Source organism: Mustela nivalis, assembly GCF_964662115.1.
Source record: "Mustela nivalis genome assembly, chromosome: 13".
NCBI classification, from domain to species: Eukaryota; Metazoa; Chordata; class Mammalia; order Carnivora; family Mustelidae; genus Mustela; species Mustela nivalis.
In genome coordinates this window covers 46,500,548-46,572,636 of record NC_139032.1, presented here as the reverse complement: position 1 = coordinate 46,572,636, position 72,089 = coordinate 46,500,548, and the positions used below count along the sequence as shown (strand labels likewise).

The window sequence follows — 72,089 nt, the reverse complement described above, 5'->3', positions numbered from 1 at the left end:
CTCTGAACATCTTCTCTTGTGTGTGAGGCTTAAGTAGGGGATATCGAAGTTTTCAATTTCTGAACGTTTCCCTTACTTTCTACTTCTCTTTTTGCTTTCCTTTCTACATTTTCTACTTGGGTTTGGAGCATGCATTTTTCAACTATGTATTATTTTCTTTAATTATTATCCCTGCCTCCAGAATATTTTTGGATGTTTTTTAATGGAAATTTCCAGGGAAACTTAATAGTAGGGAGACACAGTATATATTATTATTTAATGTATTTTTGTCTGTTTTTCAAGATTAAAAAAAAAAGTATAACGTTTATTGAAATTGGGGTCCAGAATTACTAAAAATTTTAAGCTAATAGTTACATTTTAAAGCTGTTGATGCTTATGTATATAAGTAAACTTGATGTGTGACTTATAATTTCTTTACATGTATACAGTGAAGTATATGGAGTACATATGCAAATTAACAATTTCTAAAAGGACATAGTTAAGTCAGTACCTGAACATTTACAATCATTTGATTGTATCATTTGACATAATGAAGTCAGTACCTGAACATTTACAATCACCTGAACATTTACAAACTGTATGTCAGTTCATACCTGAACATTTACAATCAATCCAGATTGCTAAATGCAAGTGAAAACTGGAATTATTTACTTAACATGTGTTTTTTAGTGCACTGAATTTGAATGTTGCCTCGTATGACAAAGTCATTTATTTAAGATGTTTATTTATTTGACAGACAGAAAGATACAGAGAGAGTACAAGTAGACAGAGCAACGGGCAGACAGTGAGGGAGAAGCAGGCTCCCAACGAGCAGGGAGCCTGATGCGAGGCTCCAACCCAGCACCCTGGGATCATGACCTGAGTTGAAAGCGGCCGCCCAACTGACTGAACCCCCCAGGCACCACGACAACCTCATCTTTAACTTCACCTGCTACTATGTACTCTGGAAGGTATTGTCAAAATGTTCTTTCTGTTTAACAGTAGATAACTGCTGAGGTGTTGAATGAGTTTTGTAGAGCTAAATCATAAAATTTAATGTATTTGTGTTTTCATTTCCAAAGCCTGAATCACAACTTGGCTCTGAGGAGAGATGAGAGGAGTCACACCAAACAGCTCACAAGAGATTGGTGACCAGGACTCAGCTGATCACCCTCTCTGGAAGGAGACAGGATCCTCGCCCTGCCTGGGAGCTCTACCTACCTGTTAAATCCATTCAGGCCTGGAAAAGGTTGCCTGAGAAATCCAATATGAAGACGAGGGGAACTGAAAGATCCTACATGATTCTGCTCTGCACCTGGATTAGAATAATGATGAGGATCTTTCAAATGACACCACTAAAACTAACTGCAGTCTAACCCTACTGAGATCCTTGAAACCATTACCTCTGTCTTCTCATTAACCCCATTTGGATCCCGCTTATTTCTGCAGCTGTTTGGAGAGAAAAAGAAACCTGGATTTAGAATGTTTCAGATAAAACCAATATCCAAGGTGGAACACAAAGGAGTTGTGAGATAATGGCTGGTCTGGAAGCAGCTGTTAAAACATGTGAGGAATAGAAATGGACAGAGGACTCAAGAACCAGGAGAGTCCGTGGCATGAAGTCAGTCAGGTGGAGAGGGTGAGGGATCAAGGACTCTAGATTGCACTGTAGATGCCAAAGGCTTGTTGACTGTGGTTTTGTGTGGCACCAGGGGATGTGGGAAGATGCAGTACTGACTTGAAGTTCCTAAGACAAGTTGTCAGGATCCCTTTTAAACACTCATGATAGTGGGGGGGAGTCAAGATGACAGAGAAGTAACAGGCTGAGATGACATCAGGTAGCAGGAGATCAGCTAGATAGTTTATCCAACCATTCCAAACAGCTACACTCTAACAGAAGATCGAAGAAGAACAGCAATTCTAGAAACAGAGAACCAACCACTTTCTGAAAGGTGGGACCTGTGGAGAAGTGAATTTAAAGTGATGGAAAAATAGACCTCAGGGGGATGATCTGGCTCCCTGCAAGCAGTGGATCAATGGAGCACAAAATCAGAACTTCTAAAAGTCTGTTCCACTGAGGGACATCACTCCAGATCGTAAGCTGGGGTGAAGCCCAGTTGAGGATAGCATGGTCTCACAACCTGCGGGGTTCAAGAAGGGTCGGGGTTGTTTGAGTGTCACAGAGCTCCCAGGTATTAGAGCCAGGAAGCCGGTTACAGAGACTGAGCTGAGAAATGAGTTCTGAACTCGGAGATACCTTAAGCTGTGATCCGTGGCATAGGCAGACCCCTTCTCTGTGAGCACGGACCCCACAAGGTCCTGGGAGATCCTCAGAAGAGCGCAGGGATCTCCTGAGTTTGGAGACTTCAGGCGGGGCTATGTGCCAGAGTGGCTTGGTCACAGGCTGGGGGAGCTCAAAGTGGGACTATAGGCCAGGCAGATGCATATGATTAAGCACTTTTCTCCAAGGGTGCACTGAGGAGTAGTGCTCCGAACTCTCAGCTCCTCTGGGCCAGAGATTCAGAGGCCACCATTTTCATGCCATCATCCAGAACTCTATGGAAAGTGTTCAGGGATCAAAAGCTCCACAGGGAACCCCAACGGATTACTTAGCCCGGCCCCTGGTAAGGGCAGTGCAATTCCACCTTGGGCAAACACACTTGAGAATCACTACAACGGGCCCCTCCCCTAGAAGATCAGCAAGAAATTCAGCCAAGACTGAGTTCACTACCAAGAAGAACAGCATAATTCCAGAGAAGGAGCAAGCAAAGCATGGAATTCATGGCTTTCTCCCCATGATTCTTAGTCTTGTAAAGTTAATTAATTCTTTTGAACTTTATTTTTTTCTTAAGCTAAATCTTTTTTAACCTTTACTCTTTTCTCTTTTAACTTTTAAACCAGTTTATCTCAACAATACCTTACATTAAAAAAAAAAACTTTTTTGAACTTTTATTATTATAGTCATATTTTATCCTTCATTGTATCTACCTTTATTGTTTGTATACACATACGAATTTTTCTTTTAAAAAATTTTAGGTTACAACTTCTTCTAATAGCTCAAAATATACCCTAAATCTAGCACAGGTCTTAGTTCTACTCTCCAGCCTGAGCAAAGTCTCTTCACTTATCTTATCAAGTCCTTTTTTACAAATTCTTTTTTAAAAGTTTTATCTTTATATTCATATTCCATACCTACATCATGTTTACTCTTAGTGTGTGTGTGTGTGTGTGTGTGTGTGTGTGTGTGTGTGTGTGTATTTTATTCATTCTTTAAAATTTGGGGAGATAGTGTCTTTTAAGAGACTAAAATACTTCCAACATTAAGTGGATGACTCTGTTCTAGTCACCAATCTAATATATATACATATATTTTTCTTTATTTAATTTTTTTTATCTGAACTCTTTGTACCCCATTTCTTCCCCCCATGATTTGGGTCTATTCTGATTTAGTTAGAGCACATTTTCCTGGGGTCCTTGTCTCCTTTTAGTGTTTTATTCACTCCTTCATATATTCTTATCCGGATAAAAGGATAAAGTGGGAAAATGCACTGCAAAACAAAAGAAAACAAAACAAACAAACAAGAGGCAGTACTGAAGGCCAGGGACCTAATCAATATGGACTTTCGTAATATGTCAGATCTAGAGTTCAGAATGATGATTGTCACGGTGTCAGCTGGCCTGAAAAAAGACATGGAAGATATTAGATAAACCCTATATGCAGAAATAAAGGCCCTTTCTGAGAAATAAAAGAACTTAAATCTAACCAATTTGAAATTTTAAAAAATCTATTAATGAGGTACAATAAAAACTAGAGGCTTTTACTGCTAGGATAAATGAGGCAAAGGAGAGAATTAGTTATATAGAAGACCAGATGACAGAGAAGAAAGAAGCTGAGCAAAAGAGAGACAAACAATGACTAGACCACGAAGGGAGAATTCGGGAGATAAGTGAAACCGTAAGATGAAACAACATTAGTATAATTGGGATTCCAGAAGAAGAAGAAAGAGAGAGGGGAGCAGAAGGTATATTGGAGAGAAATATTGTAGAGAATTTCCCTAATATGGCAAAGGGAACAAGCATCAAAATCCCAGAGGCACAGAGAACTTCCCTCAAAATCAATAAGAACAGGTCCACACCCAATCAGCTAATAGTAAAATTTACAAGTCTTAGTGACAAAGAGAAAATCCTGAAAGCAGCAAGGGACAGGAAGTCTGTAACATACAATGGTAAAAATATTAGATTGGCAACAGACTTTCCACAGAGACCTGGCAGGCCAGAAAGAACTGGTGTGATATATTCTGAGCACTCAAGGAGAAGAACATGCAGCCAAGAATACTATATCCAGCTAGGCTATCATTGAAAATAGAAGGAGAGATAAAAGAAAACTTCCAGGACAAACAAAAACGAAAACAATTTGTAAACACCAAAACAGTTCTACAGGAAATATTGAAGGGGGTCCTCCAGGCAAAGAGAGAGCCCAAAAGTAGTAGACCAGAAAGGAACAGAGACAATATACAGTAAGAGTCACCCTACATGCAATACAGTGGCACTAAATTCATATCTCTCAATAGTTACCCTGAATGTAAATGAGCTAAATGCCCCAAGCAAAAGACACAGGGTATCAGAATGGATAAAAAAAAAAAAAAAAAAAAAACCATCAATATGTTGCCTACAAGAAACTCATTTGAGACCCAAAGACACCTCCATATTTAAAGTGAGGGGGTGGAAAATAATTTACTATGTTAATAGACATCAAAAGAAAACTGGGATGGCAATCCTTATATCAGATCGATTAGATTTCAAGACAAAGACTCTAATAAGAGATGAGGAAGGACACTATATCATACTCAAAGATCTAACAATTGGATGTATCTATGCCCCTAACATGGGAGCAACCAATTTTATATATCAATTAATAATAAAATCAAAGAAACACAGCGACAAGAATACAATAATAGTAGCGATCTTAACACTCCCCCTCACTGAAATGGATAGATCATCCAAGCAAAAGATCAACAAGGAAATAAAGGCCTTAAGTGACACACTAAACCAGAGGGGCATAACAGATATATTCAGAACATTCCATCTCAAAGCAAAAGAAAACACATTCTCCTCCAGTGCACATGGAACATTCTCCAGAATACATCACATCCTGGGTCCTAAATCAGGTCTCAACTGGTATCAAAAGATTGGGACCATTCCCTGATTACTTTCACACCACAATGCTCTGAAACTAGAACTCCATCACAAGAAGAAATTCTGAAAGAACCCAAATACATATAGACTAAAGTGCATCCATCTTAAGAATGAACGTGTCAACTGGGAAATTAAAAAAGAATTGAAAAAATTAATGGAAACAAATGATGATGAAAACACAATGGTACGAAATCTGGGCGACACAGCAAAGGCAGTTCTGAGAGGAAAATATATAGCGATACAAACCTTTCTCAAGAAACAAGAAAGGTCTCACATACACGACCTAACCCTACCCATAAAGGACCTGGAGAAAGAACAACAAGGGAAGCCTAAACCCAGCAGGAGAAGAGAAGTAATAAGATCAGAGCAGAAATCAATGAAATAGACACCAAAAAAAAAAAAAAATCGAACAGATTGATGAAACCAGGAGCTGGTTCTTTCAAAGAATGAATATGATTGATAAACCCCTGGGCCAGACTGATCAAAAAGAAAACAAAAAGGAACCAAATAAATTAAATCATGAATGAAAGAGGAGAGACCACAACCAACACGAAAGAAATACAAACAATTATAAGAACATATTATGAGCAACTATACGCCAGCAGATTTGACAATTTGACAATCTTCCAGTTTTGACAATCTGGAAGAAATGGATACATTCCCAGTGACATATAAACTACCACAACTGCACCAGAAAGAAGGAGAAAACCTGAACAGACCCATAACCAGTAAGTAGATTGAAGCAGTCATCAAAAATCTCCAAAGAAACAAAAACGCAGGGCCAGACGGCAACCCAGGGGAATTCTACCAAACATTTAAAGAAGAACTCATTCCTATTCTCCTGAAACTGCTCCAAAAAATAGAAATGGAAGGAAAACTTCCAAACTCATTTTATGAGGACAGCATTACCTTGATCCCAAAACCAGACAAGGACCCCATCAAAAAGAATTATAGACCAATATCCTTGACGAACACAGATGCGAAAATTCTCACCAAAACACTAGCTAATAGGATCCAACAGTACATTAAAAGAATGATTTACCATGACCAAGTGGGATTTAATCCTGAGCTGCAAGGTTGGTTCAACATCCGCAAATCAATCAATGTGATACAATACATTATGTGATACAATACATTACTAAAAGAAAGAACAAGAACCATATGATACTCTCAATTGATGCTGAAAAAGCATTGGACGAAGTACAGCACCCTTTCCTGTTCAAAATTCTTCAAAGTGTAGGGATAGAGGGTACATACCTCAATATCATCAAAGCCATCTATGAAAAACCCACTCCAAATATCATTCGCAGTGGAGAAAAACTGAGAGTATTTCCCCTAAGGTGAGGGAACACGGCAGGGATGTCCATAAACACTACTGCTATTGAACACAGTAGTAGAAGTCCTAGCCTCAGAATCAAGCAACAAAAAGAAATTAAAGGCATCCAAACTGGCAAAGAAGAACTCAAACTATCACTCTTTGCAGATGATATGATACTATATGTGGAAAACCCAAAAGACACCAGTCCAAATCTGCTAGAATTTGTATAGGAATTCAGTAATGTGTCAGGATATAAAATCAATGCACAGAAATCACTTGCATTTCTTTACACCAAAACAAGACAGAAGAAAGAGATATTAAGGAATCAATCCCGTTTACAATTTCGCCCAAAACCATAAGATACCTAGGAATATACTTAAGCAAAGAGGCAATGAATTCATATTGAATACTATAAAGTACTCATGAAAGAAACTGAGGAAGACACAAGGAAATGGAGAAATGTTCCACGCTCATGGATTGGAAGAAAAATATTGTGAAAATTTCTACACTACCTAAAGCAATCGACACATTTGATGCAATCCCTATCAAAAGCCCATCCATTTTTTTCAAAGAAATGGAACAAAGAATCTTACAATTATATGGAACCAGAAAAGACCTTGAATAGCCAGAGGAACACTGAAAAAGAAAGCCAAAGTGGGTGGCATCACAATTACAGACTTCAAAAGACATTAGATTTTTCTGCCAGTGAGATCTATGTTTGCGGCTGGCACTAGACTGACCCTCCTTCTTCGAACACATTGAAGGCTGCTGTCCTGTCAGGGTCACCCATGGTGGGGACACTACCATGGGCCACATCTGCCTAGAACAACTCTGTGCTCCCAGCGTCCACTTGAAGCGTCTCAGTCTGGGGAAGGACCCAGAGAGACAGTTGACTCGATGCTGCCCTACTGTCCTATTGTTTCACCTCCTGAGGATAAGTCACTAAACCAGTGACACTTCCCCATTTCCACTCTCCTTCCAGGTTCCCACACTGCTGCTGACTTCCAACACTTTCATGTTTCCAGAGTCAGCTGTGGTTTTCTAAGCAAAGGAGTGTCCTACTCCTGGTGTAACGAGAACTTAGGCAGCGCTCCAACACAGGCACAGTTGAGCTTCGGGATTCTTTGCTGAGGGGCCCTGGAATTAGCATGTTCCTGTGTGGGACCAGACATCTGGGGGCCTTGAGCTCCACAGCACAGGAATCAGCTGACAGGGAGGGTGAGGGAGGGCAAGTGGGCACTCTGGTTCCTGAAGCTGCCAAACCTTGGCTGTGTGTGGCCAATAGTGCAGGGTGATGTCTCCCAGCCTGAACTTGGACAACCAACGCTGAGCCCTGCCTCCTCTACCTCCCCTGGCAGGCTGAATAGCAATTCCTGGGGATGGAAAGTTGGTTGGGGTTGGGGCGCCTGGCTGGATCAATCCTTTAAGCATCAGCCGTGAGCTCAGGTCATCATCTCATGGTCCTATGATCGAGTCCTACATTAGGCTATTTGCTTAGTGGGGAGTGTGCTGCTCCATCAGACCAACCCCCTTACAGGCTCTGCCTCTCTGTCTCTCTCAAATAAAGAAATAATATCTTTAAAAAATGTTGGCAGGGATGTTTATTCCCCTCGCCCCTGCATTTGGTCTTTGCTGCTTCGTTCCACACATTCCAGTATTTAATAATCAATAACACTGGGATTGAAACCAACTATGGCGATAGGGGTTTTCAGGACAAGACTTATTCTTTGTCATAGACAGAGTAAGGAAACGGGTTTATGACAGCATTAGAATCTCTGGGTGTCCACAAGTAGGCTTTTTGTAGCTGGAAGGGACATCCTCAGGAAGGGGTCCCATTTTGGTCACCACCCTTGTCACATTTGGCCACCAGGGGGGGCCTCCCAAAGAGGGAGCTGCACTAGGCTACCCTTCAACCTGTTCTGCTTTCTGTTTCCTTTCAGCCACAGCTGCTATTCCATCACATTGGATGGAAATGGGAGCAAAGCCTCTCCAGCAGGTGGCTCTGCAAATCCTAGAGATTTCAATGCATTTTTGCTTTCTACTTGCTTTCTTGTGCTGCTCCTAGGAAAACCTTTAAGCTGAGATGACAGCAAAACAGAAAGCTGTTGTGTGAACAGGCTGAGACGTCAAGAGAGTGAATGCCAAGGGAGCTGTGGGGACTTCTGCCTTGGCAAGGAAGGTAACTGTTAGGACAGGGGAGTGTGTTCTGGAATGAGAATGGGGTGGTGGGTAGAGGGCAGGGTGGGTGCCAGAAGTTAAGGAAATAGCATGTTCTTCTGCACTTCCACTACATATTTATTCTCAACTCTCAGATGTTTGCAGAAGGCACTGGTGAAAAATAAAAACCCTTCTTGGCAATGGGGGATGAAATGGTCAGCCTTTTCTAGAATTCACAACAGAATTCCAGTTTGGGAGGCTGCCTCCTTTGCAAGTCAGGTGCTGCAGTGTAGGCCACACTGTTCCCAAGAATTTTGTAGGAGGAGACAAACAATATTCTCATACATAGCTGTCAGAATTAAGATAAGACCCTCGCTACCATATTTATGCCATTCCGTACGGAAGATGCACTGCTAGGTGCCTTTCAGTGCATGAGTTCAGGAATATTCATGCTATTTTGTCATCATTGTTAAACCTGCTTTTACTCCTGAATTATGCACAACTCACTATTGCTCCACGGATTTCCATGATTCATGTATTTTCAGCTGATTGGACCAATGATTTCTCATTGTTCTAAACATTAGGAGAGAAAATGCTTAACCAGGCTTCCCACCTTTATTTTTGAAGAAAGTCTGTCACTGTTTATGTGCAAGAGAATCTCGTGATGTGGATATCCACCAACCATTGTGGTATTCCAAAAATGAGGAAATACTAGCAGCGAGCAACAGAGAAGAATTCTTACCACATCAAACTCTCTAAAAAACAGCAATGGGGTATTATGCTGCTGTAGGAAACAGTGTCACAAGGAGGACTTAGGGAACCTAATAATTAAGCTGATAATTCTGGAAAACATGATTTTATCTGTAGTAATAGATAATTTGATGAAGGATTGAATGAGTTATCTATTCTTGCCAAGTGAATTCTTAAAGCCAAGAGGCTCACTGATGTGCAAGGAAGTAAGAACCAAGACAGGATAAACCACCGTCAGTAGTTCAGTCATGATGAAAAAGAAATACAACATTAAACATATTAACATGATTTGCAGAACATCGAATCCATGAAACCACTCAGGGAAAAAGAAATGACATAAAAGGGCAAACCATGCCCAGAATAACGAACCCCATTATTCCCAGATCCCCCGCAATATTCTTCTCCAAGTCAGATGCACTGACTTCTCTTATTCATGCTCCCACCTACTCCTGGGTGGTCTCTGCTTATGGATTCCACCAAACCGACTCTCAGGAAGGTCAGCAAAGACTTCTGTGTTTCTGAATCGCAGGTAGTTTCAATCCACATCTTCCAGGAATCCCCTGATGGTCTTTGAAGCACATTTACTTCCTTACAGACACTCACCAGCATCCTCCTTTATCCCTGTGCTGTATGGCCAAGAGTGCACCGTCTCCTTTGTGGCTCTTCTCTCTCGTCTTTCACTGGTTGAAGAGCCTCAGAATCAAGTTTTGTCTGTTTCTCACATGACACAGTCTCCCTGCATGACCACCTCTGTTTCTGGCTTTGCCTGCTAGATGTGGACCTCAGCCGTGGCGTTTCTTGTCAACTGCCAGCTCACCTGCCCCCGACACCGGACATACGTGTCTCCATGTCTGCCAGTGACCTGTCGAGGGGTCCGCAGATTTTCTGTGTGCACTTCCTGTGTGCTTCTACCTCTCTGCTCAGGCAGCAGGTGAGAGAAGTCACTTCCTTTCCTTCTTCATTAAAACACTAAATAGGAGGATGTTTTTAGATCCCGTCCCTACAGCAACCATATATATATATTCCTACAACCAAAGATGTAGACATCAGGATCTGTATTTATTATGTCCTGTAGCCTAAGGTCAACATGCAAGTTGTCTTAGAGAAAGTCAGTTGTCATTTCCAACGTTAATGCAGTATGACGGTAAATGCATTCTCCCGTCCAATTTCCAACAGAGTTACACAACCAGACTGGTGTGACTCTATGAAAACACTTTTGTCCTTAAAGTTCCATAAAGAAAAAATGATAAACTGATTACATATTATAAATATATTTTATTATATTCTGCTATATAAAGGTGCATATCATGTTATATGAAAACTGAATCTTATCAATATTTAAATAAATAAATATTTAAATAGATAAATAGACACGAGCAAGGTCATCGGTAAGCAACTACTACTTGTAAAGTTGACATGTTCTGAAAACACGTGACAAATTACTGTGTTCATGTCTTCACAACAGCAGAAATGAGAATCTCTGACACGGCAGAACTCCAGAATGTGTGATGTTATCAGTCAGAAGGAATCATTTCCATGTTGAAAGGGATGTCACTTCCCGCTCCTGAGTCTCTTACGTAAGGCTGTTGATGCATACAAGGGTTTCATGATCTCTGCTCGGACCATCTCCCAGGCACAAGGGCTGTATTGCTTCTCTTGCAGATAGAGGGAGATTCTCTGGAAGTAGTTCCTCAGGATGGAGTCCCCATTCACCAGGGGCAGCTCTCCCACCCCCACCTCCAGCAGAGGACAGGCTTCCAGGCGATCCAGCTGCTCAGAAAGTCCCGAGCACAATTCCTCCAGAAGGGTCATGTTCCAAGGAGCAGGTGTGGCCTCTGTGCAGAAGAGGTGGAAGGTCTTCTGGTTCGTCACATGGACGACAGAGAGGGCGTGAGCCTCCTGTAGCGCCTTGCGGTAAAACACCTCCTGGGGGAAGCCAAAGCTGTTTGTGTACCTGTCACAGGAGCTAGCAGACAGTCTCTTCATTTGTCGCAGGAGCATCAGGGCCCTCCAGTGCAGCAGGCCATGGTCCTGAGGCAGGTCACATCCCAGAGAGCCTAGGCAGTGGCAGCTGAGCACCACCAGGACCACCAAGAAGGAGCAGAACAGGGCCATCGGGGATCCTACCGATGCTGTTGGCCTGGCTGGGGTGGGCACGTCTGGGACCCGTGGCTCTAGTCCTCTGAACATCTTCTCCTGTGCGTGTGACTTAAGTAGGGGACACAGGAGTTTTCGATTTCTGAACGTTTCCCTTTCTTTCTACTTCTCTTTTTGCTTTCCTTTCTACACTTTCTCCTGGGTTGTAGAGCGTGGGTTTCTCAACCATTTCTTTTTCCTATTGCTGCCTCCTGTCACAGTCTTTTGAATATTTATGTATTTGAACCTTCCAACAAATCTTGGTAACATGGACCTACAGTCTATATAGTTATGTATGTATAGCTCTGCTTAATAGATTAGAAAAGAAAGTGTTCATTTTACTCCGTTTATTTGATTCAGTGTTTAGATGGACAAAAATTTCAACTGAGAGCTATATATTTTTAAAATTTATTTATTTATTTTCAGAAAAACAGTATTCATTATTCTTTCACCACACCCAGTGCTCCATGCAATCCGTGCCCTCAGTAATACCCACCACCTGGTACCCCAACCTCCCACCTCTCCACCACTTCAAACCCCTCAGATTGTTTTTCAGAGTCCATAGTCTGAGAGCTATATTTTAAGTTACTTATTCTTTACTGGATATCTAATATGATGAATGACTTCTCAATTTTTTCTTACTTAAATGGAAATATAAAAGTATAATGCTAATTAAGAATTTGTAGAAAGACATAATAATATCGGTGTCCTTAGATAATGAGAATCATTCCAAATTGCTAACAGCCAATGAATTATTCAATTATTTATTGGATGTTTGTTTTTCATGTACCATATTTTAGTATGGCCTCAATAAGAAAATGATTTTTAACTTTACTTGCTGCTAGATACTCATCAATTTATTCTCAAAATAGTTTTTCTATTTATACCAGATAGAATTCTTGATGCAATGAATAAGTTTTTAATAATTAAATGATTATGTAGAATCTATTTGTATTTATTTCCAAAACCCACATCAAAATAAGGCTCAAAGACAAGCAACGTCCACAAGACAGCCCATGGCATGTTGAAGCCTTATTCCCAACCCTCAAACTACTTGTTACATTGTTGGAAGCAACTAGACAAGTATTCCCTCTGGTGGGGGGATGCTGAAATGTGGGAGAGACCTTGAAGCTCCAGGAAGGATGGGAAAAATCTCTGGACCTTCTGCTGCTCACTTTTACTAGGAATCTATCTGCTGTTTTTGTAAAAAAAAAAAAAAAAAAAGGTATTTTTGTTGAAGGTCATGGCTTATAACAAGAGCAGAGAGCAGAGTCTGTTCATTCCAGGAAAGTTTTTGTTTGTGTTGCTTTGCTTCCTCTGGAAGAAAATCTCCCACGGGGGGACAGACTTCTACATACAACATGAGCCCGTGTGCACACCTGGTCACTGTCTAGCCCACCCTGCCCCCTCGCTGGCAGCCTCCCCTGTATAGACTGTGACGGGCCACAGAACAGCAGCCTCCTGCTCCTATCTCCTCTCTGCTCCTGCCACTGTGACATCACTGCAGTGGGGACATTCCCTCAGGTCAACAATAGACACCAGAATAAAAAAAAAAAAAAAACAAGGCTTCTTCTAAGCGAGTTTCGAAAAACCTGGAAGTTTCAAACAACTTGTGTTCTTCTTTGTGGGTAAGAAGTAAAAGGGCCAGGCAGAAACCACAAAGGAAAAGGAAGGAGCTGTGTGAATGGGCAGGAGAGGCTCCTGAGAAGGGAGGGGGGAGGGGAGCTCACAGGAGGTTTCTCCACTGGGGAGAGGGAAACTCTGTGATTGGAGAGTGAAAGGATGGGATCTCAGAGGGCGTGGAGGAAGGGGACATGTGCTGTACCAGAACATATGGAGTATGCGGACATAGGCACAGTGTATATGTATACATAATACATTATTGTGTATCTAACTACAGTCAATGGATAGTCACCTGTTTCTAAGGGGTTTTTAATTTTTTTTCACAATGATATTTTGGAGGATGATCATTATTACAACAGCTCTAGGAATATTTCCACCTCACTTTTTACATCTGGGGAAACTGAGCTGCAGAGAGCTCCAGTGAGGTTCTCATGATCAGACAAGGAGATGGAAGCAGAATTCCAGATGCAGGGCACAGTCCTATAGCCCATGGGATAAATTCCTGCCTGAGATTCCTCTTGGGAAATTCTGAATCTTCCCTTCTGCCACACTTCCTGGAGATCATCCTTCCCTGGTGGTGTCCCACCTGCACTGGCTGCCCCATCGCTGTGCCCTTGACAGGCTCCCCTTCTCCTTCTCAGCCTTAAATGTCAAACATTCTCTGAAGATTTAGGGCATCTTTTCATTCCACTCTTATGTCAGATGGAAGGAGTTTCAGCACCGTGCCTCGATTTCCAAATATGGAAGACACATTGCGATTTAATGTCTCCAGGACGTGCATTGTTGGAGAGTCCAGACCTACCCCTGCATCTCCAGTGGGAAGTCGGCTGTCCCCTCTTCCTGACATTCCTCCTGCAGTCTCCTGGTCACAGATCCCTTTGGCCTCTAGCACTGTGAAGAGGTAGCCTCAGACTATTCTAGAGTGATTGCTTTCCTCCTCCCTCTACTGACAAAGCCAGCAGATGTCCCTCTGCTCTTCAAAGACTAGTGGTGATTCTGAAGGAACAACTCAAAAAACTGTGGGCTCCACCAACTAGGGAGGCCTGGACATTGTAGCTGTCCAGTGGAAGCACACAGAGCCTCGAGCCAGGCTTCTGTAATAGTTCAAGTTCCTACCAGTACCTTCTCCTGGCCAGTGTGATTGAGAGGTCCTTTCTCTCCTGGTACCAGCGCTGAGATTGGCCCTGGGACCTCAGCTGTTAGTGGATCTAAGAAGAGTTGTTGTTTTGTGTCTTCTTGCATTTGGGAGTTGTTGGTCTGTCTTGTTGCTGCAGCTGTGACGGCAGGAACAACGTTCCAACAGGTTCAGTGTTGATCCAGAAACCAGAGGATCCTGCAATATGTGAACACGTGAACGAATTCAGCTAACTCTGTCCTGAGGACGGAGGCCCTTAGGGACAGTCCTGCCAAAGAGACATTTTACCCAAAATGTTGAGTAACTTAACTCAACATATTGTATGGCTAAAGCAGAGAGAGGAGGATTTAGAAAGATGGAACTCATGGCGATGTGGCTTAGTGTTGTAGGTCAAGAATATCATTTCCAGGTGCCTTTCCTGCTTTCTTCCTTTTTATCATTACCCTTTCCTTATGTCCTCATTTGAAGAAGAAGAGTTGGGTTGCCTGATTTTAACTCAGACTCCTTCCAAAGTAGTCACTCTGTTTCTTCTGTCTCAGATGGAGATGTATTTTCTGGTAGCACATCTTCAAGGCCAGGAAGTTTCACACAACTTGTGAAACTCAAATCCATGGGAGGCTCCCCCACTCCCATCGCAGGTACCACGCAGGTTTCCAGTGTTCTGGCTGCCCCAGCAGGGACGGGTTCAGGTGAGGAAGAGTGTGAAGCTCCGCAGCAGCATCTCGTGGAGGACAGACTTGGCATGGACATCCTGGAACTGGCAGCCACCCACCCTGTCCCAGCGGAGGTGTCCCTGGATCAGGAGAAGGGACTGACACTCCTCCCATGTTCAGAAGCAGTGGGTCCCCCTGTGAAGCTGCCCAGGGCCAGGAGGCAGCTCACAGCCCAGAGCTAAGATGCTGCCACGGGGATCCAGAAGGGGCCCAGCAGTGGGGCTGGGCGCTGCACCTGAGGGCTTCTGATGGCCTGGGGGACCAGTGGGCGGTGCCCTGTCCCCTCATTCATCTTCAGTTCTTTCTATTCATGAGTCTTCAATAGGACAGCGTGTTTTCATTTGCAGAATGTTCCCGTACACTTTTCATGCCTTTTCATTTTTGTTTGCTTTTCTTTAGAATGCTTTACATGGCTTAGAAGACATTAGAAGGCATCACCCATTTCAATTACTTTTTCATTTTTTCATGGAAGTTTAATTAGCCAAGAGAACATAAATCTCTCAGATGTATACTCTATCTATAGTCACTAGCTTCTGTTCTGTTCCTCGCCTTTCCTCTGTCACCAGTATGGTTTCCTGGTGAGTAATTCAGTCAAAACAGGTGGTCCCCATGGTCACAACCCTTCTACTTCCCGGCTTCATGGACCCTTTCCATGCACCCTTTGCTATGACACAATTCCTTGAAGCCTTTCTCGGCTTTGAAATAGACTCTTATCCAATATTCACTCTTATACTACTGCCTGAGGGACATTCCACCTTTGTTTGCAGTGTGGCTCTTTTCTCCCTTAACCAGGGGAGGTTTGAGGCACCATTTCTCATTCTACGCTCTTTTCCCAGGCAACCACTTCCCTTCCTGGGTTTTCTGTGAATGGAATGGCTTGTAATGGCTGGATCAAGGATCCATATTGTTTCTTTTGATTTGTTTATTTTGTTTTGTTTAAAGATTTTATTTAACTATTTGACACAGAGAGAGAGAGACAGTGAACACAATCAGGGACAGTGTGAGAGGGAGAAGCAGACTCCCAGCTGAACACGGAGTTTGAGGCAGGGCTTGATCCAGGACCCCGTCATCTTGACCTGAGCCTAAGGCAGACACTTAATCTACTGAGCAACTCGGGTGACCCTGGACGATCCATTTGCTAAAGAATATTCGCACTTGGGTGTCTACCGAGTGATATGGAATGTATCTGGTGCTTTTCATTTTATATCCTGACATGTCTGCTTCCTTTTCTACTTACAAAATTCATGTTTACCCTTCTTCTCACTCTTCCCTTTAACATAACTGATATTACTTCACTACAATTCTTGTCCCAAGGTTAGTTTTTGTACAAAATCCAATATACAGACCCAGCATTGGAATGAGAAGTCTGCCTTTCCCGTGACGACAGCATGCAAAGTGACTTCCAGGAAGTCGATGCGATTACTTCTAATGTGAAAACAAAGTAATGAGTGAGAGAGTGGTACAGTCCATTATTTCATCAGGTTGTAATCAGACTAGTTTCCTGCTTCAATTAGAAACAAACGCAAGAAGTTTTCTATAGAAACTTTTAATGATCAGAAAATAAAGAATTTGATACACGTAAAACATTATACAATTCGCTTAACCACAAAGGGAAGGTACAACTAATATAATACAATAAAAAATAACTTAAATCTTATAAATAGTGAAATAAATAAATAAATAGTTAAATAGCCAGATCCGCATGGTCATCTGAAAGTGACAGGTGTTTGTAACGTTGACTTCCTGTTGCCTAATACTCCTGAATACATGTGACAAAGTGATTCAGTTCATGTCATGATGACAGCAGAAATGAGAGTCTTTGACACTACAGGACACATGGGAGTGTGATAGTATTCTTCAGAGAGAACCATTTCAATGTTGAAATGGGTGTCACTTCCCGCTCCTTAGTCTCTTATGTAAGGCTATTGATGCATACAAGGGTTTCATGATCTCTGCTCGGACCATCTCCCAGGCACAAGGGCTGTATTGCTTCTCTTGCAGATAAAGGGAGATTCTCTGGAAGTAGTTCCTCAGGATGGAGTCCCCATTCACCAGGGGCAGCTCTCCCACCCCGGCCTCCTGCAGGGGACAGGCTTCCAGGTGGCCCAGCTGCTCAGAAAGTCCCGAGCACAATTCCTCCAGGAGGGTCGTGTTCCAAGGAGCAGGTGAGGCCTCTGTGCAGAAGAGGTGGAAGGTCTTCTGGTTCATCACATGGACGACAGAGAGGGCGTAAGCCTTCTGCAGCGACTTGCCGTCAAACACCTCCTGGGGGAAGCCAAAATCATTTGTGTAGTTGTCACAGGAGCTAGCAGACAGTCTCCTCATTTGTCGCAGGAGCATCAGGGCCCTCCAGTGCAGGTCGTGGTCCTGAGGCAGATCACATCCCAGAGAGCCTAGGGAGTGGCAGCTGAGCACCACCAGGGCCAGCAAGAAAGAGCAGAACAGGGCCATCGGGGATCCTACAGATGCTGTTGTCCTGGCTGGGGTGGGCACGTCTGGGACCCGTGGCTCTAGCTCCTCTGAACATCTTCTCTTGTGCATGAGGCTTAAGTAGGGGACATAGGAGTTTTCAATTTCTGTATGTTTCCCTTACTTTCTACTTCTCTTTTTGATTTCCTTTCTACACTTTCTACTTGGGTTGGAGCATGAGTTTCTCAACCATGTATTATTTTCTTTAAGTATTATCTTTGCCTCCAGAATATTTTTGGATTTTTTTCTTAATTGCAACTATGAAGAAAACTTAATAGCAGGGAGACACAGTATGTATCATTATATATTGTATTTTTGTCTGTGCTTTAAGAAAAAAAAAGTGTAACATTTTTAAGCTAATAGTTATATTTTAAAGCTATTGATGCTCATGTATATAAGTAAATTTGATGAGTGACTTATAATTTCTGTACATGTACACAGTGAAGTATATGGAGTACATATGCAAATTAACAATTTCAAATTGGACATAATGAATTCGGTGTACCTGAACATTTACAATCAATCCAGATTGCTAAATGCAAGTGAAAACACGAATGATTACTTAACATGTGTTTTTTAGTGCACTGAATTTGAATGTTGCCTCATATGACTCATATGACAAAATTATTAGTTCAAGATCTTTATTTATTTATTTATTCATTAAGATTTATTATTTATTTATTACGATCTTTATTTTATGTATGTATTTATTTATTTATTTATTTGACAGAGAGAAAGATACAGAGAGAGTACAAGTAGACAGAGCAACAGGCAGACAGTGAGGGAGAAGCAGGCTCCCAACGAGCAGGGAGCCTGATGCAAGGCTCCATCCCAGCACCCTGGGATCATGACCTGAGCTGAAAGCGGCCGCCCAACTGACTGAGCCCCCCAGGCACCAAGACAAATTCATCTTTAACTTCACCTACTACTACGTACTCTGGGAGGTATTGTCAAAATATTCTTTCTGCTTAACAGTAGATAGTTACTGAGTAACTATGAGTTTTGTAGAGCTAAATCATAAAATTTAATGTATTTGTGTTTTCATTTCCAAAGCCTGCATCACAACAGGCCTTAGTCATCAGCAATGGCCACAAGACACCACTGGCAGCTCACCAGTAAGAAAGATCACCTGTCCAGGTAAGACTCTGAGACCCAGGAAACGATGGAGAGAAACTCCTCCAAACCTAAAGGATTCCTGTTATTCCTAGGTTTGTCACACTGACCTTACAGTTTGTGTCCTCCAAGAATTCTGTGCCATTGCTTCTTATGTAATATCCAAGAAAACCAATGAAAGACAATATATACCAAGGTTTTGTTAGTGCGCTCCAAGGCATTGCAAGTGCCCCCAGCAGGAAGCCCGGTTCTTGTCTGGGAAGAGGAGGTGTCAAGGTTCTAATTCCAGATGATGGGATTTTTCCAGCAGCACCTCACTGACAAGGTAGTTATCATATCTACTAAGCTCTTTCATCTGCAGTGACTGAGTGTCCTCCACCTGGGCTCTCCTGGGCTCACTCCTGAGGACAGGCTCACCATGACCTGAGGACTCTAGATTCCCCTACTGTGCAGGGGCTGGTTTCCTTGTTAGCAAAAAACTTAATGGCCCTACATCCTTGCCCTTGCCCTTGCCCCTAGAGTGTTTATGTCCGGGACCCTCTCAGTGCTCACCTCCTCCTCTCCTGACCAGGTATCAAAGGTGTCAACAGCACCCAGATGCTGAGGGTCCTCTTTAGTTTCTCCAAGTAGAGGAAAGACCCATTATAATCCTTTCACCTTCAATAAGGGAATACATTTATTGTGCCATCACAGCTCCTAACTTTCTTTTTTTTTTTTCATTGTTTTAAAGTAAGCTCCACCCACATGTTTTTTTTTTTTAAGTAAGTGGGGCTTGAACCCAAAGTCTGACATAGAGCCCTGAACTTAGAGTAAGATTCATATCCTCAACCAACTGAGCCACCCACGATCTACCATCATTCAAATTTTCCTGAAACTAGGGAACACTTGTTACGTCCAAAACTTCTGAGCTGAGCACAGGGATTTCACTCACTGGGTCTCTCAGGAGAATCTTCCAGCACAGAAACTGAACACTTTCACTAGCTCATTCAGACTGTGTGTTTCCAGTAGACAGCTTCATCTGGCCATCTGTCTGGTGCTCAGAATGCGGGGGAGGAGGAGGTCCAGGCTATGGTGTCAGGGACAAACCACCTTGTTGCCTTTCCTTATTCACGGTGTTGCATTTTCAACTTAAGTAACAACAACAAAGAGAATTTGATTTACTTAATATTTCCACATGCTTTACTGGACATACTTCACTTGCTGGTCCTGATCATGTTCTATGTCATCATGAGGATCACACAGAGGGAAGGAAGAGGAGGGCCAAGGGGATGCCCCAGGTTTCTCTTTCATTTTTAAAACATCAGTTTTTCTGTTTCTCATGTCACCTTTCCTCGAAAGCAAAACATGACAGCTGTGTGTGGGGGAGGGGGGAAGAACCTGTTCTGTCTGAACGTGACAAAAGTGAAAGAGTGGCCTGTCCACTGAGAAAATGGCAGAGTGTACGTCAGCAAAGTTGATGCAGAAACACTGGGGATGAGCAGCTCTGGCAGACAGGAAGAATGAAGGCTGTACTAAGTTATTGCAAGTCAGGAAAGTGACTGCCTCGGCCAGAGGATCCCACAAGACCAACTCTTGGGTCCCCATGAGGCCCTCAGCTCTACAAGAGGAGCCACCTCATTTTCCTTTCATTCAATCCACATGTACTTGGCTCTGAGGAGAGATGAGAGGAGTCACATCAAACAGCTCTGAAGTGATTGGTGACCTGGACTCAGCTGCTCACCCTCTCTGGAAGGAGACAGTATCCTTGCCCTGCTTGAGAGCTCTGCCTACCTGATAAACCACTCAGACCTGGAAAAGGTTGTCTGAGAAATCCAATATGAAGACGAGGGGAACTGAAAGATCCTACATGATTCTGCTCTGCACCTGGATTAGAATAATGATGAGGATATTTTAAGTCACAACACTAAAGCTGCTTGCATTCTAGCCCTTCTAAGATCCTTGAAACCATTACCTCTGTCTTCTCAATAACCCCATTGGGATTCCGCTTATTTCTGTAGCTGTTTGGAGAGAAACAGAAACCCGGTGTTAGAATTATTCAGATTGAACCAATATCCAAGGTAGAACACAAAGGAGTTGTGAGATAATGGCTGGTCGGGAAGCAGCTGTTAAAAGATGTGAAGAAAAGAAATGGACAGAGGGTTCAAGAAGCAGGAGAGGCCATGGCGTGAATTCAGTCAGGTGGAGAGGAAGAGGGATCAAGGATTCTAGATGGCACTGTAGATACCAAAGACTTGTTGACTGTGGTTGTGTGTGGCAACAGGGGGTGTGGGTGGAGTCAAATGCATGAGTGACTTGAAGTTCCTAAGACAAGTTGTCAGGATCCCTTTTAAATACTCATGAGAGTGGGGAGGAGTCAAGATGGCAGAGAAGTAACAGGCTGAGATGACATTAGGTAGCAGGAGATCAGCTAGATAGTCTATGAAATCATTCCGAATAGCTACACTCTAACAGAAAATCGAAGAGAAGAAGAGCAACAATTCTAGAAACAGAAAATCGACCACTTTCTGAAAGGTGGGACCTGTGGAGAAGTGAATCCAAAGCAGTTGGAAGATAGACCGCGGGGGGATGGTCTGGCTCCCTGCAAGCAGTGGAGCAATGGAGCACAATATCAGAACTTTTAAAAGGCTGTTCCACTAAGGGACATCACTCCAAAGGGTAAGCTGGGGTGAAGCCCATGTGGGGATAGCGTGGTCTCACGTCCTGCGGGGTCACAGAAGGGTCGAGGTTGTTTGAGTGTCACAGAGCTCCCAGGTATTAGAGCGAGGAAGCCAGTAACAGAGACTGAGCTGAGGAATGAGCTCTCAACTCAGAGTTACCTTAAGCTGTGATATGTGGCATAGGCAGGACCCTGCTCTGTGAGCAGGGACTCCACAAGATCCTGCAAGACCCCCCTGAAGAACGCAGGGTTCTGCTGGGTTTGGAGACTCCAGGCAGGGCTGTGTGCCAGAGATGCTCGGTCGCAGGCTGGGGGGAGGGGGCTCAAAGTGAGGCTAGAGGCCAGGGAGATGGGAGTGATTGAGGACTTTTCTCCAAGGGTGCACTGAGGAGTGGGGTCCCGAGCTCTCGGCTCCTCTGGGCCAGAGATTGGGAGGCCATCATTTTCAAGCCATCCTCCAGAACTCTATGGAAAGCATTCAGGGAACAAAAGCTCCAAAGGGGAACCTCAGTGGATTACTTAGCCCAGCCCCTTGTAAGGGCTGTGCAATTCTGCCTTCGGCAAACACACTTGAGAATCACTACAACAGGCCCCTCCCCAGAAGATCAGCAAGAAATTCAGCCAAGATCAAGTACCAAGGAGAACAGCAGAATTCCAGAGGAGCAAGCAAAGCAAGGAATTCGTGGCTTTCTCCCCATGAGTCTTTAGTCTTGTAAAGTTAATTAAGATTTTTAATTTTTTTTTCTTAAACTAAAATTTTTGTAACCATTACTCTCTCCTCTTTTAACTTTTTAACTAGTTTATCTTAACAATACCTTCATTTTTAAAATCTTTTTGGAAACTTTATCATTATACTCATATTTTATCCTTCGTTGTATCTATCCTTATTGTTTGTATACACTTAAGGTTTTATCTTTTAAAAAATGTTGGGGTAGAACTTCTTCTAATAGCTCAAAATAAACCCTAAATCTAGCACAGGTCTTTGTTCCAGTCGCTAGCCAGAGCAAATTCTTTCTACTTATCACATCAACTCCGTTTTTAGAATTTTTTTAAAAAAACTTTCATCTTTATAGTCCTATTCCATCACTTCATTGTGTTTACCCTTATTATGTGTGTGTGTGTGTGTGTGTGTGTGTGTGTATTTTTTTCATTCTTTAAAATTTTGGGACACAGTTTCTTTTAAGAGACTAAAATACTCCTGAATTAACTAGGTGCCTCTATTCTAGTCACCAATCTAATATATATATATATATATATATATATATATATAATATATTTTCTTCATTTAATTTTTTTCTCTGAACTTTTTTTACCCAATTTCTTCCCCCCATGATGTGGGTCTCTTCTTATTTGGTTAGAGCACATTTTCCTGAGGTCCTTGCCATCCTTTTAGTATTTTATTTGCCCCTTCCTATATTCTTATCTGGATAAGAGGAAAGGTGGAAAATTCACTGGAAAAAAAAAAAAGAAAATAACAAGAGGCAGTACCAAAGCCTAGGGACCTAATCAATACAGACATTGGTAATATATCAGCTCTAGAGTTCAGAATGATGATTGTCAAGGTGCCAACTGGGCTCAAAAAATGCATGGAAGATATTAGAGAAACCCTGTCTGGAGAAATAAAAGCCCTTTCTGCAGAAATAAAAGAACTAAAATCTAACCAAGTTGAAATTTAAAAAGCTTTTAATGAGGTACAATCAAAATAGAGGCTCCTACTGGTAGGATAAATGAGGCAGAAGAGAGAATTAGTGATATAGAACCAAATGACAGAGAAGAAAGAAGCTGAGCAAAAGAGAGACAAACAACGACTGGACCATGAAGGGAGAATTCGGGAGATAAGTGATACCATAAGACAAAACAACATTAGAAACTTGGGACTCCAGAAGGAGAAGAAAGAGAGAGGGGAGCAGAAGGCATATTGGAGAGAATTATTGTAGAGAATTTCCCTAATATGGCAAAGGGTACAAGCACCAAATCCAGGAGGCATGGAGAAGCCCCCTCAAAATCAATAAGAACAGGTCCACACCCCATCAGCTAATAGTAAAATTTACAAGTCTTAGTGACAAAGAGAAAATTCTGAAAGCATCAAGGGACAGGAAGCCTGTAACATACAATGGTAAAAATATTAGATTGGCAACAGACTTATCCACAGAGACCTGGAAGGCCAGAAAGAACTGGTGTGATATATTCAGAGCACTCAATGAGAATAACGTGCAGCCAAGAATACTATATCCATGTAGGCTATCATTGAAAATAGAAGGAGAGATAAAAAGCTTCCAGGACAAACAAATTGAATACAATTTGTAAACATCAAAACAGCTCTACAAGAAATATTGAAAGGGGTCCTCGAAACAAAGAGACAGCCCAAAAGTAGTAGACTAGAAAGGAACAGAGACAATATACAGTAAGAATCACTCTACAGGCAATACAGTGGCACTAAATTCATATCTCTCAATAGTTACCCTGAATGTAAATGGGCAAAATGCCCCAAGCAAAATACACAGGGCATCAGAATGGATAAAAAAACAAAACCCATCAATATGCTGTCAACAAGAAACTCATTTGAGACCCAAGGACACCTCTAGATTTAAAGTGAGGGGGTGGAAAATAATTTACCATGCTAATGGACATCAAAAGAAAGCTGGGGTGGCAATCCTTATATCAGATCAATTTCAAGCCAAAGACTATAATCAGAGATAAGGAAGAACACTATATCATACTCAAAGTGTCTGTCCAAGAAGAAGATTTAACAAGTGTTAAGTATCTATGCCCCTAACATGGGAGCAGCCAATTACATAAATCAATTGATAAAAAAAATCAAACAAACACATCGACAAAAGTACAATAATAGTAAGGGACTCAACACTCCCGTCACTGAAAGGGACAGATCATCCAAGCAAAATATCAACAAGGAAATAAAGGCCTTGAGTGACACACTGGACCAGAGAGACATAACAGATAGATTCAGAACACTCCATTGCAAAGCAACAGAATACATGATCTTCTCCAATGCACCTGAAACGTTCTCCAGAATAGATCACATCCTGGGTCGTAAATCAGGTCTCAGCCAGTATGAAAGGATTGGGATCATTCTCTGCACACATTCAAACCACAATGCTCTGAAGCTAGAACTCCATCACAAGATGAAATTTGGAAAGAACCCAAATACTTGGAGACTAAAGAGCATCCTTCTAAAGAATGAATGGGTCAACCGGAAATTAACGAAGAATTGAAAAAATTTATGGAAACAAATGATAATAAAAACACAACAGTTCAAAATCTTTGTGACAGAGCAAAGGCAGTCCTGAGAGGAAAATATATAGCGATACAAGCCTTTCTCAAGAAACAAGAAAGGTCTCATATACACGACCTAAGCCTACACGTAAAGGAGCTGGAGAAAGAACGACAAGAAAAACCTAAACCCAGCAGGAGAAGAGGAGTAATAAATATCAGAGCAGAAATCAATGAAATAGAAACCAAAAAATCAATAGAACAAACCAATGAAACTAGGAGCTGGTTCTTTGAAAGAATGAATAAGATTGATAACCCCCTGGCCACACTTATAAAAAGAAAACAAAAAGGACCCAAATAAATAAAATCATGAATTAAAAAGGAGAGATCACAACCAACATGAAAGAAATACAAACAATTATAAGAACATATTATGAGCAAATATATGCCAGTAAATTTGACAATCAGGAAGAAATGGATGCATTTCTAGAAACATATAAACTACGACAACTGACCCAAGAAGAAAGAGAAAACCTAAACAGACCCATAACCAGTAAGGAGATTGAAACAGTCATCAAAAACTCTCCAAAGAAACAAGAGCCCAGGACCAGATGGCTTCCCAGGGGAATTCTACCAAACAGTTAAAGAAGAATTGATTCCTATTCTCATGAAATTGTTCCAAAAAATAGAAATGGAGGGAAAACTTCCAAACTCATTTTATGGGGCCAGCATTACCTTGATCACAAAACCAGACAAGGATCCTATCACAAAAGAGAATTATAGACCAATCTCATTGATGAATGCAGATGCAAAAATTCTCACCAAAATACTATCCAAAAGGATCCAACAGTGCATTAAAAGGATGATTCACCATGAACAAGTGGGTTTTATTCCAGGACTTCAGGGCTGGTTCAATATCTGCAAATCAATCAATGTGATACATTACAAAAAGAAAGAACAAGAACCATATGAGACTCTCAATAGATGCTGAAAAAGCATTGGACAAAGTACAGCACCCTTTCCTGTTCAAAACTCTTCAAAGTGTAGGGATAGAGGGTACATACCTAAATATCATCAAAGTCCACCATGAAAAATCCACTGCAAACATTCTCAGTGGAGAAAAACTGAGAGTTTTTCCACTAAGGTCAGGGAACATGGCAGGGATGTCGATTACCACTACTGCTATTGAACATAGTAGTAGAAGCCCTAGCCTCAGCAATCAGGCAACAAAAAGAAATTAAAGGCATCCAAATAGCAAAGAAGAAGTCAAACTATCACTCTTTGCAGGTGATATGATACTATATGTGGAAAACCCAACAGACACCAGTCCAAATCTGCTAGAAATTGTAAGGGAATGCAGTAATGCATGAGGATATAAAATCAATGCACAGAATACAGTTGTATTTCTTCACACCAAAACAAAACAGAAGAAAGAGAAATCAAGGAATCAATTTCATTTACAACTGCACCCAAATATATAAGATACCTAGGAAGAAACTTAACCAGAGGGGCAAAGAATTCATACTCAGACAACTATAAAGTACTCATGAAAGAAATTGAGGAAGACACAAAGAAATGGAAAAATGTTCCAAGCTCATGGATTGGATGAACAAATATTGTGAAAATGTCTATGCTACCTAAAGCAATCTACACATATGATGCAATCCCTGTCAAAAGCCAATCCATTTTTTCAAAGAAATGAAACAAAGAATCCTATAATTTATATGGAACCAGAAGAGACCTCAAATAGCCAGAGGAGTACTGAACAAGAAAGCCAAAATCGGTGGCATCACAATTCCAGAACTCAAACACTATTGCAAAGCTGTCATCATCAAGACAGTATGGTACTGGCCCAAAAACAGACACACAGATCAGTGGAACAGAATAGAGAGCCCAGAAACAGACCCTCGACTTTATGGTCAACTAATCTTCGACAAAGCAGGAAAGAATGTCCAATGGAAAAAAGACAGCCTCTTCCACAAATGGTGTTGGGAAAATTGGACAGCCACATGCAGAGAAATGAAGCTGGACCATTTCCTTACACCACACATGAAAATAGATGAAAATAGATGAAGGACCTCAATGTGAGAAAGGAACCCATCAAAATCTTTGAGGAGGAGAGGAGTCAAGATGGCGGAGAAGTAGCAAGCTGAGACTGCTTCAGCTAGCCGGAGATCAGCTAGGTAGCTTATCTAAAGATTGCAAACACCTGAAAATCCATCGTCAGATCGAAGAGAAGAAGAACAGCAATTCTGGAAACAGAAAAACAACCACTTTCTGAAAGGTAGGACCGGCGGAGAAGTGAATCCAAAGCGACGGGAAGATAGACCCCGGGGGGAGGGGCCGGCTCCCGGCAAGCAGCGGAGCAACCGCGCACAAAATTAGGACTTTTAAAAGTCTGTTCCGCTGAGGGACATCCCTCCAGAGGCTAAACCGGGGCGAAGCCCACGCGGGGTCAGCGTGGCCTCAGGTCCCGCAGGGTCACAGAAGGATCGGGGGTGTCTGAGTGTCGCAGAGCTTGCGGGTATTGGAACGGGAAAGCCGGCTGCAGAGACAGAGCCGACAGTAAGCTCGCAGCTCGGGGTGACCTTGAACCGGTCGCAGGCTCGGTGAGCTCGGAGCGCGGCCGGAGGTCAGGCAGACGGGAGTGACTGGGCGCTGTTCTCTGAGGGCGCCCTGAGGAGTGCGGCCCTGGGCTCTCGGCTCCTCCGGGCCGGAGACCAGGAGGCCGCCATTTGTATTCCCGTCCTCCGGAACTCTACGGAAAGTGCTCAGGGAACAAAAGCTCCTGAAAGCAAACCCGAGCCCCGGGTAAGGGCGGTGTAATTCCGCCTGGGGCAAAGACACTTGAGAATCACTACAACAGGCCCCTCCCCCAGAAGATCAACAAGAAATCCAGCCGAGACCAAGTTCACCTACCAAGGAGTGCGGTTTCAATACCAAGGAGAGCAGCAGAATTCCAGAGGAGGAGAAAGCCAAGCACGGAACTCATGGCTTTTTTCCTGTGATTTTTTTTAGTCTTGCAGTTAATTTAATTTTTTCTTTTTCATTTTTTTTTTTTTTTCTTCTCGCCTTCGGGTAAATTTTTTTTTTTAACTGTTACCTTTTTCTTTTTTAACGATTTTTTACTAGTTTATCTAATATATATATTTTTTCTTTTTTACATTTTTCTCAGGTGTTTTCTTTTTTAAAAAATTTTTTTTCTTTTCTTTTTTTTTTTTCTTTTCCTTGTTCTTTTTTTTTCTTTCTTCCTTTTTGAACCTTTTTTTATCCCCTTTCTCCCCACTCACGATTTAGGATCTCTTCTAATTTGGTTAAAGCATATTTTCCTGGGGTTGTTGCCACCCTTTTAGTATTTTACTTGCCCCTTCATTTACTCTTATCTGGCCAAAATGACAAGACGTAAAAATTCAACACAAAAAAAAGAACAAGAGGCAGTACCGAAGGCTAGGGACCTAATCAATACAGACATCGGTAATATGTCAGATCTAGAGTTCAGAATGACAATTCTCAAGGTTCTAGCCGGGCTCGAAAAAGGCATGGAAGATATTAGAGAAACCCTCTCCAGAGATATAAAAGCCCTTTCTGGAGAAATAAAAGAACTAAAATCTAACCAAGTTGAAATCAAAAAAGCTATTAATGAGGTGCAATCAAAAATGGAGGCTCTAACTGCTAGGATAAATGAGGCAGAAGAAAGAATTAGTGATATAGAAGACCAAATGACAGAGAATAAAGAAGCTGAGCAAAAGAGGGACAAACAGCTACTGGACCACGAGGGGAGAATTCGAGAGATAAGTGACACCATAAGACGAAACAACATTAGAATAATTGGGATTCCAGAAGAAGAAGAAAGAGAGAGGGGAGCAGAAGGTATACTGGAGAGAATTATTGGGGAGAATTTCCCCAATATGGCAAAGGGAATGAGCATCAAAATTCAGTAGGTTGAGAGAACGCCCCTCAAAATCAATAAGAATAGGCCCACACCCCGTCACCTAATAGTAAAATTTACAAGTCTCAGTGACAAAGAGAAAATCCTGAAAGCAGCCCGGGAAAAGAAGTCTGTAACATACAATGGTAAAAATATTAGATTGGCAGCTGACCTGGCAGGCCAGAAAGAGCTGGCATGATATTTTTAGAGCACTAAACGAGAAAAACATGCAGCCCAGAATACTATATCCAGCTAGGCTATCATTGAAAATAGAAGGAGAGATTAAAAGCTTCCAGGACAAACAACAACTGAAAGAATTTGCAAATACCAAACCAGCTCTACAGGAAATATTGAAAGGGGTCCTCTAAGCAAATAGAGAGCCTACAAGTCGTAGATCAGAAAGGAACAGAGACCATATACAGTAACAGTCACCTTACAGGCAATACAATGGCACTACATTCATATCTCTCAATAGTTACCCTGAATGTGAATGGGCTAAATGCCCCTGTCAAAAGACACAGGGTATCAGAATGGATAAAAAAACAAAACCCATCTATATGTTGCCTCCAAGAAACTCATTTTAAGCCCGAAGACACCTCCAGATTTAAAGTGAGGGGGTGGAAAAGAATTTACCATGCTAATGGACATCAGAAGAAAGCAGGAGTGGCAATCCTTATATCAGATCAATTAGATTTTAAGCCAAAGACTATAATAAGAGATGAGGAAGGACACTATATCATACTCAAAGGGTCTGTCCAACAAGAAGATTTAACAAGTTTAAATATCTATGCCCCCAACGTGGGAGCAGCCAACTATATAAACCAATTAATAACAAAATCAAAGAAACACATCAACAATAATACAATAATAGTAGGGGACTTTAACACTCCCCTCACTGAAATGGACAGGTCATCCAAGCAAAAGATCAGCAAGAAAATAAAGGCCTTAAACGACACACTGGACCAGATGGACATCACAGATATATTCAGAATATTTCATCCCAAAGCAACAGAATACACATTCTTCTCTAGTGCACATGGAACATTCTCCAGAATAGATCACATCCTCGGTCCTAAATCAGGACTCAATCGGTATCAAAAGATTGGGATCATTCCCTGCATATTTTCAGACCACAATGCTCTAAAGCTAGAACTCAACCACAAAAGGAAGTTTGGAAAGAACCCAAATACATGGAGACTAAACAGCATCCTTCTAAAGAATGAATGGGTCAACCGGGAAATTAAAGAAGAATTGAAAAAAATCATGGAAACAAATGATAATGAAAATACAACGGTTCAAAATCTGTGGGACACAACAAAGGCAGTCCTGAGAGGAAAATATATAGCGGTACAAGCCTTTCTCAAGAAACAAGAAAGGTCTCAGGTACACAACCTAACCCTACACCTAAAGGAGCTGGAGAAAGAACAAGAAAGAAACCCTAAGCCCAGCAGGAGAAGAGAAATCATAAAGATCAGAGCAGAAATCAATGAAATAGAAACCAAAAAAACAATAGAACAAATCAACAAAACTAGGAGCTGGTTCTTTGAAAGAATTCATAAAATTGATAAACCCCTGGCCCGACTTATCAAAAAGAAAAGAGAAAGGACCCAAATAAATAAAATCATGAATGAAAGAGGAGAGATCACAACTAACACCAAAGAAATACAAACTATTATAAGAACATACTATGAGCAACTCTACGGCAATAAATTTGACAATCTGGAAGAAATGGATGCATTCCTAGAAACATATAAACTACCACAACTGAACCAGGAAGAAATAGAAAGCCTGAACAGACCCATAACCAGTAAGGAGATTGAAACAGTCATTAAAAATCTCCAAACAAACAAAAGCCCAGGGCCAGACGGCTTCCCGGGGGAATTCTACCAAACATTTAAAGAAGAACTTATTCCTATTCTCCTGAAAGTGTTCCAAAAAATAGAAATGGAAGGAAAACTTCCAAACTCATTTTATGAGGCCAGCATCACCTTGATGCCAAAACCAGACAAGGATCCCACCAAAAAAGAGAGCTATAGACCGATATCCTTGATGAACACAGATGCGAAAATACTCAACAAAATACTAGCCAATAGGATTCAACAGTACATTAAAAAGATTATTCACCACGACCAAGTGGGATTTATTCCAGGGCTGCAAGGTTGGTTCAACATCCGCAAATCAGTCAATGTGATACAACACATCAATAAAAGAAAGAACAAGAACCATATGATACTCTCAATAGATGCTGAAAAAGCATTTGACAAAGTACAGCATCCCTTCCTGATCAAAACTCTTCAAAGTGTAGGGATAGAGGGCACATACCTCAATATCATCAAAGCCATCTATGAAAAACCCACCGCAAATATCATTCTCAATGGAGAAAAACTGAAAGCTTTTCCGCTAAGGTCAGGAACACGTCAGGGATGTCCATTATCACCACTGCTATTCAACATAGAGGTCCTAGCCTCAGCAATCAGACAACAAAAGGAAATTAAAGGCATCCAAATTGGCAAAGAAGAAGTCAAATTATCACTCTTCGCAGATGATATGATACTATATGTGGAAAACCCAAAAGACTCCACTCCAAAACTGCTAGAACTTATACAGGAATTCAGTAAAGTGTCAGGATATAAAATCAATGCACAGGAATCAGTTGCATTTCTCTACACCAACAGCAAGACAGAAGAAAGAGATATTAAGGAGTCAATCCCATTTACAATTGCATCCAAAACCATAAGATACCTAGGAATAAACCTAACCAAAGAGACACAGAATCTATACTCAGAAAACTATAAAGTACTCATGAAAGAAATTGAGGAAGACACAAAGAAATGGAAAAATGTTCCATGCTCCTGGATTGGAAGAATAAATATTGTGAAAATGTCTATGCTACCTAAAGCAATCTACACATTTAATGCAATTCCTATCAAAGTACCATCCATCTTTTTCAAAGAAATGGAACAAATAATGCTAAAATTTATATGGAACCAGAAAAGACCTCGAATAGCCAAAGGGATATTGAAAAAGAAAGCCAACGTTGGTGGCATCACAATTCCGGACTTCAAGCTCTATTACAAAGCTGTCATCATCAAGACAGCATGGTACTGGCACAAAAACAGACACATAGATCAATGGAACAGAATAGAGAGCCCAGAAATAGACCCTCAAATCTATGGTCAACTCATCTTCGACAAAGCAGGAAAGAATGTCCAATGGAAAAAAGACAGCCTCTTCAATAAATGGTGCTGGGAAAACTGGACAGCCACATGTAGAAAAATGAAATTGGACCATTTCCTTACACCACACACAAAAATAGACTCAAAATGGATGAAGGACCTCAATGTGCGAAAGGAATCCATCAAAATCCTTGAGGAGAACACAGGCAGCAACCTCTTCGACCTCTGCCGCAGCAACATCTTCCTAGGAACAACGCAAAAGGCAAGGGAAGCAAGGGAAAAAATGAACTATTGGGATTTCATCAAGATCAAAAGCTTTTGCACAGCAAAGGAAACAGTTAACAAAATCAAAAGACAACTGACAGAATGGGAGAAGATATTTGCAAACGACATATCAGATAAAGGACTAGTGTCCAGAATCTATAAAGAACTTAGCAAACTCAACACCCAAAGAACAAATAATCCAATCAAGAAATGGGCAGAGGACATGAACAGACATTTCTGCAAAGAAGACATCCAGATGGCCAACAGACACATGAAAAAGTGCTCCATATCATTCGGCATCAGGGAAATACAAATCAAAACCACAATGAGATATCACCTCACACCAGTCAGAATGGCTAAAATCAACAAGTCAGGAAATGACAGATGCTGGCGAGGATGTGGAGAAAGGGGAACCCTTTTACATTGTTGGTGGGAATGCAAGCTGGTGCAGCCACTCTGGAAAACAGCATGGAGATTCCTCAAAATGTTGCAAATAGAACTGCCCTATGACCCAGCAATTGCACTATTGGGTATTTACCCTAAAGATACAAATGTAGTGATCCAAAGGGGCACATGCACCCGAATGTTTATAGCAGCAATGTCCACAATAGCCAAACTATGGAAAGAACCTAGATGTCCATCAACAGATGAATGGATCAAGAAGAGTGGTATATATACACAATGGAATACTATGCAGCCATCAAAAGAAATGAAATCTTGCCATTTGCGACAACATGGATGGAACTAGAGCGAATCATGCTTAGCGAAATAAGTCAAGCAGAGAAAGACAACTATCATATGATCTCCCTGATATGAGGAAGTGGTGATGCAACATGGAGGCTTAAGTGGGTAGGAGAAGAATAAATGAAACAAGATGGGATTGGGAGGGAGACAAACCATAAGTGACTCTTAATCTCACAAAACAAACTGAGGGTTGCTGGGGGGAGGGGGTTTGGGAGAAGAGGGTGGGATTATGGACATTGGGGAGGGTATGTGCTTTGGTGAGTGCTGTGAAGTGTGTAAACCTGGTGATTCACAGACCTGTACCCCTGGGGATAAAAATATATGTTTATAAAAAATAAAAATTAAAAAAAAAAATCTTTGAGGAGAACACAGGCAGCAACCTCTTTGACCTTAGCCGCAGCAACTACTTCCTAGGAACATCACCAAAGGAAAGGGAAGCAATGGCAAAAAAATGAACTGTTGGGACATCATCAAGATCAAAAGCTCAGCAGAGCAAAGGAAACAGCTAACAAATCCAAAAGACAACTGACAGGATTGGAAAAGATATTTGCAAACGACATATCAGATAAAGAGCTAGTATCCAAAATCTATAAAGAGCTTAGCAAACCCAACACCCAAAGAACAGGTAATCGAATCAAGAAACGGGCAAAGGACATGAACAGGCATTTCCACAAAGAAGACATGCAGATGGCCAACAGACACATGAAAAAGTGCTCGGTGTCAGAGAAATACAAATCAAAACCACAATGAGATACCAGCTCACAGCAGTCAAAATGGCTAAAATTAACAAGTCAGGAAATGACAGATGCGGGGTAGGAAGGGGAGAAAGGGGAACCTGCCTACACTGTTGGTGGGAATGCAAGCTGGTGCAACCACGCTGGAAAACAGCATGGAGATTGCTCAAAAAGTTGAAAATAGAGCTGCCGTACACCCCAGCAATTGGACTCGTGGGTATTTACCCTAAAGATATAAATGTAGTGATCCAAAGGGGCACGTGCACCCGAATGTTTATAGCAGCAGTGTCCACAAGAGCCAAACTATGGAAAGAACCTAGATGTCCATCAACAGATAAATGAATAAAGATGTGGTGTATATATATATAATGGAATACTATGCAGTCATCAAAAGAAATGAAATCTTGCCATTTGTAACGATGGGATGGAATTAGAGAGGTTATGCCTATTGAATGAATTCAATGAGAGAAAGACAATTATCATATAATCTCCCTGATTTGAGGAAGCTGAGAAGCAACGTGGGCGGTTTGGGAGTAGGAAAAGAATAAATGAAACAAGATGGGATAGGGAGGGAGACAAACCATTAAGAGACTCTTAATCTCACAAAAGAAACTGAGGGTTGCTGGGGGAAAGGGGGTTAGGGAGATGGAGGTTAGGTTATGGACATTGGGGAGGGTCTGTGCTACAGTGAGTGCTGTGAAGTGTGTAAACCTGGGGATTCACAGAACTGTACCCCGGGGCTAGAATACAATATGTTAATAAAAAAATAATAATTAAAAAATTAAATGAATACTCATGAGACATTAGATTTTTCTGCCAATGAGATAGATGTTTGTAGCTGGCACTAGACTGACCCTTCTCCTTCCAACACGTTGCAGGCTGTTGTCATGTCAGGGTCACCCATGGTGGGGACACTACCATGCACCACATCCGCCTAGAAGAATTCTGTGCTCCCAGTGTCCACTTGAACCTTCTCAGTCTCAGGAAGGACACAGAGATATAGTTGACTCAATGCTGCCCTACTGTCCAACTGTTCCACCTCCTGAGGATAATTGACTAATCCATGGACACTTTCCCATTTCTGTTCTCCTTCCAGGTTCCCACACTGCTGCCGACTTCCAACAATTACAGGTTTCCAGACATCAGTGTGGTTTTCTGAGCAAAGGAATGTCCTACTCCTGGTATAACAAGAACTTAGTGAGTGCTCCAACACAGACACAGTTGAGCTCTGGGATTCTTTGCGCGGGAGCCCTGGAATTACCATGTTTCTGTGTGGCACCGGATTTCTGGGGGCCTTGAGCTCCACAGCACAGCAATCAGCTGACAGGAGGGTGGAGGGAGGGCAAGTGGGCATTCGGCTTCTGACGCTGCCAGACCTTGGCTGCTTGTGGCCAATAGTGCAGGGTGAGTCTCCCAGCCTGTCCCTGGGAACCCAACCCTGAGCCCTGCCTCCTCTTCGTCTTGTGAACATCCAGAGCTTTATGTAGCTGGAAGGGACATTCTCAGAAAAGGTCCCATTTTGGTCACCACCCTTGACGCATTTGGCCACCAGGAAGCGGTCTTCCCGGAGAGGAGCTTCACTAGGCCACCCTTCAACCTGATCCTGCTTTCTGTTTCCTTTCAGCCCCAGCTGCTATTCCATCATATTGTATGGAAATCCGAGCAAAGCCTCTCTAGCAGGTGCTTCTGCAAAACCTAGAGATTTCAATGCATTTTTGTTGTCTACTTGCTTTCTTCTGCTGCTCCTTCGGAAAACCTTTAAGCTTAGATGACAGCAGAACAGAAAGCTTTTGTGTGAACAGGCTGAGAGGTCAAGAGAGTGAATGCCAAGGGGGCTGTGGGGACTACTGCCTTGTTGAGGAAGGAAACTGTTAGGACAGGGGAGTGTGTCCTGGAATGAGGGTTGGGGGAGGGTAGAGGGCAGCGTGGGTGCAGGTTAAGGAAATAGCATGTTCTTCTGCACTTCCAACTAGATATTTATTCTCAACTTTCAGATGTTCGTAGAAGCCACCGTCTCATCACTGGTGATAAATAAAAACGTTTGTTGCCAATGGGGGATGAATGCGTCAGCCTTTCTTAGAAGTCACAACAGAATTCCAGTTTGGGAGGCAAGTCAGGTACTGAAGTGTAGGACCACTGTTCCCACGAATTTTGGAGGAGGAGACAAACAATATTCCCATAAATAGCTGCCAGAATTAAGATAAGATGATTGCTACCATATTTATGCCATTCCCTACAGAAGATGCACTTCTAGGTTCCTTTCAGTGCATGAATTCAGTGAATATTCATGCTCTTCTGTCCTAATTGTTAAACCTGTTTGTACTCCTGAATTATACACAGCTCACTATTGCTCCATGGATTTCTATGATTCATGTATTTTCAGCTCATTCGACCAATGATTTCTCATTGCTGTAAATAGGAGAGAGAATACCTGACCCAGCTTCCCACCCTCATTTTTGAAGAAAGTCTGTCAGTCTTTATGTGCAAGGGAATCTCGTGATGTGGCTATCCACCAAACATTGTGTTATTCCGAACATGAGGAAATACTAGCAGTGAGCAACAGAGAAGAATTCTTACCACATCAAACTCTTTAGAAAAAGCAATGGGATATCATGCCACTTTAGTAAACAGGGTCACAAGGAGGGGTTAAGGAACCTAATTAATGATGCCAAATAATTCCAGGAAACATGATCTTATCTGTGGCAATAGATAATGTGATGTAGTATTGAATGAGTTATCCATTCCTGCCAAGTGAATTCTTAAAGCCGAGCAGCTCGCTGATGTGCAAGGAAGTAAGAACCAAGACACGATAAATCACGGTCAGCAATTCAGTCATGATGAAAAAGAAATACAACACTAACCATATTAACATGATGTGCAGAACATCGAATCCATGAAACCATTCAGGGAAAAAGAAATTACATAAAAGTGCAAACTATGCACAGAATAACAAACCCCATTAGTCCCAGATCCCATGCAATATTCTTCTCCAAGACAGATGCACTGACTTCTCTTATTCATGCTCCCACTTGCTCCAGGGTGGTCTCTGCTTATGCATTCCACCAAACTGACTCTCATGAAGGTCAGCAAAGGCTTCTGTGTTTCTGACATCACAGGCAGTTTCAATCCACATCTTCCAGGAATCTGCTGATGGTCTTTGAAACACATTTACTTCCATAAAAAAACTCACCAGCATCCTCCCTTACCATGTGCTATGGCCAAGAGTCCACCGTCTCCTTTGTGGCTCTTCTCTCCTGTCCCTTCAATGGTTGAAGAGCCTCAGAATCAAGTTTATGTCTGTTTCTCACATGACACGGTCTCCCTGCGTGACCACCTCTGTTTCTGTCTTTGCCTGCTAGATGTGGACCTCAGCCGTGGCGTTTCTTGTCAACTGCCAGCTCACCTGCCCCCGACACCGGACATACGTGTCTCCATGTCTGCCAGTGACCTGTTGAGGGGCCCGCAGATTTTCTGTGTGCACTTCCTGTGTGCTTCTACCTCTCTGCTCAGGCAGCAGGTGAGAGAAGTCACTTCCTATCCGTCATCGTCAAAACATTAAAGTGGAGGTTTTTAGATCCCATCCCTATAGCAATCATATTTATATGTCCCTAAAACCAAAGATGTAGACATCAGGATCTGTATTTTTTATGTCCTATAGCCTAAAGTCAACGTGCAAGTTGTCTTAGAGAAAGTGAATTGTTATTTCCAGTGTTAATGCAGTATGACAGTAAATGATTTCTGCTGTCCAATTTCCAATGGAGTTACACAATGAGACCTGATGTAACTCCTTGAAAACACTTTTGTCCTTAAAATTCCATAAAGAAAAAAAAAGATTAACTGATTACATATTAAAAATATATTTTATTATAGTCTACTATGTAAAGGTATACATCATATTATATGAAAAAACTGAATCTTATAGATATTTACATAAATAAATATTTAAATAGATAAATAGGCATAGGCAAGGTCATCTATAAGCAACTACAGCTTGTAGAGTTGACATGTCCTGAAAACTCTTGACAAATTGACTGTGTTCATGTCTTCACAACCACAGAAATGAGAGTCTCAGAGATGGCAGGACTCCGGAATGTGTGATGTTATTAGTCAGAGGGAATCATTTCCATGTTGAAACGGGTCTCACTTCCTGCTCCGCAATCTCTTATGCAAGGTTGTTGATGCATACAAGGGTTTCATGATCTCTGCTCGGACCATCTCCCAGGCACAAGGGCTGTATTGCTTCTCTTGCAGATAGAGGGAGATTCTCTGGAAGTAGGTCCTCAGGAGGGAGTCCCCATTCACCAGGGGCGTCTCTCCCACCCCCGCCTCCTGCAGGGGACAGGCTTCCAGGTGGCCCAGGTGCTCAGAAAGTCCTGAGCACAATTGCTCCAGGAGGGTCGTATTCCAGGGAGCAGGTGAAGCCTATGTGCAGAAGAGGTGGAAGGTCTTCTTGTTCGTCACATGGATGACAGAGAGGGTGTGAGCCTTCTGCAGCGCCTTGCCGGTAAACACCTCCTGGGGGAAGCCAAAGTCGTTTGTGTAGTTGTCACAGGAGCTAGCAGACAGTCTCCTCATTTGTCACAGGAGCATCGGGGCCCTCCAGTGCAGCAGGCCGTGGTCCTGAGGCAGGTCATATCCCAGAGAGCCAAGGGAGTGGCAGCTGAGCACCACCAGGGCCACCAAGAAGGAGCAGGGCAGGGCCATTGGGGATCCTGTAGGTGCTATTGGCCTGGCTGCGGTGGGCACGTCTGGGACCCGTGGCTCTAGCTTCTCTGAACATCTTGTCTTGTGCATGTGGCTTAAGTAGGGGTCATAGGCGTTTTCGATTTCTGAACTTTTCCCTTCCTTTCTACTTCTCTTTTTGCTTTCCTTTCTACACTTTCTTCTGGGGTTTAGAGCATGGGTTTCTCAACTGTTTCTTTTTCCTATTGCCGCCTCCTGTCACAGTCTTTCGAATATTTATGTAATTGAACCTTCCAAAAAAACGTGGTAACAGAGATCTAAAGTCTATATTGTTTTGTATTTATAGCTCTGCTTTATAGATTAAAAAAGACAGAGTTCATTTTAGTCTGTTTAATTCAGAATTAAGATGGACGAAAATTTTCAACTGAAAGCTATATTTTAAACCTAATTACTCTTTACTGGATATCTGAATATGATGAGTGACTTCTACATTTTTCTTACTTAAATGGAAATATGAAAGTACAATGCAAATTAAGTGTTTCTAGAAAGACAATACTATCAGTGTCCCTAGATTCTGAGAATCATTCCAAATTGCTAATAGCCAATGAATTTTTCAAACATTTATTGGATGTTTGTTTTTACTGTACTGTATTTTAGTATGGCCTCAATGAGAAAATGATTTTTAACTTCACTTGATGCTAGATACTCAACAATTTATTCTAAAAATATTTTCTCTATTTAGAACCAGATAGAATTCCCGATTCAATGAATACATATTGAATAATTAAATGATTATGTAGAATCTATATTTATTTCCAAAGCCCGCATCAAAACAAGGCTCAAACACCAGCAACTTCGACAAGATAGCCCATGGCATGTTGAAGCCTTGTTCCAAACCCTAGAACTGCTTGTTACATTGTTGGAAATAATTGGAACAAGTGTTCCCTCTGAGGGGGGATGCTGAAATGTGGGAGAGACCTTGAAGCTCCAGAGCAGGAAGGATGGGGAAAATCTCTGGAGCTTCTGCTCACCTTTACTAGGAATCTATCTGCTATTTTTGTTAAAAAAAAAAAAAAAAAGATAGGAAAGAAAAAGAAAAAAAAGGTATTTTTGTTGAAGGTCATGGCTTATAACACTAGCAGAGTCTGTTCATTCCAGGAAAGATTTTGTTTGTGTTTGCTTGTGTTTCTTTGCTTGCTCTGGAAGAAAATCTCCCACCAGGGGACAGACTTCTACATACAACACGAGCCCATGTGCACACCTGGTCACTGTCTAGCCCACCCTGCCCCCTCGCTGGCAGCCTCCCCTGTAAAGACTGTGACGGGCCACAGAACAGCAGCCTCCTGCTCCTATCTCCTCTCTGCTCCTGCCACTGTGACTTCACTGCAGTGGGGACATTCCCTCAGGTCAGCAATAGTCACCAGGAGAAAAAAACAACAAGGCTTCTGCTAGGAGAGTTTCGAAAAAACCTGGAAATTTCAAACAACTTGTGTTCTTCTTTGTGGCTTTGTAATTGGAAGTAAAAGGGCCAGACAGAAACCACAAAGGAAAAGGAAGCAGCTGTGTGAATGGGCAGGAGAGGCTCCTGAGGAGGGAGTGGGGAGGGGAGCTCACAGGAGGTTTCTCCACTGGGGAGAGGGAAACTCTGTGATTGGAGAGTGAAAGGATGGGATCTCGGAGGGCGTGGAGGAAGGGGACATGTGCTGTACCAGAACATATGGAGTATGCGGACATAGGCACAGTGTATATGTATACCTATTACATTACTGTGTAACCAATTACACTCAATGGATAGGACACCCATTCCCAATGGGTATTTTTTTTTCACAATGATATTTTGGAGGATTCGCTCTTTGTAGTCAGATACAGGGGAAAGGCTATGAAAAGATCAATATTCAGGGAAAACATAAGATAATAGTTCTCATCTGTTAAGATGAGACTTTCACTCAGTGGAAGATACTAGATGCTTTGAAATGTGCCACTTGATTATGACAACAGCTCTAGGAATATTTCCACCTCACTTTACATCTGAGCTATAGAGTGTCCAAGTGAGGTTTTCATGATCAAACGAGTTGGAAGCAGAATCCAGATGCAGGGCACAGTCCTGTAGCCCATGTCATAAATTCCTGCCTGAGGTCTTCTTGGAAAATTCTGAAACTTTCCATTCTTCCCTGGTTGCGTCCCACCTGCACTGGCTGCCGCATCGCTGTGCCCCTCACAGGCTCCCCTTCTCCTTCTCAACCTTAAATGTTAAAGATTCTCTGAAGCTTTAGGGCATCTTCTCATTTCACTCATGTGAGACAGAAGGACTTTCAGTACAGTGCCTCAATTTCCAAATACGCAAAGGAAATTGCGATTTAATGTCTCCAGGACATGACTCACCCTTGCATCTCCAGTGGGAAGTCCGCTGTCCCCTCTTCCTGACTTTCCTCCTTCAGGCTCCTGGTCACAGATCCCCCTGGCCTCTAGCACTGTGAAGAGGTAGCCTCAGACTACTCTAGAATGATTGCTTTCCCTCTCCCTCTGCTGGCAAAGCCAGCAGATTTCCCTCTGCTCTTCACAGGGGCGGCCTAGTGGTGATTCCAAAGGTACAACTCACAAACCAGTGGGCTGCACCAACTAGGGAGGACTGGACATTGTAACTACCCAGTGGAAACACACAGAGCCTCGAACCATGCTTCCGTAACAGCTCAAGTTCCTACCATTGCCTGCTCCTGGAGAGTGTGATTGTCTGCGTGCTCCTTTTTCTCCTGGTACCAGCGCTGACACTAGCCCTGGGACCTCAGCTGTGAGTGGATCTAAGAAGAGTTGTTGTTTTCCATCTTCTTGTAATTGGTGGTTGTTGGTTTTGTTCTTGTATTGCAGCTGTGAGGTCAGGAAAACTGTTCCAAATGGTTCTGTGTTGATCCCAAAACCAGAGGATCCTGCAATACGTGAACATATGAACAACTTCAGGCTAGCTCTGTCCTGTGATGGAGACCCTTAGGGACAGTCCTGTCACAGACACATCTTAACCACAATGCTGAGTAACTTAACTCAACACATTGTATGGCTGAAGCAGAAAGAGGAGTCATTAGAAAGATGGAACTCATGGCTATGTGGCTTAGTGTTGTAGGTCAAGAATATCATTTGCAGGTCCCTTTCTTGCTTTCTTCCTTTTTATCATTTCCCTGTCCTTATGTCTTCATTTGAATATGAAGAGATGGGTCACTGGATTTTGACTCAGACTCCTTCCCAGGTAGTCACTGTGTTTCTTCTGTCTCTGATGGAGATGGATTCTCTGGAAGCATGACTTCAAGGCTAGGGCAGGGCCCTCAAACCCAGGGGCGGCTCCCCCACTCCCATCGCAGGTACCACACAGGTTCCCAGGGTTCTGGTTGCCCCAGCAGGGGCGGGTTCAGGCAGCAAATGGCGGGGCCCAGTGAGGAAGACGGTCAAGGTCAGCTGAAGCATCTCAAGGAGGACAGACTTGGTGTGGACCTCTTGGAAGTGGCAGCCACGCACCTTGTCACAGTGGAGGTGTCCCTGGTTCAGAAGAAGGGACTGATGCCCCTCACAGCCCAGAGCTGAGATGCTGCCACGGGGATCCAGGAGGAGCCCAGCAGAGGGGATGGGCGCTGCACCTGAGGGCTTCTGGAGGCCTGCTGGACCAGTGGGGGGTGCCCTAGCCCCTCATTCATCTTCAGTACTTTCTATTCATGAGTCTTCAATAGAACAGGGTAGTTTTCATTTGCAGAATGTTCCCGTACACTTTTCATACCTTTTCATTTTTCTTTGCTTTTTTTATATATGCTTTACATGACTTAGAAGACATTTGAAGACATCGCCCATTTCAATTATTAGTTTATTTTTTCATGGAAGTTTAATTAGCCCAAAGAAGGTAAATCTCCCAGATCTATATTCTATCTATAGTCACTAACTTCTGTTCTGTTCCTCGCCTTTCCTCTGCCGCCAGTATGGTTTCTGGTGAGTAATTCCATCAAAACAGGTGGTCCCAGTGGTCACAACCCTTCTACTTCCCAGCTTCATGGACCCTTTCCATGCACCCTTTGCTATGATGCAATTCCTTGAAGCGTTTCTCCGCTTTGAAATAGACTCTTAACCAATATTCGCTCTTATGCTACTGCCTTAGCGCCATTCCACCTTTGTTTGCAGTGTGGCTCTTTTCTCCCTTAACTAGGGGAGGCTTGAAGCACCATTTCTCATTCTATGCTCTCTTCCCAGGCAACCACTTCCCTCCCTGGGCTTTATGTGAATGGAATGGCTTGTGAATGGCAGGATCAAGGATCCATTTGTTTTTGTTTTTGTTTTGTTTTTTTTTTGTTTGTTTTGTGTTTTTTAAAGATTTAATTGATTTATATGACACACAGAGAGACAGGGAACACAAGCAGGGGGAGTGTGAGAGGGAGAAGCAGACTCCCAGCTGAACAGGGAGCTCGACACAGGGCTTGATCCCACGCCCCAGCATCATGACTGAAGCCTAAGGCAGACACTTAAGCAACTCAACCACGGGTGCCCCTGAACGAACCGTTTTGTAAAGAATATTCGTATTTGGGAGTCTACCAGTGCGATGTAGAACATATCCGGTGCTTTTCATTTTTTTCCTCACAGGTCTGCTTCCTTTTCTACTTACAGAATTCATATTATCTCTTCTTCTCACTCTTCTCTTTAACATAACTGATATTAGTTCACTAAAATTATTATTCTAAAGTTAGTTTTTCTACAAAATCCAAGATACCAACACAGCATTGGACTCGTGAAGTCTGCCTTTCCCATGATGACAGCATGCAAAGTGACTTCCAGGAAGTGGATGCGATTACGTCTAATGTGAAAATGAAATCACGAGTGAGAGAGTGGTACAATCCGTTCTTTCATCAGGGTGTAATCAGACTTGTTTCCTGCTTCAAAAAGAAACAAACGCAAGAAGTTTTCTATAGAAACATTTAATGAACAGAAAATAAAGAATTTAATATACGTAAAACATATACAATTCTCTTAATCACAAAGAGTAGGTGCAACTAATATAATACAATAAAAAATAACAAATCTTATAGTGAAATAAATAAATAGCTAAATAGGCAGATCAGCATGGTCATCTGAAGGCAACAGGTGTTTGTAATGTTGACTTCAAGTTGTTTAATACTCCTGAATACATGTGACAAATTGATTCAGTTCATGTCATGATGACAGCAGAAATGAGAGTCTTTGACACTACAGGACACATGGGAGTGTGATAGTATTCTTCAGAGAGAACCATTTCCATCTTGAAAGGGGTGTCACTTCCTGCTCCACAATCTCTTATGCAAGACTGTCGATGCATACAAGGGTTTCATGATCTCTGCTCGGACCGTCTCCCAGGCACAAGGGCTGTATTGCTTCTCTTGCAGATAGAGGGAGATTCTCTGGAAGTAGTTCCTCAGGATGGAGTCCCCATTTACCAGGGGCGGCTCTCCCACCCCCACCTCCTGCAGGGGACAGGCTTCCAGGTGGCCCAGCTGCTCAGAAAGTCCTGAGCACAATTCCTCCAGGAGGGTCGTGTTCCAGGGAGCAGGTGAGGCCTCTGTGCAGAAGAGGTGGAAGGTCTTCTGGTTCGTCACATGGATGACAGAGAGGGCTTGAGCCTTCTGCAGCTGTTTGCCATCAAACACCTCCTGTGGGAAGCCAAAGTCGTTTGTATAGTTGTCACAGGAGCTAGCAGACAGTCTCCTCATTTGTCGCAGGAGCATCAAGGCCCTCCAGTGCAGCAGACCATGGTCCTGAGGCAGGTCACATCCCAGAGAGCCGAGAGAGTGGCAGCTGAGCACCAACAGGGCCACCAACAAGGAGCAGGACAGGGCCATCGGGGATCCTACCGATGTTGTTGGCCTGGCTGGGGTGGGCACGTCTGGGACTCGTGCCTCTAGCTCCTCTGAACATCTTCTCTTGTGTGTGTGGTTTAAGTAGGGGACATAGGAGTTTTCGATTTCTGAACGTTTCCCTTCCTTTCTACTTCTCTTTTTCCTTTCCTTTCTACACTTTCTCCTGGTTGTAGAGCGTGGGTTTCTCAACCGTTTCTTTTTCCTATTGCCGCCTCCTGTTACAGTCTTCTGAATATTTATGTATTTGAACCTTCCAACAAATCTTGGTAACATGGATCTACAGTCTATATAGTTATGTATGTATAGCTCTGCTTAATAGATTAGAAAAGAAAGTGTTCATTTTACTGTTTATTTAATTCAGTGTTAAGATGGACAAAAATTTCAACTGAGAACTATAGTTTAAGCTACTTATTCTTTACTGGATATCTAAATATGATGAATGACTTCTCAGTTTTTTCTTACTTAAATGGAAGTATATAAGTACAATGCTAATTAAGAATTTGTAGAAAGACATAATAATATCGGTGTCCCTAGATACTGAGAATCATTCCAAATTGCTAACAGCCAATGAATTATTCAATTATTTATTGGATGTTTGTTTTTTGTGTACTGTATTTTAGTATGGCCCCAATGAGAAAATGATTTTTAACTTCACTTGCTGCTAGATACTCATCAAGTTATTCTCAAAATATTTTTCTATTTAGTACCAGATAATATTCCTGATACAATGAATTAGTTTTGAAGAATTAATTGATTATGTAGAATCTATTCGTATTTCATTTCCAAAGTCCACATCAAAACAAGGCTCAAACACCAGCAACGTCCACAAGACAACCCATGGCATGTTGAAGCCTTGTTCCCAACCCTAGAACTACTTGTTACATTGTGGGAAGCAACTGGACAAGTGTTCCCTCTGGTGGGGGGATGCCGTTATGTGGGAGAGACCAGGCAGCTCCAGAGCAGGTGGACAGGAAATAGCTCACGATCATGGCAGACCTGAAACAACTCAGGACCTTCTGCTCACTTTTACTAGGAATATATCTGCTCTATTATTTTTTAAGGGTATTTTTGTTGAAGTTCATGGCTTATAACGCTAGCAGAGTCTGTTCATTCCAGGAAAGTTTTTGTTTGTGTTTGTTTGGTGTTTCTTTGCGTGCTCTGGAGAAAAATCCCCCACCAGGGGACAGACTTCTACATACAACAAGAGCCCGTGTGCACACCTGGTCACTGTCTAGCCCACCCTGCCCCCTCGCTGGCAGCCTCCCCTGTAAAGACTGTGACGGGCCACAGAACAGCAGCCTCCTGCTCCTATCTCCTCTCTGCTCCTGCCACTGTGACTTCACTGCAGTGGGGACATTCCCTCAGGTCAGCAATAGTCACCAGGAGAAAAGAAAACAACAAGGCTTCTGCTAGGAGAGTTTCGAAAAAACCTGGAAATTTCAAACAACTTGTGTTCTTCTTTGTGGCTTTGTAATTGGAAGTAAAAGGGCCAGACAGAAACCACAAAGGAAAAGGAAGCAGCTGTGTGAATGGGCAGGAGAGGCTCCTGAGGAGGGAGTGGGGAGGGGAGCTCACAGGAGGTTTCTCCACTGGGGAGAGGGAAACTCTGTGATTGGAGAGTGAAAGGATGGGATCTCGGAGGGCGTGGAGGAAGGGGACATGTGCTGTACGAGAACATATGGAGTATGCGGACATAGGCACAGTGTATATGTATACATATAACATTACTGTGTAACTAATTTCATTCAGTGGATAGGACACCTGTTTGGAATGGGTATTTTTTTTTTCACAACGATATTTTGGAAGATCAGCCCTTTGCAGTCAGTCATATGTAAAAGGCTAAGAGAAGATCACTTTTTTGGGGAAAACATAAGAATATAATCCCCATCTGTTAAACTCCTACTCAGTGGGAGATACTAGATGCTAGTATGAAATACTAGCATCTATACTAGATGAAATGTGCCACTTCATAATCAAAACAGCTCTAGGAATATTTCCACCTCACTTTACATCTGGGGAAAATGAACTGCAGAGAGCTCCAGTGAGGTTCTCATGATCAAACAAGGAGATGGAAGCAGAATTCCAGATGCAGGGCACAGTCCTGTAGCCCATGGGATAAATTCCTGCCTGAGGTTCCTCTTGGAAAATTCTGAATCTTCCCTTCTGCCACGCTTCCTGGAGATCATTCTTCCCTGGTTGCGTCCCACCTGCTCTGGCTGCCCCATCGCTGTGCCCTTGACAGGCTTCCCTTCTGCTTCTAGGCCATAAAAGTTAAAGGTTCTCTAAAGCTGTAGGGCATCTCATTCCACACTCACGTGGGATGGAAGGACGTTCAGCACCATGCCTCGATTTCAAAATACGCAAGACACATTGCGATTTAATGTCTCCAGGACGTGCATTGTTGGAGAGTCCAGACTCACCCCAGCATCTCCAGTGGGAAGTCTGCTGTCCCCTCTTCCTGACTTCCCTCCTTCAGGCTCCTGGTCACAGATCCTCTTGGCCTCTAGCACTGTGAAGAGGTAGCCTCAGACTATTCTAGAATGATTGCTTTCCCCCTCCCTCTGCTGGCAAAGCCAGCAGATTTCCCTCTGCTTTTCACAGGGGCGGCCTAGCAGAGATTCCGAAAGTACAACACACAAACCTGTGGGTTCCACTGACTAGGGAGGCCTAGACATTGTAACTGCCCAGTGGAAGCACACAGAGCCTCGAGCCAGGCTTCCGTAATAGTTCGAGTTCCTACCAATACCGGCTCCTGGCCAGTGTGATTGTCTGAGCGCTCCTATTTTTTCCTGGTAGCAGCGCTGAGACTGGCCCTCAGACCTCAGCTGTGAGTGGATCTAAGAAGAGTTGTTTTCTGTCTTCTTGCATTTGGGGGTTGTTGGTTTTGTTCTTGTTGCTGTAGCTGTGAGGTCAGGAAAACTGTTCCAGCTGGTTCAGTGTTGATCCAGAATCCAGAGGAGCCTGCAATACGTGAACACATGAACTACTTCAGGCTAGCTCTGTCCTGCGGATGGAGGCCCTTAGAGATAATCCAACCACAATGCTGAGTAATTTAACTCAACACATTGTATGACTAAAATAGAAAGAGGAGTCCTCAGAAGGATGGAACTCATGGGCATATGACTTAGTGTTGTAGGTCAAGAATATCATTTCAAGGTCCCTTTCCTGCTTTCTTCCTTTTTATCATTTCCCTTTCCTTTTGTCTTCATTTAAATAGGAAGAGATGGGTCGCCTGATTTTGACTCAGACTCCTTCCCAGGCAGTCACTCTGTTTCTTCTCTCTCAGATATAAGTGGACTTGCTGAAAGCACATCTTCAATGCCAGGCCAGGCCCCTCAAACCCAGGGGAGACTCCCCCACTCCTGTCACGGGCACCACACAGGTGTCTGGATTCTGGCTGCCTCTGAGGCCCTGCGTGGAGTTTCCCCAGCAGGGATGGGCTCAGGCTTCAAATACGGCGCCTGGTGAGGAAGAGGGTGAAGGCCAGCTGGAGCATCTCATGGGGGACTTAGGTGGCCCCGGTTTCCTGGAACTGGTGGCCATGCACCATGTCCCAGAGGAGTTGTCCCTGGGTCAGGGAAGGAACAGATGCTCCTTCTTGTGTCAGCAGCAGCAGGTCTTCCTGTGAAGCTGCCCGGGGCCAGGGGGCAGCTCATAGCCCAGAGCTGAGATGCTGCCAAGGGGAACCAGCAGGATCCCCACAGAGGGGCTGGGCGCTGCACCTGAGGGCTTCTGGTGCCCTGGAGAAACAGTGGGGTGAGCCCTGGCCCCCAATTCATCTTCAGTTCTTTCTATTCATGAGTCTTCAATAGAACAGGGTAGTTTGATTTACAGAATGTTCCTGTACACTTTTCATCCCCTTTCTTTTTTGTTTGCTTTTCTTTATATGCTTTACATGGCTTAGAAGACATCACCCATTTCAATTATTTATTTCATTTTTTTATCAAGTTTAAATTTGTCCAAAGAAGGTAAATCTCTCAAAACTATTTTGTTTCTATAATCACTAACTTCTCTTCTGTTCTTCACCCTTCCTCCTCCTCCAGTATGGTTTCTGGTGAGTAATTCAGTCAAAACAGCTCATACCCGGGGACACAAACCATCTACTTCCTGGCTTTATGGACCCTCTCCATGCACCCTTTGCAATGATGCAATTCCTTGAAGCCTTTCTTGGCTTTGAAAGAGACTCTTAACCAATATTCGCTCTTATCCTACTGCCTTAGGACCATTCCACCTTTGTTTGCAGTGTGGCTCTTTGCTACCCTGACCAGTGGTGGTTTGAGGCATCACTTTTAAATCCTTCTCTCATTTTACACTCTTTTCCCAGGCGACCATTTCCCTTGCTGGGCTTTAAGTGAATGGAATTGTTTGTAAATGGCAGATTCAAAGATTCATTTTGTAAAGGATATTGGCACTTGGATGGCTACCAGTGTGATGTGGAAGGTGGCTAGTGCTTTTGATTCTATTTCCTGACCTGTCTGCTTCCTTTTCTACTTTCAGAATTCCCATATTCTTTTCTTCTCCTTCTACCCTTTAGTATAACTGGTATTAATTCACTATGATTACTGCTTGGAGGTTGTTTTTTCTACAAAACTAAACGACACAGACAGGGATTGGAGTTGTTACATCTGTCTTTATCCTGAGGACAACATACAAACTGACTTCCAGGAAGTGTGTGGTATTATTTCTAATGTGAATCACGAAATACTGAGTTGTACCATCTGTTCTCTCATCACATTGTAATCACACTTGTTTTCTCTTTCTTTTTTTATGATTTTCTTTATTTATATGAGAGGGGGAGAGAGTGCACCCAAGTGAGAGCACAAGAGAAGGGGGAGGGAGAAGCAGACTCTGAACTGAGCCAGGAGGCTGAGCAGATCTAATCTGAGGCTGGTGAGATCGTGACCTGAGCAGAAGGCAGCCACTTAACCAATTGAACCACCCAGGTTCCCCTTCTCTTTCAATAAGAAACAAGTACAAATAAAAGAAATTTTCTACAGAAACATTTAAGGAACAAAAATTTAATAGATGTATAGCATGTATATTTGTATTGCCACAAAGTGAAAATGTGCCTGTATTATTCAGAGAAAAATAATTTGAATCTTATAGTGAAATAGTTAAATAGGCAGGTCAGCATGATCATCTGAAAGTCACAGGAGCTTGTACCGTTCACGTGATGTTGCTTAGTACTGCTGAGAACACGTGACAGATGGATTCCACTCAGGCCATGACAACAGCAGAAATGAGTGACTTTGACACTCCAGACAGCAGAACTGTGGAAAGTCTGATATTATTAGTCAGAGGGAATCATTTCCATGTTGAACTGGGTCTCCTTGCTTGCTCTTTAATCTTTCTTGCAAGATCATTGATGCATACAAGGGTTTCATGATCTCTGCTCGGACTATCTCCCAGGCACAAGGGCTGTATTGCTTCTCTTGCAGATAGAGGGAGATTCTCTGGAAGTAGTTCCTCAGGATGGAGTCCCCATTCACCAGGGCCATCTCTTCCACCCCTGCCTCCTGCATGAGACAGGCTTGTAGGTCATTCACCTGCTGATAAATTCCTGAGCACAATTCCTCCAGGAGGGTCGTGTTCCAAGGAGCAGGTGAGGCCTCTGTGCAGAAGAGGTGGAAGATATTCTGCTTCGTCACATGGACGACAGAGAGGGCTTGAGCCCTCTGCCCCTGCTTGCTGTGAAATACCTTCTTGGGAAAGGCAAAGTCATTTATGTACTTGTCACAAAAGATAAGGGAGATTCTCTTCATTTGTCGCAGGAGCATCAAGGCCCTCCAGTTCAGCACGCTGTGGTCCCGAGGCAGGTCACATCCCAGAGAGCCGAGGGAGTGGCAGCTGAGCACCACCAGGGCTACCAAGAAGGAGCAGGGCAGGGCCATGGGAGATCCTACAGATGCTGTTGGCCTGGCTGGGGTGGGCACGTCTGGGAACCGTGGTTCTAGCTTCTCTGAACATCTTCTCTTGTGCAGGTGGCTTAAGTAGGGGACACAGGAGTTTTCAATTTCTGAACATTTCCCTTACTTTCTACTTCTCTTTTGGCTATCCTTTCTTCACCTTCTACTGGCTTAGAGCACTGTTTCCTAACTCTATGTACATATTTTTCATGATTTCCCTTGCCTCCAGAGTCTCCTCTGATGTTTTTAAATTGAACCTTCTAGAGAAATTAATAATACAGTATTAATTAATGGGTACAGTATTAATGGATACATATTTATACAGTTATGTACAGTACTTATATCTGAGCTTTGTACATACAAAAGAAAGTGTCAAGTTACTCTTTTTATTCTTAACTCAATGCAGGGTTAAGAATGACTAATAATTTTAAGCTTAGTGTCAAATTTTAAGGCTATTGATGTTTAACAGTATAATTAAATTTGATGAGTGACCTATAATATATTTACTTATATAATTTGTAATTTACATAGCACACATGCAAGTTAACAATTTCTACAAAGACATAATAATAAATCATATATTTAAATATTTAAACCATTCCAAGTTCCTAACAACATTTGAAAACTTAAATTATTTAGTTACACATTTTTAGTGTACTGAATTTGAATGTTCCCTCAGCTGAGAAAATAAATTATAACTTCACATGCTACTAGTTACTTATCAAGGTATTTTCAAAATTTATTTTCTGTTTAGCTCTATCTATAATTACTGATGTACTGAATACATTTTGTAGAATTCAGTAATAAATTGTAATCAATTTGTATTTAATTCCAAAAGACCACATCACATCAAGGCTCAGACAGAAAAAAACATCCACAAGACAGCCAATGGCAGCTCCTGAGTAAGCAAAGACCACCTGTCCCGGGGTGCCCTTGAGACCCAGAGAAAGTCCTCGAGTCAGAGCAACATGTTAGCCCCAGGTCTGTTGCACTCTCTGCAGACATTTCATGTATCTTCCACAAATTCCATGTCCATGCTTCTTGTGTGATACCCAAGAAAACCCAATGAGAGGATAAAAATACTAAGGAAGCAGGTTTTGTTAGACTGTTCCAAGTTTGAGCTTTGAGAGCCACAGACCACTGTGATATGGAAGATTTGTTCACAGCCCTAAGAACTATCTGTTACACCCTTGGAAGAACTGTTCCTTCTGGTGGGGGAATGTTGATTTCAAGGAACACTATGCAAATACAGAACCAGGTAACCTGCGAAAAGTTTGGATATCTTATACTCAGTTTTGCTGTGAAACTAACTGCTCTTTAGAAAATATCCCTCTTGTAGGGATGCCTGGGTGGTCAGTCGATGAAGCTTACATCTCCGGGTTTAGGTTCAGGTCAGGATCTTCTGGATCAAAGGATCCAGCCCTGCCTGGAGTCCCAAGTGGAGTTCCACACTCAGTAGGGAGTCAGCTTGAAAATTCCTTTCCTCTGCCCCTCTCCTCTATACCACATGCTCTCTTTGTCTCTCTAAAATAACTCAATTTGGGGCACCTGGGTGTCTCAGCTGATGACACGTCTGCCTTCGGCTTGGGTCATGATCCCAGGGTCCTGGGATAGAGTTCCACATCCAGCTCCCTGCTCACTGGGGAGTCTGCTTCTCCCTCTCCCTCTACCCGTCCTCCAGGCTCTTGTTCTCTCTCTCTCTCTCTCTCTCTCTCTCTCTCTCAGTCTCTATCACTCTCTCCCTCTCAAATAAATAAATAAATAAAATCTTTTAAAAAACAAAACCACTTGTTTAAGAAAATAAAATAAATCTTTTTTTTAAAAAATTATGTTTTCTAAAAAACATATAAAAGCTAGTGAAAGTGGCTTATTACACTAACAGAGTCAGTTCTTTCCTTGTTAGAGCATTTTTGTTTGATTATTTTTCACCTCTGGAGAAAAATGACCTTCCAGGGATAGTTATATGCAGAGAGCACAAGCAGGTCTCCAGACTTGGTCACTGTCTTAGTCCATCTTGGGTAGGAGGTAACACTCTTCCTTTGCAAATAATTTGACAGGCTACAGAATAAAATACTCCTGTTTTCTATTTTGATTTAACTATAGCCACTGTTACATCACTGTATCAGGGACATTCCCTTATATCCAGAAATAGTCACCAGGAGAAAAAGAAGAGAACAAGGCCTCTTCTAGAACAGTTTTCAAAAAGTCTAGAACTTTCACACAAGTCTTGGTTTTAGTTGGTGGCTTTGTACTTGGGAGTAAAAGTATCAGACAGAAACCACAAGAGAATCTATTTATTTTAAGATTTTGTTTACTTACTGGACAGAGGGAGAGAGAAAGAGGACACAAAAAGGGAGGGTGGCAAAGGGAGAAACAGTCTCCATGCTGAGAAGGAGTCAGACCCCAGGCTCAATCCCAGAACCCTGGGGTCATGAGCTGAGCCAAAGGCAGATGCTAAAACAACTGAGCTACGCAGGTGCCCCAAGAGAATCAATTTTAAATTCTTTTCTATTCCATACTCTCTTCCCTTGTGACCACTTACAATCCTGGGCTTTAATTTGATAGACTTGCTTGCAGATGGCAAGCAATATATTTTATATATTCTAAGGAATATATATATATGTTCTAAAGAATATTTTTTCTAAGTATATTTTCTAAAGAATAGTGGCATCAGATGTCTACCAGTCAACTGTGGGAGATACCTACTGCTTTTGTTTTTCCAGAGTCCACTGAGAGATTCCATTTCCTCCCTTTTATCCTTACCCCATTTAAAATAACTGATGTTAATTAAATGAGATTATTGCTTGGAAGTTGGTTTTTCTACAGAACTCAACAATACAGGCAAAGGATTGGATTTGTTATATCTCTCTCTGCTCTGACCACAATATGTACAGTGGCTTGGAGAAAGTCTTTTTTTTTTTTACTTAAAATGTGAATAATGTAATAATGGGTGAGTTGTACCATTCATTTTTCATCAGATGATCATCAAAATTGATTCCTCTTTCACTAAGAAACAGATATAATACTCGTTCTACAGAAAATGTAATGAAAAACTAAAAAACGAAATATAAAAATTTTTTCTGCTCTATTTCACAAAGTGTTTTAGAGGGCTCAGCAAACTTTCTCTTATCACTTTCTCCTGTACTTGTGGATTGTGAAAGGAGGAAAAAGGCCTCTCCATTTCCGCTCTGACAACCTTCCCGGCACAGCAGCTGTGTTTCTTCTCCTTCAAATAGAGATGGATTCTTTGGAAATCCTTCCGGACCACAATCCCCAGACACAGACAGACAGGGTTGTCTTCTTCCCTGGGCTTCCTGTGTCCCAGGCAGCGATGAAGGCTGGAGAGGAGGTCATGGAGGGCGGCGTGGCTCCAGGCAGCCTGGCTGTGGTCTGCGCTGAAGAGGTTGAAGACCTGTGGGAGCATCTGGTGGTGGAAACAGGTGCTTTGTGTCTTCTGGATTTGGGTGATGGTCCGTCTTTCCCAAGGAACTCTGAGGTAGGTTCTGTCCTTCAGGCAGGTGTGAGAGGGGACACTTTTCAGCTGTCTCATAGTATGAGGATGTCGTGCACTCTGGGCTATGGGCTATGGATGTGCAGTGGGGGAGCAGGCAGGGGTGCAGCAGAGCTGGGCTCTTGCCACTAGCTGAGACAGGTGGGCCATGGAGGAGTTCGGTGATTGTCCAGGAGGCCACGAGGAGGTGCGCGGGGTCAGTTCCCGCCCCTGTTGGTGGCCCAGGGCTGACTTAGCCGTCAGACACCAGCTCCCTGCCGCTTTCATAGTCCGCATAAACCCGGCCTTTCCGCCGCCCTTCTGGCTGAGCGGCTGTGGAGCGCTTTCGCTTCGGGCATTTTTCATCCAGGAGGGCTTCCAGCACCTTGCAGTTAATGGGCGCGGCCCTGAGACCTGGGCTCTACTTCTGCGCAGAAACTGCAGCCAGATCATTATCACCAAAAACCTGTTTCCTAAAGTATTTGAGACTCGGAACAGGGGCGTGTTCAGTGGCATTTGCAGCTTCGGGGTGTGTGTGTGCCCGACGCTGTGGCCGCGACCTGCTCCTAGCAGGAGGGGAGGCAGGACACAGGGCAGGACGATGGGAGGGTGGGGCGATGGGACGTTGGGGCAATGGAACGATGGTGTAGGGAGGACAGTGTGACCGGACGATGATTCTGTTAGGCGATGATGGCCATAGGATGTGGGTGAGGGAGCAGATGGGCCAATGGGAGGATGGGGCGATGGGGCGATGAGGGGAGGGGGAGATGGGGTGATAAGGTAATGGGTTGATGGGGCTTTGAAAAGTAGGATGACAGGACGATGTGATGTTAGGATGATGGGAAGAGGGCACAAGGGGTGATGGGACGGACTATGGGGCGAAGGGGCAACAGTGTGACAGGGACACTTGATGACAGGGCGACTTGTCAACAGGTGGATGGGTCAGTTGGACGCTGAGATGACAGGACAGCAAGGGGGCGAATGGCTGATGGGGCTTTGGAATGATGGGGCCCTGAGGTAGCTGGGTGGCAATATGATGGGATGAGGGAGTGATGGCGGAACAAGACGACAGCATAATGAGATGATGGGGCCATTAGGCAATGTGATGATGGGGCGAAGGGACGAGAGCACAGGACGCTTTGGGACTTTGGGCCCATGCAAGGAAGCAGTGTTGGGAGGCAGGACATGGGAAAATGGGGCGACTGGGGGAAGGGAAGACAGGACAGTGGGATGATGGGGCAATGAGATGATGCCCAGATGGGACGATGAGGTGAGGGGATGATGGGATGGGAGCTAGGAAAATGAGAAGATAGAGGGGAGACGGGTTGATGGCATGATGGGCGATGGTCATGGTGGAGGAGAAGGCTGGATGATGAGCGCTGGGGGGATGGGGCATTGCTACCACGGGAGGATGGAGCAGTCTGCCGACGGGATGATGAGACAATGTGACCATGGGATGATGGGGCTCTGGGAAGATTGGATTGGGGTGACGGGACTAAGGAACAATGGGGCAAAGGGACAGGGGGCAATGTGTGATGGGATATGGCACAAATGGGTGACAGGATGATGGGACAATGGGACGGTGGGACAGTGGGAAGATGGGATGATGGGGAGAAGAAATGATGGCTCCTCTGGGCGATGGGGAAATAGGGCAACAGGGCAATGGAGACAATGGGAGGTTGGGTCAGTGGGAGGATAGGATGCACCTGGACCACAGGGAGGACACATTCCACAGAGCCAGTCACCTGCCACCATCGTCTGGAAGGAAGTCATGTGTCCACAATGCGCTATCCTGACTTGTAGACCGATTTGTCTGAGGGACAGTAGGGCAGCCAGGGGAACAGGATTGCAGCCTGCAAATGAAGAATATCAACACTCGTACAGCATTGCAGTCCACTTGATCAGCATGAAATATTTCACAATACGTATTACATTAAAATGTTAGACAAAATATTAAAATATTTTCATAGTAAAAATATTCCAACTCAGAATATTTTTGACACTTTTTTTAATGGAAGTGAAACATTTTATTTACACCAAAACAACAATAGAATAACTTTGCTTTCCTACATTTGATGAAAGTTAAGTAAATCATGCATTCCATATTTCTCCCTTACTTGTTTGCAGTGGACAGGACTACAGGTTGGACAATTTCTTGCCACTCTATGACAATCTAAAATATAATTGATATTAAACTTCTGGTTACTGAGCAGTCTTTCACATTCAAAATATTCAAATTAAAAATTCATACAAATACACACCAATTATAGTAAAGGAAGAACATCCTTATACATCTTTCACAATGGCTAAAAATAATTGGAAATTTAAATCATTTCCTTAACATGTCTACTTAGATCTTAACTTTCCATTTTGCTTCATCTCAGAAAATAGTTTTAAACTTCACTAGCTGATAGACATTCACCTAGCTAGTGTCAACATTTTTTTTCCATTTCAGCAGTTAACATAATTATAATGGGCTGAGTCACTTTATCTCCAAAAATAATAAAATGGAAACCATTTGCATTTAACTCCTAAAGCCCAGGTGACACATAAGCAACATCCACAGACAACCAATGGCAGGTCAACGGGGCAATGAAGGGACAGGACAATAGGCAGTGGGAAGATGGGAAGCTGGCATGATTGGGGGATGTGGAGGGACAATGGGAGGATCAGATACAGGGTGGGAAATGGGACCCCAGGGAGGTGGGGGCATGGGGCGACAGGTAATGGGACACTGGAGCAACGAATGATGGGATGATGGGACATTGGAGTGATGGGGCACCAGGGCATGGGTGATGAGGAGACTGATGATGAGGCAACTGGAAGGTGGGTCCACGGGGAAAGGGACAGCAGGATGATGGGGATTTGAGACAGTGGGGCATTGTGGGAACTGGCTGACAGAATGACAGGACAATGGGGCTATGACACAATGGGGTGATGGGACGATGGGGTGATGAGGCAACACCATACCAGGAGGATGGGGCGACAGGGCCAAGGCATAAGGGTCAATGGGAGAATGAGGAGTTGAGGGGATGGCGGCCAATGGGTTGATGTGGTGACAGGGCGAAGAGAGACCAGATGACAGGCCTCGCCTGGACAGCAGGGAGGACACAGTGGACAGAGCCATGCACAGCCAGCCTAGCCTCCTGCGCGTCGTCGCTGAAAGGAAGTTGTGTATCCACCCCACACTGAGGCCAGTTTGCTGGCGAGACAGTGGGGGACCCGGCGGGACAGGATTGCAGACTGCAGAGGAGGAACCTGAAGACTCCAACAGCGTTCCAGTCAACGTGGTCCACATGACATATTAGACAGCAGATATTAAGTAAAAATGTAAAACATAAAACCTCAAAACTTCTCATATTGAAAATATTCAAGCTCATAGTAGTGTAGTCAACTACTTCAACTGAATAGAAGGTCTGTTTTATTTACATCAAAACAACAGTTGAGGGACAGCTCAGTGACTGTCTGTTGAGCATCTGCCTTCAGCTCAGGTCAGGATCCCAGGGTCCTGGGATGGAACCCCACATAGGGCTCCCTTCTCAGTGGGGAGCCTGCTTCTCCCTCTCCCCCTGCCACTTTGTGCTCTGCTTGTGCTCTTTCTCTCTATCTCTCTCTCTCTCTAACAAACAGAAATCGTGAAAAAATAACAATCATTGAATATGACTTTTCTACCATTGATGAAAACGAACTCGATGGTCTCTTGAAGATTACTTCTTTCCTTCTTTTCAGTTGAATGATCTGTATCTTTGACAATGCTTGGGTCTCCGTGACAATGTTAAACAATATTTATTTAACTTCTGGTTAAATAGTTCTGAACTAGTTGGGACGTTGAGTCTGTATATGCAGAGAGGAGTGTGGCACCTAGTAAAGAATTTTGAGGAACATCAAAATGCCCCCAATGTGAGAAAGAGTATCACTAAAAGAAAGAGAGGAGGAGCAGCAGAAAAGCAGAAGGTAGTTGGAGGTCAGCCTTGGACATGGACAATGTGCTCAGAAGGGTCAGATGTTTATGAAATATCAGCCAAGGGGACTGACAGCTATCTCTGACCTCATTAAGGTGTAGTTTCTTAGAAACCTTGGCTGAGCAGTTTCAGGAGAACTGGGAGCCTGAAGCCACATTCCGGTGAATGCAGGAAGAACTGATGTGAAGTAAGAACAGACATGACAGAGAACGTCAAAACGTTTGGTTATGAACAGAATGACAGAAGCAAGATAAAGCCTATGGTGGTTGTAGGACTGAGGATAAAGAAGATTGAGAATTTAGCACATTTTATGTTCAGTTCTTTTGAAGGGAATAAGAAAATGTGGGACTGAAGAGAGACAGTCCCTGATTAGTCCTAAGCATCTTGCTAGAATCTTCTGAACTTATGCATCAAGGGAATCTCTCCCCAAAGCTAAGTCCCTCTCTTTGGTGTCACAGAGGTTTTGCACCAGGGGGCAGTGCACCAGAGGTCTGGGATGAGGAAGAGGGATGCTCTTTCACAAAGAGATGGAAGGTGTACATGTGAGTAAGGAAGTAGGAATGCACACGGGCCGAACTTCCATTTCTCAGGCAGATCAGCTTTATGGAAGCACTTTCGTCAGTGTTGAAGATGTTAAAAATTGGCTGCATGCACAGTTTAAATAAACTTTGAACCCTTCTTAAAAGTACCAAAATGGGGACGCCTGGGTGGCTCAGTTGGTTAAGCAGCTGCCTTCGGCTCAGGTCATGATCCCAGCGTCCTGGGATCGAGTCCCACATTGGGCTCCTTGCTCAGCGGGGAGCCTGCTTCTCCCTCTGCCTCTGCCTGCCATTCTGTCTGCCTGTGCTCGCTCTCTCTTTATCCTCTCTGATAAATAAATAAATAAATAATCTTTAAAAAAAAAAAAAAGTACCGAAATGGATCATTTTCTGAATATTTTAAAAATACAACTGTTTGGCATGGGGAAAACAGAATTTTCCCAGTCATGTCAATAAGGACTTTTGTGTAATTGGGGGCTAGGAGTTCATATTTATCACATGAATTAGTAAAGTCCGACAGCAAATTAGGATATATTTTTCCTTGATACCTATCACAGTGACATGTTGAGTAAGTCTTTATATGCATAAACATTTATCATAATTGTAAACATAAAGAAACACCTTGTGCTAAAAAATAGATCTTTAGATCAGCATCTAAAAATCAAAAAGTATAAAGTGTAAAATCATAAAACGTTCAAACTTTAAATGAGTCTGGATTCACCAGTAAATCCTTTCTTTCTGAACTGATACATTCACTGTGGATTTACTAAGAAACCATGCAAAATAGGGGCACCTGGATGGCTCAGTGGGTTAAAGCCTCTGCCTTCAGCTCAGGTCATGATCCCAGGATCCTGGGATCCAGCACCGCATTGGGCTCTCTGCTCAGCGGGGAGCCTGCTTCCTCCCCTCTCTCTGCTTGCCTCTCTGCCTACTTGTAATCTGTCAAATAAATAAATAAATAAATCTTTAAAGGAAAAAGAAAGAAAGAAAGAAACAATGCAAAATAGCCTACTGCTTTGAGAATATTTTCCCACGGGCAGATAACATTGAAAAGAAATCATATCCTCCTACTGCCCTTTCAAGAAGAGCAGGAAAATAAATAAAATAATTTTGGCCCTGGAATCAAGTCAGTTTTTCTTCTTCATTAGCAAGTTGACAGAAAAATTCAGGAATTAGGGCAAAGGTTTTTGACCCTGGAGATACTGAAAGTCATTGATGGTCCCTGGTACATGATATCCAGCAAGTGGCTAATTTCACTGCTCTCCTTCTTACTGTTAGTGAATAAAGGAATGGTTGGTGCAAATATTTAGAGCAGGCCATGGTTAGTGAACAACTGGTATGGCCTCCAACATTTTTTCAAAACCTGAAGAATAAAAATTATTTTAAAGTTGTATTTGAGACGATCTGCTTAGGGTGGGGTGGGGAGCCAAACACCAGCATCCAGCATTAACTGCTGGTTCCTGAGCAGACTTCCTGGCAGCCTACTTTTTGCTGTTTCCTTTCTCATTATTCCCATTCTCATTATTACTCAAGCCTTTTAGACTGGGCCATCATTCCCCTTCTTTCTTGGATTCAGCATCTACCTTTTCCCTGTGAGCACAGATATCAGGTCTTTTTTAAATGAAAGTTAGTTATACATGAGTGCTTCATCTCTGTCAGTATGATTTGAACTAGAAATATGTAGGCTCAATCTCAACTAGTATGTTGGCAGTGCTAAGTGAGTGATGCCCCCAGTCTCAGTGCAGGCTGCCTAACTACCAAAGACTGTGTCTTATAAACAACAAAAATGTATTTGGCAGGATCCTGGAGGCTGGCACTCTAAGATCAGGGGGTCAGCTTGTTCAGCTCTGGGTTGCAGATGGTTAACTTGTAGTCTCACTGGTAGAGAGCAGACAGAGGAAGCAAACTATCTTGCGACTCATAAAGGCATTGATTGCATTCAGGAGACCTCCTCCCTATACACTTACCTAATCCCAATTATCTCCCCAATATTACATCTCCTCATATCATTTCACGGAGGAGTAGGGTTTCAACATGAATTTTGGGTACACACATTCAGTCCAGAACACCCTGATAAGAAGATCCCCAAATATCGTGGGTATGACAAAGTTTTATTAGAATCGTTTTTTAGTTTCCACATTCACTTGGGATGAAAAATGCATTTTTTGAGGCTTACTTCATTTGTGTATGGCATGTTAATCCTAATTGTTGACTCATTATATGTTACCATGCTACTCTTTGATGATGATCCTAAAGGAGCTACCAAATTCCATAGAGTTTATCAAAGACTTTATCAAGACTGATGTTGTTGATGATGATGAGCAACTACAAATACTTTGCCCTTGTAAGGGACCCATTCAATCCTTTCAATGTAGTTGTGAATACTATTGTGTCCAAACAGCACTTCCTAAGAGTTTAGATAAAATAGAACAACCTAATAAGCCAATGCCAAATCCAGGTTTAAAAACCTGCTGTCTCAGATTCCAAACTCCATCTCCTCACCCACAGCATTAGATGCCTGTGCAAACTGCATGTAGTGAATTACATGTATTTTCTCGAAAGCCTAGGCTTCTTACACATCGGTGTTCCTTTATTGTCTCCTACCTCACTGATTACAAATTCTCTGTGTCGTCATTAATTCGTCTTCAACCTCTGAATGTGTTCATGCATAGACCAAATGACAAAGTAATTTCATTATTTTGCATAAGCCAAATGAAATGATCAATTGGCAATTATTTCTGAGAACCTAAAATGTGACCAGCAAAAGTAATAACTTTATTAATAATTTTAAAATAGGGGCGCCTGGGTGGCTCAGTGGGTTAAGCCGCTGCCTTCGGCTCAGGTCATGATCTCGGAGTTCTGGGATCCAGTCCCGCATCGGGCTCTCTGCTCAGCAGAGAGCCTGCTTCCCTCTCTCTCTCTCTCTGGCTGCCTCTCCGTCTACTTGTGATTTCTCTCTGTCAAAGTAATAAATAAAATCTTTAAAAATAATAATAATAATTTTAAAATAACCGTATTTAATATATCCCAGATGGCTCGTTGAGATTGCTTCATTAATTCTAACCATAAATTTTTGAGAATCTGGGACACAAGACCCATGAGAGTTCCAGCCCCTGCACCAGGGAGGGACTGAATTACAAACATTTCAGTGACTCTAGTGTAGAGAACACTGAGTTACTGGTTCGTATGGATTAAAAAGAAAAATTACTGATGTTACAAATTTAGGTGAATATGAGAAATGATTGGAGAAGTACAAGATGACATATAGTAAGAGGTATAAAGTGTGGGAAATGGAGCAGAGCATCACCACGGCCATCAGCAGAACAACTGGGGAGTCAGAAATCGAGGCTTCCCCTGGACCACCGCGAAACTCTGCACGCAAGGCTCCGTCGCTGCACCGAATAGCCAGCAGGCGGCGCCCGAACTCACCAAAATGGCCCAGCGGGCCCCAGCCACCAACAGGAACCTCTTGGCCTCCCAGAGCTGCGTTGGTGGGAGAACCGCAGCTTGGCAGGCAGCAGGAGAGCAAACTCTCTCTTGTCGAACGTGACCGTCGAGGGATGCTGGTCCTGTTCTGGGTCGGCCCCTCGGTGGATCTTCTCCTTTGTTGCGTAGTATTTTAGCCGGAGTGACGTACCAGGGTCATGGTTTCCTCGGGACGCACGGCCTGAACTGAGAGCGTAATGCGTGGGTTATGTTTGCAGATCCACTATTGTTTCTGGGGAGAAAGACGTGAATTCAGAAAAAGGGAAATTGTGGAGTCTATATACAAATGACTTCCTTCAATTTTAAAGGTCAGTTTCTACTACAATGTTCAGGTGGCCAAAAAAAATTTTTTTTTAATGTATGTATTTTTCATCAGAAACTTTGCAGACCAGAAGGCAGTGGCACATTATATGAAAATTGCTGAAAGCAAAAAAGTTTCCAACCCGGAAGACTCTAGCCACAAAGCCGTCGTTCAGAAGTGAAGAAAAGTTTTTGCATAATAGCATTATGAGGTAAGCAAGGCACAACTGTGGCATAATCATCTTTGCAGGGGAGGGCAGGAATTAATAGCTTTTATACCTTTGGATACACCTGTCACAGTAACAGCTATCATAGCTGTGTTTAGTATGTCCCTGATGCTTTATGCAATTACTCAATTTTGATAACTTCATGAGTTGTTTTTATTTTTTTTTTAATTATTTGACAGACAGAGATCACGAGTAGGCAAAGAGGCAGGCAGAGAGAGAGGAAAGAAAACAGGCTCCCTGCTGAGCAGAGAGCCCAATGTGGAGCTTGATCCCAGAATCCTGGGATCGTGACCTGAGCAGAAGCTTTAACCCCCTGAGCCACCCAGGCGCCCTTCATGAGTTGTTTTATTCTCACTATTTAGGGACTAGAACATGGCATGGTATATTGAGTGGAATATTGTATTCCCATTATTCTTATTTCGAAGCTGAGAAACTTCTACTATAGGACAATGAAAACAATTGCCCCAATCATGCAGCAAATTGAGGGAAAGATTCAGAAATGCCTCATTAGCGATGTATAGGTGACCTGAGAAGACCAAAGTAACTCACCAGAAAAGATGGAATAGGACAGAAGTTTTCACACTTTTACTGGCACAACTTTTGTTTTTTTAAGAGAGAGAGAGAGAATGGGGGAGCAGGATGTGGGGAAGAGGGAGAGGGAGAGAATCTTAAGGAAGCTCTGCAATCAGCTGGAGACCTCTTGGGGCTTGCTCTCATCACTGTGAGATTGTGACCGGAGACGATACGAAATCAAAAGTTGGTGACTTAACTGACTGAGCCCCTCCTGGCACAACTATTTTGAACTTATTACATTTGCCACTTCTATTAACCACCCTTAGAACCTACAATATCCCTAACATTGTGCAGAACACTAGGTAGGAGTAAGAGATGTAAAAGTGTTGGGTCCGTTATCAAAGGAACGAGACTGAGACAAAGTTACGCAAAGCCTTATTCTATGCCAAGCATTAGAAGTCAGACTGACCGGCCAGGGCCGCCTCCGAAGAGAGTGACGCCCCTTGGTCTTAAGGCTAGTTTTTATTGGGCACAATCGCAGACATCTGCATATGTGGCTTTGGCTGATTGGATGTCTCCTACCTGTGTGTTTTAGTAACGGTTACCAATGGCCTTGTTTTAGGTATGTGCTTTAGTAATAGTTACCTGGAACTGGCCTTGTTTTAGGTGTGTATTTTAGTAATAGTTACCTGGAACTGGTCTTGTTATAGGTGTGTGTTTTAGTAACAGTTACCTTGTCTTATTTTTCTTAAAGATTTTATTTATTTATTTGACAGAGAGAAATCACAGTAGACAGAGAGGCAGGCAGAGAGAGAGAGAGAGGGAAGCAGACTCCCTGCTGAGCAGAGAGCCCGATGCGGGACTCAATCCCAGGACCCTGAGATCATGACCTGAGCCGAAGGCAGCAGCTTAACCCACTGAGCCACCCAGGTGCCCCAGTTACCTTGTTTTAGGTGTTGTGTTTTAGTAACAGTTACCTGAAACTGAGAGCAGTAACTTTTCTAGACAACAAAATGTCTACCTAGGCAACATGGAGTCACTATGGCTAAGTAGGCCCAGGCAGGCCCAGGGGGTTAACATGTTTTAACGTGGAATCGACCCCAACAGAAGTGCTTCGGCTCTGGGGCATCAATTAATCACAAAACATTTCAGTAACTCTCAATTATGAGGACCCATGTGGGGGAAGGGGAGATAAGAGTAAAGGACAAGACCTTGACCTAAAGATGTGCAGGACCATAGGAAATTATTAGAATAATGAAAGTAGAAATATATGAAATGAAATGTATAAACTTTTGGTAGGAGCTTTGAGGTCAGTGTTTCTTTAAGATTTTGTTTATTTATTTGGGAAGAGAGAGAATGGGCAGAGGGGAGAGGCAGAGGGAGAGGGAAAAGCAGACTCTCCACTGAGCAGGGAGCCGGATGTAGGACTCGATCCCAGGACCCTGGGATCCTGACCTGAGCTGAAGGCAGACACTTAACAGATTGCACCACCCAGATGCTCCTCAAGTATTTTTTAAGAGATTAAATAAGAAACTCAGATTTTAAAAAAAAATTATCAATTTATAATGAGTAAAATATCAGTAAAATCAGAAGCCATGTTAATAATTCATAAATCTTAATCAAGCAGAGTTTATGTAGTAATTCAAGGAGGCTTGCGCCATAGCTATTAATATAATTCAGTTGATTTTAGAAGTCTTGTGCTTAAAAGGCAGAGCTTTATCATGTTCAGAGATAAAAACCCTCAGTGGTGTAAAACCTCGATGACAATTAAACTCAATACATGATTGGCAAAGAAGAGGAGTTGAGAATGGTTTCTTGTGTTTAACCTGAGCACTTGAAAATATGGAGTTGTCATTAACTGAATGGTAAACAGTAAGAAAGGAGGGTGAGTTGTGTTTGCTTTTATTTGGTTTCCAGGTTTTTAAAGGAGATTTCCGTTTTGAGTAACGTAAAGTTGAGATGCTTATTAGATACCAACTACCAAGTAGGCTGTTGGGTACATGATTCCAGAACTTCAGAATACCTCAGCGACCGGGTTGTGCTTCAAACCCTGAAGACTAGGTGGGGTCAGGACCTAGCTCGTGAATTTAACTCAAAAGAATTCTAGGCACTGAACACAGGAAAACCACAAATTTAGATGTCAGCAGTGAAACTCGGAATGGGCAGCCAGAAAGGCAGAGCAGCACATCCGGGATCTAACCAAAGATGTGTGTGTGTGTGTGTGTGTGTGTGTGTGTGTGTGTATGCACGCGCGTGTGTGTCTGCTCCACAGTGTGTGTTGTCTAAAGACTTTGTATAAGAAAAATGAATAATGAATTTCTTTAAATAATTCAGAAAAAAGACAATGAAAAAGCAACAAATGCATTGTCTGTGGGTAGGAAACCCAGAAGAAATATGAGTTTCCAATGACTATGGAAGCTACTCTTAAAGTTAAAGTTAGCTCCAAATATATTCATCTCAACTCTGCTTTCTGATGCTGGGGCTCTCACTCCTTTGCTGTATTTCTGCTTTGCTAGTAGATTTGTTTTTCTTTTGAAATTACTCCACTCCAATTTCAGGAGAGGGACTGGAAAGCTAGAAGTGGGCTTTGTTTTCCTGATTGCACTCTGGTCCCGGCTACCACCGGGACCTTTGGAAAAGGACAAAGGACAACTCATGGTTACTAGGAGATGTTATTTGTCACCCATCAGATTGGCAAAAACTGAAAAAGAAAAAAAAAAGATAAGATCTTGTGTTTGTCAGTGTATGGGAACCTAAGGATTTAGACACTCTTGAATACAAATTAATGTGGCCATTTTTTGAGAACAATTGGCAACACCTATTTGCAATGTGTATGTATTGTAACTGATACATTTTACTTCATGGCACCTTCCTTAGAGAGACTCCCACTTGGGTGTAAGACACTTGTGTGACACTAACATTGACATTGTCTCAACTTAAGAAACTTAAGAACCAAGAAATTGTCAGATAGTCAGTGTGGGCAAGAATTAGGGAAGAAGAAGGGGAAACAGATAGAAGCAGAGTTAGTGTAAGGGATCCTTCCTGTGGTGTGGCCCCACCCCCAAATTTTGGAAAATCTATTAGTAGCCCTTTGTGAGTACACATCTTGTCTGATTACCCTATCCCATGTGTGTATCTGGAGAAAAGTACAGATCTGGAAGCCAGATGTGACTTGTTGTGGGATCTACCACCAGTCCCTCAGAATGTGAAGCCACTACCTCTCTTCAGATGAGTCGTGTTTGCCCTTGGGAGCAAGAGAGTCACTGTCCTGAGGGTCACCTCCTCTGAGTTCTTTAACCCTGAATTTTCTACCTATGTGGTTACTCATCCTGTCTGAAACTCAACTTAGGGGACACCTGGGTGGCTCAGCGGGTTAAGCATCTGCCTTCAGCTGGGGTCACGATCACAGGGTCTTGGGGTCGAGTCCTGCGTTGGATTCTAAGAAGCCTGCTTCTCCCTCTGCCTATTGCTCTCCCTCTCTCTCTGACAAATAAATAAACAAAATTTTAAAAATAGAAAGGAACTCAATTCAGGAGAATCCATTTTTTATGTAGGCTCCACACCTTGGAGCCCAACACAGAGCTTGAACTCATGACCCTGAGATCAAGATCTGAGCCGAGATCAAGAGTCAGAAGCTCAACGGAATGAGCCACCCTGGCACCCAAAGAGAATCAAATTTTTTTTAAATTAAGTCCAGTATTACTAATTATGTAACAAAAAGCAGACGTTCATCTTCCCAGACTTGAATTGCTGTGTAAGGGTACACCTGCCTGTAGGAGATAAGGGTTGCTTCTCCATGTGGATATGGGAGCCAAGATGGGTGAAGAGACTGGAGGCAAGCCTGGATGAGCGACATTGACCCCACCCTCTTCTCTCCTCCAGGTGGAAATGGCACTACAGGTGGCTGCAGTGGCTCTTCTATTTCATGGGAACTCCTCCTTTTTAGTACTCCGCTGTTCTGTGACTCTTCTTTTCAGCAGTCACTCCACTCAGTGCTTTCGTGGCTTTGATCCCGATCACATGGAGGTAGAGGACTATGGAGAATCCTTCAGCCTGTTTGGCCACATTGGCTTCAGTGGGCTGAATAGTTGTCCCAGGTGAGCCCAGGAAAACTGTACCCTGGTCACAACCACCCACCTGTGGTGCAGGCACTGTGTGTGTCCTGAAGAAAATAGCCCATGACCCTACCGAGTATATGACAATCACAGAGGACTCCTCAGGCCTGATAGGCCAACCGTTGGCTTAGAGTACGAGATCCTGCACGATGTCATAAAGATTGGCTGTTGGGGCGCCAGGGTGGTTCAGTCAGTTGAGTGTCTGCCTTCAGCTCAGGTCATGATCCCAGGATCCTGGGATCAATCCTGCATCATCAGGCTCCCTGCTCTCTGTCTCTTGCTCCCTTGCTCTTGCAAAAATAAATAAATAAAATCTTGAAAAAGACACCTTTCCCCCAACCTGCTACACACACACACACACACACACACACACTCTTGCCAAAATGGCACCAGGGCCACGTCACCTCTCAGTGTTCCAGTCAGTCGCCAGCAGGTGACGCCGGAGTCAGGTTGTGGGGCGGAAGAGCAACAGTGGGAGAGGCCTGATTAGTGATGATGGGGACATTCTCGGTTCTTCCCATCCAGGGGTCCTTTGGTTCCTCTTCATCTGTTTCTCTCCTTTTCACTCACTCAATGCCTGACCTTTCCTCACTCTCTCCTCACTCTCCTACAGGTGCCGTGTGTCTGCAGTGTGAACATTCTCGTCCCTGAAGACTGGGTGACCCCTTTGCCCTGCATTGAAGCTACAGAACAGGCAGCATCTCAGTGAGGGGGGGGTTTCCTTGCCCAGGGTGACCAGCCAGCAGGGAGAGTTCATTCTGAGTTCGAAGCTTATGTCAAAACAGGTGGATGTCACAGACATTGCCCATCTCTAAGTAGCACTGACCATAGTCTCAGGCCTTAGTTCATCTGTGTCAGGACCTAGCTTAGCAATACCTCCTCCCCAACCCCCCTGCCCACCTCCACCCCCACTCTTCCAGTTCTGTGGCCCCTATACCGTAGCTGCCTCTCTAACATCTGAAAAAGCCAAATTTTAAAGAAAGGTTTTCCAGTCTCTGAACCCCTTCAGAACTGGGCTGCCTAGTGGTCATGGCTCTCTTTTCATGTTCCTTGCTTTGAATCCAGTTCCCTTCCAGTGGCTAGAGAGTGACACGAGTGTTACTGGAAGATATGCGGCCATTTCTTCCCCAAGGCTGCGGGCAGTATTTTCTCCTTTCCCTCGCAGCTTTCCTAACCCTTCCATCAGCCTCCCTTCCTTTAGCCACCTCCTGTCAAGAGGACACAACGGAAAACCACCCTGCTTTAGCAAGCCCAGCCCACCCCTGGTCCACAGTATCTGACAGAGCTCCACCGCCACCAGCACTTACGGAATCAGAGCCATGAGTCCTGTGTCCCCTCCTGGTCCAGAGCATGTCCTGTGACAGGGATGAGAGGAGACGAGGGAATCGGCTGTGTGTTTTCATTGAGGCTGAGAAATGAGCAACCGTGCCCAACTTTCCAGCTTTGGGCGTGGGATCTCGGGTGCAGATGTACGCAGTGCCCTATCACAGTCATCATTTTTGTTTTGTTGTTTTGTTTTGTTTTGTTTTCCCTTCACCCTCTGAACTCAGAGCTTTCATGACTTCAAAATTCTGGGTTCCACTTTGGGAAGCACACAAATGCAATCCCATCAGAGGGGTTGAAGAACCACATGCCCCCACATAGCACCTGGTAGATGGTTTCATGCTATTCTTTGAGTTACATCCTCTTTCTTGCAACTCAAGAAAGCTGTGGAGAGGCATGGGGCTCAAGGAGGGAGGGGACGTGCCCAAAGGCTACCATTGGTAAGGAGCAGCGTCCTTTTAGAGCACAAGACAGGTCGGGAATCTCTATTTTCTTCTCCATTCCACGGATGACAGGAGATAGCTGAGGCCAGGTGGGCTGTGTGACTTAAGAGTCCCTTCTCTCCAGTGGGGCCAGCTCACCGCCTTTGCAAGTGCTTGGTGCTAAACCTTTATGAAGCCCTAGACTGGCCTCATCTCTGTCCTGAATATGTGGGTGCTACTTGAACTCTCAGATTCCTGGAGGGAGCCCTAGATTTTTTTTTTAAGAAGATGTATGTATTTTAAAAAAAAATTAGTTGTATGTATGTATTTTTTTACAGCACGAGCCAGAGGGGCAGAAGGGCAGAGGGAGAGAGAATGTCAAGCAGACTCTGCACTGAGCACAGAGCCCTACACAGGGCTCAATCTCACGATCCCATGATCAGGACCTGAGCCGAGACCAAGAGTTGATCGCTTAACAGACTGCACTGGGAGCCCTAGATCTTGACTGCACTTGTGCTGGTGATAGGAGATTTGCTAACTACCTAGGCAGAAAATGTAGGAAGATGAGAATTGAGGTGGGGGTGGGGAGCAAGGCACAGGGAAGCAGGGCAGGGGCTCTCTGTGAGCCCAGGATCTAGAAGGGATGACTCGTGGGCACTGGACCTGTCCTGAAAGCCCACAGCCACCTTGGGAGACATTTACTGTGACATTTACTCAGTGCTGTGAGTTCGCAGTCTCTCACAATTTAGCTCCCCCGGGTACACTTAACGTGTCCAAAAAAGTGTATGTATATAACTCTTGTGCTGTTTCCTGTGACCAAAACAGCAATTGTCAACTTTTAACACATATGTGGAATCCCAGAGAATGTCCACCTGTGTCTTTAAGGTGGAGTACCCAGGGTTATGGAGATACAGGTACTTGATATTCACCTTCTACCCTTCTCAGAAAAAATGCTGAGCACAGAACTCCAATGTTTATTTTTATTTATAATACAGACTACAGTTATAAAATACTCTGCACATTATAAGGTATATGTAGTGGGAATTTTAAAATGGATAAGTAAATCTATGATAAAACATTTTTATATTTTTATTATTGGGGCACCTGGGTTGCTCAGTCGATTAAGTGACTGCCTTCAGCTCAGGTCATGATCCCAGGGTCCTGGGATTGAGTCCCACGTTGGGCTCAAGCCTGCTTCCTCTGCCTGCCACTTCCCCTGCTTGTGCTCTCTCTTTCTCTGACAAATAAATAAAATCTTTTTTAAAATGTGCTGTAAGCAATATCATGATATTTCATAAAATCCAAGTAAAGGTTAAGCAGTATAGACTGAGAAGTGGTAAGGACTGCATAAACTCTAACAAACTCAGAACACTCTTACTAAGGTAACTTAGCCCCTAAGTCTCAGGTTCTGCCTTTCCTGAAACAAATTCTTGAGAACAGCTATCTGATTGGCTCACCCTATCTGATTTTATCAGCCATTGGTAGCATGATATAACTTGTTGATCCTGATGTCATGGCTGGAGGGCAGATCTAGAAGGGCTGTGAGAACAGACGATGCATCCTACTCCTTTTCACCCATGGCTTCCCATTCACACTATTTCAGAGGTGCCCAATTGCATGATTTCATTTGCAACAGTCATTCCCCCAGTCAGAGACAACAAATGTCACATCCATAAACTGCTTCTAATAAATATCATATACGTTGTCCTGCACAGTCCTGTTGTGCCTTTTTGCAACTCATAGACCAAGTTGAAAATTTGAGTAAGACCAAATCCATCCAAAAGAAGCAAATGGAAGAGAAAAAATTTTATAAAAAGGAATAATAAAGTTTTTCAATTTTTTAACAACCCAAGAAGAAAGAACAAATATCTAGAGAGAGCAGAGCTAATTTCTGCAAGTGATGACAAGGCAGTAATTGGAAGATAAGATATTCTTCTTCTCCCCCGACACATTCTCTTCACTTATTTGGCTTCTCAGTTGGCCATGTTAATGCAGTCATATTTCTTGAGTTTTTTCTCCAGTTCATAGAGGGACCTGAGTAATAAGACTTGAAAAGATGGTGTTGTTTTTTTTGCAAATGACTTAGAAATTTGGAGACAGAAAGACGTCTATAGAGAAATACTACAGATCATTCTAGGGAACCGGGAACCCTCCTGTCCAACTGCTGTAGCATCTTCTCAAGGAAGCTGACCAGGCGTCAAATATGTTTAGTTGACAAATACAACTCTAGTCATATTATTTCCAGGATTCAGTTGTTTCCAAAATCCTATGAGTACAATCCAACACTTTAGCATTTATAATAGACATCTGATAAACAATTCAAATCTCCCTTTAAGACCTAAGGACCTACTCCGTCTGGCTACTGATAGGGCTGCGAGCTGACAGCCCTCCTACATAAGCCCTCTCTGGAAACTCCTCTTGTTAGCCCAAAGTTCTTTCCCCCTCCTGGGGGTAGCCTGTATCCAATTACTGGTCCAGGTGGGGTAGAAAGGCCTGGCACCCACACTCTTCCTCTAAAGGGTCATCTCAGCTTCACAGCTCCCTTGGGATCAGCTAACACCCTGAGAGGACTGCACTGCAGCTCAATTTCTCTGCCCCAGTTGTTGGCCAGTGCACATCCCAATAAACCCCTTGCAGGTAATAATCTCTCATCTCAGGGTCTGCTTGTGTGTCTGACCTCCAACATCACAATATACGAGATCATCCATTTTGGGCCTCCGGAAACCCAAGCTGACATGATATTCTCCCAGACAGGTATATATGCTCTTATGTGTGCCACTTTCTCTTTCTTGTTCTTCATGATTCATTTAAGACTGTTGCTTTCACTGGAAAGCCCTGATAGTCTGAGTCTACTAATCTCTCAGAGCACAGCTCCTATCATGTGGCATACGGCATTAAAATGTAACAGATCGGGGCGCCTGGGTGGCTCAGTGGGTTAAAGGCTCTGCCTTTGGCTCAGGTCATGATCTCAGGGTCCTGGGATGGAGGCCCACATCGGGCTCTCTGCTCAGTAAGGAGCCTGCTTCCTCCTCCTCCTCCTCTCTCTCTCTCTCTCTCTGCCTGCTTCTCTGCCTACTTGTGATGTCTGTCTGTCAAATAAATAAATAAAATCTTAAAAAAAATGTAACAGATCACGTTTCTTTCTTCCAATTAGACTAGGAGCTAATCCACGGTGAGGATGTGACTCTTGATCTCTTTACCTACATTGTATAATACAATCTTTCACACATAACAACACATTCTGAATCTTGACTGAATAGAAAAATATAAAAACAATGTTGTTTTAAAGGAAAGGAGGGATAAATGGATACCACATTGTCCTGACCCTCTGGGGCATGTGAGAAGAATCTCTGTCTGGAGAGGAGGGAAGCCTGATTCCAGTTTGCCTTACCAAGACATTCAAAACAATGAGACAGCTCTGCTTGCCCGGTTCTGCTAAGGGATTATATCTTTTTTTTTTTTTTTTTTTTTTTTTAGCCCTTTCACTCTTTCTAGATGGACCATTTGAATTAGCTATTTTCTTGGAGTCAAAAATGAATCTCTCTCTTTCTCTGATGAAAAGTTAATTTATATCACTAGAGTAAGGGCACAGTAACATAGTAACATAATGACCTCAGATATAGGTCAGAAGACTGTGGAGTTTCTCTTCTAATGGGCTATGTTTGGGTCTATGCAGATGGTCATTTTCTGAATACTGTGTACTCTGTTTGCTGGAGGTCCCATTAAGGCTGATGGAGGTTCAGGCTCTAATTCTACAAACCTATGAGGAGGATTAGAGGGCCCCCTCTCACAGCCACCTGACTTTCCTTTGCCACAGGTGATGGAGCAGGGCAAGAGCAATCCAGTTTGGGGACTGAATCTCTTCTCTCTGACCTGTGTGGGGGATTCTTCCAAGGGGCTCTGTAATCTTGGCCATGGAGTTTGTTCTTGAAACATAGATAAC

General features: G+C 43.1%; 1 protein-coding gene, 1 long non-coding RNA gene and 5 pseudogenes across 9 annotated transcripts; 1 reads left to right on the top strand and 6 right to left on the bottom strand.

The window, feature by feature from the left end:
- Window positions 1-10,655: 10,655 nt before the first annotated feature.
- LOC309846481 (interferon alpha-1/2 pseudogene) lies at window positions 10,656-11,578 on the bottom strand (annotated as a pseudogene). The gene has a single exon. The product of its transcript is annotated as an interferon alpha-1/2 pseudogene (transcript).
- Window positions 11,579-16,537: 4,959 nt separating this feature from the next.
- LOC309846482 (interferon alpha-1/2 pseudogene) lies at window positions 16,538-17,526 on the bottom strand (annotated as a pseudogene). Its single transcript has one exon. The product of its transcript is annotated as an interferon alpha-1/2 pseudogene (transcript).
- A 19,637-nt stretch (window positions 17,527-37,163) lies between these two features.
- On the bottom strand, window positions 37,164-38,090 carry LOC309846490 (interferon alpha-1/2 pseudogene; annotated as a pseudogene). The gene has a single exon. The product of its transcript is annotated as an interferon alpha-1/2 pseudogene (transcript).
- Window positions 38,091-42,932: 4,842 nt separating this feature from the next.
- On the bottom strand, window positions 42,933-43,911 carry LOC309846478 (interferon alpha-1/2 pseudogene; annotated as a pseudogene). Its single transcript has one exon. The product of its transcript is annotated as an interferon alpha-1/2 pseudogene (transcript).
- A 4,969-nt stretch (window positions 43,912-48,880) lies between these two features.
- Window positions 48,881-61,320, bottom strand: LOC309846472 (interferon alpha-1/2 pseudogene; annotated as a pseudogene). Of its 3 annotated transcripts, none has more exons than XR_014316560.1 (3): window positions 61,190-61,320; window positions 54,966-55,112; window positions 48,881-50,026 (listed from the first exon to the last, which is right to left on the bottom strand). The product of XR_014316560.1 is annotated as an interferon alpha-1/2 pseudogene (transcript). The 3 variants fall into 3 exon arrangements; XR_014316561.1 differs by having other exon boundaries at window positions 48,881-49,848; XR_014316562.1 differs by lacking the exon at window positions 54,966-55,112.
- Window positions 52,855-53,319, bottom strand: LOC309846314 (interferon tau-2-like; the record flags this gene model as incomplete). Its single annotated transcript, XM_082695188.1, has 1 exon — window positions 52,855-53,319. One exon carries the CDS (start codon window positions 53,317-53,319, stop codon window positions 52,855-52,857), a length of 465 nt encoding a protein of 154 aa, XP_082551314.1.
- Window positions 61,321-61,367: 47 nt separating the features above from the next.
- Window positions 61,368-68,193, top strand: LOC309846169. Its single transcript, XR_014301759.1, has 3 exons — window positions 61,368-61,554; window positions 66,169-66,383; window positions 67,015-68,193. It is a non-coding gene; the product is annotated as an uncharacterized lncRNA (long non-coding RNA).
- Window positions 68,194-72,089: the final 3,896 nt, after the last annotated feature.